We start from the raw sequence: 72,089 nt of genomic DNA on the forward strand, positions 1-72,089 counted from the left end.
TGCTCTATACAGCTGAGTACATCCAATGTTGTCCTTATAATTTAAACTTTATAATGTTTATGCTTTCAGGTCATAAGCAAACTATATTTCTGATGAACAATGAAGTCCTCTTTGAGATTCTATAGACAGAAATAGCCCACCATTTATTAACAGAAGACACAGCTATCATGAAATATTTTTAGTTCTCCTTTCCTTCCAAGAGGATGGTCCTTGTAATCTGTCCAAAGACATGGAAACCTATACATCTTCCACCTACACATAATCATGATTTATATCTCCCTGATATTTTGAGGCTTCTAAAAGTAACTGTATGTCCTTGGTCACACACAAACAGCTTTTGCCCCAGCTCCTTAATTTTCTGCTTGCTGTATAGGGATTCATAGTAATGAACTGAATCTGTTCTTTGCAAACTGTGGTAAGTGGTGATCTAGCAAACACATATTCAAGTTTTCTATGTCTTTTGTGTAATAAAATTTTGTTTCAGAATGATGATAAGAATAACTGTGTTCCTTTGTGTAATTCTCTTGTCAAATGGTTCATCCATTCTTCATGTCTGATAAAAGCCAGATTTTTGAGTCAACAAAGATACCAAAGTAACAATGTTGTTTAACTCAGTGGTTGATTGCGTTGGATTTTTACTTTCTATTCAAAATCGTGTCATCCAATTGCCTTGCTAGTTTTCTTCAGAAGAAAAAATCTGCTTTATACTTTTCTAGCAGCCTCCTCAGTGGCTATTATTTGTCATCATTTTAAACCCCCGCCTAGACCATGAAGTTCATCATAGCTACTGGCGCCAGAATCTGATCACCAGCTGATTGAGGTGGAAAAGGGGAAAATAGGACTTACAAAATGCTTCAAGAAGTTATTTATTATATAATACATGCCTAGCTGAAACCATGAGAAGTCTTGCCTTCTGTTATTGTGTCTCTAACATATGAATTGTAGAACCTCGTGGTGTACTCTCAGTTCTTTCTGCTTGCTTTCCCAATTGCACATCAGCTGTGTGAGGCTGCTCATTTTCTTCCGGGGAGAACTGCAGAAGGTATGTTCATAGTACACTGCAGCAATGCAGAAAAGATTCTATTAATCTCCATATGATAAACAGGAACAGTCAGATAGTTCTTTAAGCTTGGAATTTATATGTTGAATGCTGAATCTACTCATTACTGAGCCTGCTTTTTCAAAAGTTTGTCTGAGGTAAATGGGACAAAAGAAATCTATATTTCAAGAAGTTGAGTAATAGCTCAGGATTAACATAATGAATAAATTTTTTTCCACAAATTTGAGCAATAGCTCAGGATTAACAAAATGAATAAAATGTTTTACTAATTTTAGGATGAAAAAAAGAATATTTTCATACTCCTCACTATATTTTCTATATATTTTTTCTTTTTTTTTTCATTTTTATCCATACTCCAAGAGATAGTAAGGTCTTGTCATAAAGCTGGTATATCTATTTCTTTGTCCAATTAAATAGCTTAATTCTCTGTCATTTTCTTAAAATATATTTCTTAATGATGGCTTCAAAACTTCCTTGGAATGCTAATACTTTCTCTGATTAAAAAAAAAAATTAATAAACCACCTTCAGTCCTTTTGAAGACCTATATCCACACATATGTATCTACTTTTATACATATATCAATTGATAAATATACTACTGGACAAATCCAATCTCAAATTTTAGGTATCACTGAGCTATTAAAAAATGCAGCTTAACTGCTGCCTACCCTGTTAAGTAAATAAATCTCATGTTTCTAAGTTCCTTGAAGGCAGCACACAGAAAAATTAAACCCCTATGGAAATTACCATTATTATTCATGGCATGTCTTTCATCTTTCTCTTTGCTCCAAACTAAAGAGCAGAAAAGATCTGTATTTGCTGTGAACTAAGCAAAATCTCAGTTGAACTTCTGCTCATGAAATTCAGTTTATTAAACCCTAAGCAGCACATCTTAGGATGGAAAAAGTTTGTTTCCTTGTCTAGGTTTCCAAGTTCAGGGATCTGTGATCATCTTTTCTTTTTCACGGGGTGCCTTAAATGTCTTAAATTGTGTAATGTTCGGGGTTTCCCATGTGTAGTTCTGTACTCTGTCTTTCCTCCAAGCTTCGTCACCTTTCACACAAGTTGGTGTAGTTTTTTCCAAAGCCTCTTTAATTTTCCAGTTTTATCATGCTGTTGGTCCTGTGCTAATATTGCTATTGACCTGATCTTCAAACCTTGATGTTGTTATGTCAGTTTGCCATTAGTGAAAAGATTTCCACAGGCTTGAGTATTGTGTCAATTTTCTCTTGATTTTTCCTATCCCTTGTTTTGCAGTTTTATCAAAAAATATGCAGGAACATTTATTGACTGTTGTCCTGGTTTGAAAGGACAGGTGTCTGCCAGTAGGGGCAGAAGTTTCCCTTTTTGGAATAGAGACTTTGGTTCCACTCCCCTCCCCCAAGTATTACGATTGTTTGAATCAAGGACTCTGAGGCAGAGATAAGGGGGGTGGGAATAACAGCTCTTTTACTAATATATCTAACTATACAAACAGAAATCAATAACAGTTAAAATTGCTAACAGAACGAAATAGATAACTCGGTGTCAGTCCCTTTAGATGCAGGCACGCTGTCTCTGTGCTTAGTCCAGAGCCCGGATTTGCCAGAGGGCAGACGGGAACGAAGGCAGGAGGGAGGGGGGAGGGGCAGCAGCGGCCACGCCGGTCTCGGGCGGGAACGGGCTCACCCTCACCGAGGGCGGCGGCTCCTCGCTCACCGTGTGTGTCCCGGGGATCAGCTGTGTCCACAGAGGCAGGAGGCTGGAACGGGGCAGATGCAGGGCAGGTGATCGCAGAGGGTCTGGCTCTGCTGTGCTCGGCCGCGTGGCTGAATGATCCCAGGCGTCCTCCTCCCAGCTCGCCGGAAACGCGAGTGCCCTCCCGGAAGCCTCAGAGGCCCCTCCGGGGGCCGTCCCCACCCACCCCCTTTGTCTGGACCCATCAGGGACCCTGGGTGTAACCCGGCCAGCTCCATTGGCATGATAATGGGAAAAATTCTTACAATTGACACAGTAACAGAAAAACACTCAACCCCGAACAACTGTTCAGCATGACAGAATCTCATGAACTTTAACAGCTTTAACTTTTTGTGGCATGCCAAAGCACAGGCTCAGGCTGGGAGGAGACTGGACCAAGGCTAACCCTGGGGACAAGCTAAGTATGACTCGTCAATGTGTGCTTGCAGCCCAAAATACCAACCACACCCTGGACTGCATCCAAAGAGGTGTGGCCAGGAGGTTAAGGGATTTGCCCCTCTGCTCTGCTCTTGTGACACCAATCTGGAGTGTTGTGTCCATCTCTGGGATCACCAACATAAGAAATATGTGGATCTGTTGGAATGAGTCCGGATGAGGACCATGAAAGTGATCAGAGGGATGGAGGCACTCTCCCGTGAAGAGCAGCTGAGAAAGCTGAGTTTATTCAGCCTGGGGAACAGAAGGCTCCAAGGAGACCCTGTATTACCTTTCAAGTACCTAAAGGAGACCTAAAATGGCTGGAGAAGGACATTTCACAAGGGCATGCAGTGATAGGGCAAGGGGAGTGCTCTGAATCTGAAGGAGCTTAGGTTTAGATTAGATATTAGGAAGAGATTCTTTACTGTGACATTGATGAGACATTGGAACAGGTTGCCCAGGGAGGTTGTGGATTCCCCATCCCGGAAATGTTCAAGAGTGGGCTTGATGAGGCTCTGAGTAACCTGGACTAATGGAAGTTGTCCTTGACCACAGCAGGGGTGTTTGAGACAGATGTTTTTAAACTCCCTTCCAACCCTAACCATTCTACAAAACCCTTGCCCCTTCAAACCTGTGTCATACTATGCTACAATCATCACTAATGATTATAAACAATCATGACTGACTTTAGGCAGATCCTGAAAAAACTTAAAGTTATCACAGAAAGAGATTTAGGGACAACTCTTCGTATGAGTGTGGAGTGGTCCAACAAGGAGGCTTGCCTGTTGCATCTCTTCTTCATTGGCCACTGGGGTGAACTTTATTTTCCCCTCTGAATTTTGTCTATTTTTTTCTTTAATGTCATTTTTTCCTCTCTCCCTCTATCCCTCTCTTTACCTGATTTGTATTTTTATTTCCCTTCTAAAGTAATATTTCTTTTTCCCATCAATTTGTGCCATAATCTATGGATCCAATGCAGAAATATTTGTGCACAAAGGCCTCTCTCAATATTTTCTGTGCAAAAGCATGCAAAGATTCTTCCATACCAAACCCTATTTGAAATCTTTTTAGACTTCTAATTCCCTTATATACTTCAAAGGGCATCTTGGGCACTTAATTTGGGACTGAGAACTCAATCAACCGCAGCATGCATAGGTCAACTTAACATTTATAAGTTTTTAGACAACTTGCATAAGCCTATTACAGAAAAAAAGTTACTGGATCTCAACCTTTACCATATTTTAAGTGTTACTTCATTACTTTTTCATTGAAGATTAAATTATTCTAAATGTTTCAAGAAAATTTACAATTATTTCAGGCTTTTAAAAATTATTTCTACCTTCTCAAAAATGAGTGTCTCATGATAGCACATGAAGAATAGTGTTCTGTTTTTTGCTTTTTTTTCAGAAGAAAAAAGGCTTATGCAAGGAGAAAATTGCATGTCAACTTGAGTAGCAGTGATAGCATTTGTTATTTTGTACCTTTACACATGAAAAAGTGAAGAAAGATAATTGACATGGCTTTAAATGTCTGTTTAAAGCAGTGGCATTAAGGCAGGACTAAGCAGGATTTGGAATACCAATAAATTCCAAAGCATTTTTATGCCACTTGCTGCCACTTCTGAGAAAACAACAAAATTAATGTTGGAAATCCATCTAGTTTTGAGCTGTGAAAAACGAAAGAGAAAAATTCCTTTAAAAACCAAACAAAAAACCAACCAAAGAACAAAAAAACCCAACTTTATACTTTTCTCACTTAAAAATTATTTAGATAGGTTTTAACTGCTTCTCTGATACTGCTTTTATTTTTATTATTATTTTAAATTTCATGTTAATAGGATTTTTTATTTTTCAAAGCAATGAACAGTTTAGTTGCGTTCCCTTGTCAAGGATTGTTGAAACATATGGTTTAAAAGAGAGACTGAAAAATGTACAAATAAGAAAATAATGAGGAAACGAGACAATTGACTGAGAAGTAAGCTCAAAATAATAATAATAATAATAAAAATTAAAATATTTGAAACATAGTAAAGAGGAAGTCATACAGATTTGTCCTAGTCGTATGTTCCTCCCTGGCATTTTTGTGACCCTCCTGGAGGTATGATTTTGTGTTGCACAAGCCTATGAAAACACTCTGATGGAATTTTTATACTCCTTTCCTGCATGTTACCATGCCTAGTGGTTTGAAAAGATAATAAAGGAGCATTCCTTTTGTGGTTTCACTACTTTCATAGAAACTGACAGAATGTGTGCCTTCATATTCTGAACTATTTCAGTGGTATCAATTACTGTAACTATAACTGAAAGCTGGGGTGAGAGTCCCTGTTAGAGAACAATCCAAATCGTCCTAAAATGAAACAATTTATGCAATCTTGGATGCTCCCAGAGGTGTCTGCTTCTATCTATCTGTAAGGGAGAGGCTATCTCAATTTCAGTCTAATTTTAGATACCTGAAACCAAGAAAAATATAACAAAAATCACAAAATTATTTTGTTTGGAAAAGATCTCTAAGATCACCAAGTCTAACTGCTAGCTCAACACTACCAAGTTCACCAAAAAGCTCTAAAGGCCACAGCTGCAAGTGTTTTAAATGCCTTTAAGGGATAGTGATGAATTCACCATTTCCCTGGACAGTTTGTTCTAATGTTTGATAATTCTTTCAGTGAAGAAACTTTTCCTAATATCCAATCACCTGGTGCAACCTGAGGCCATTTGCTCATGTTCTCTCAGTTGTTACCTGGGAGAAGGAGCCAATTTCTACCATTGCTCAGGGCAATTAAATCTTCCCTGAGCCTTCTGTCCTTTTGTCTCCCTCACCCTCTCCTCATTAGACTTGTGCTGCAGACCCTTCACCAGCTTCACTGTCCTTTTCTGGACATGCTCCAGCACCTCAATGACTTTCTTGTACAGGGGTGCCCAAAATTCAACACAGATTTAAAGGTGTAGTCTCACCAGTGCTGAGTACAGAGGGACAATCAGCTGGCCACACTATTGCTGATGCAAGCCAGGATGCCAAGGGCCTTCTTGCCCTTCTGGGCACAGCTGGCTCATGTTCAGTTGGCTGTTGACCAGCACCTCCAGGTCCTTTTCAATTGGGTCATTTTCCAGCCACTCTTCCCCATGCTCGGAGCACTGCATTTGGCTTTGTAGAACCTCATATCATTGGCCTCAGCCCATCAATCTTGCCTGTCCAGATCCCTCTGCAGACTCTTCTACTCTCCAACAGATCAACATTCCCACCTAACTTTGTGTCCTCTGACTGAGGGAGCACTTCATCCCCCTGAATCTGACTGAGGGAATACCTGATCCTCTCAACTACATCACTGATAAAGGGACAGGTACATCAAATAAATCCATTACAGTAGAAGAGCTGTTTTGCTAAAGCAGTCCAAAATGGTGATATTTTATATCAGAATCTCACAGAATGAATAAGGCTGGAAGGCATCTCTAGGATTGGTAAACCCAAACTCCTACTTAGAGCAGGGCTCCTCTAGAGTACATTGCTCAGGACCTCATTCAGTTTCGTTCTGAACTTTTCCACAATGGAGACTCTACAATTTCATTGGGAAACCTGCTCCTGTGCTTGACTACTCTCGCAATAAGAGAGACTTTTTAGTGTCCCAACTAGAATTTTCTTCATTTCAATTTGTACCTATTGCTTCTCATCCTATCACTGGGCAGTATTAAGAAAAGTTTTTCTCTGTTTGAAATTATTAAGGGTAATGAATGCAATAAATATTTATATAACACTGCACATTTGGACAGAGGTATCTATGTATTTCTTTCAAGAAAGATATAAAGAAATTGTTCAAATAAGGAACTGTCAAATGCCTAGCCAGTTTTCTTTCAATGGTGCTAAAATGAACTCTCTCTTCTCTCTGGTTTGGTATACATATTGGTATACATGGCAAACCATTAGAAGAAACAGAAATAATTGTATTGGGAATTTTATCCTGGAAAATAATAATCTGTTTTTAGAGGCAGTACTGAAGTAAAAAAAAAAAAAAAAAAAAAAAAAAAAAGGTTTTTTTTTTAGTGTTTTTTATAAAAACTTAAAAAACAGATTTTTCAACAGTCAGAAAGGAGCAATCAAGAATGGTGCACTTCATGCCTTAAACTACAAAAATAATTAAAAACTCTACAAGTTAAACACTTTCTGCTAATAATGACTTGAAGACAGAAAGCACACTATTATTTTTTTTTCCTATATTATTTTTCCTACTCATGCTATTTATTTATTTATGCTATTATTTACAGAAGACTTTCTGAAAATCTGCTCATATAATTTATTTTTGTATTCGATTATAGGAACAGTTCTAAAATTTAAAATGGAAAATAGGAGAAATGTTTATTTTTTCAATATACATATCCACACACATAAGTATACTATTTATCCATTATGTTTTCAAAGTTAAAAAAATCTATTCTTAAGAATTATATATTTGTTTTAATGATGCATGGCTATTTGTGCAAAATTAAACAAGCAGAATTTAGACTCTAGTGTATTTGTACATAATGTTCTGTGATCTAGTATGCTGCCATGTTCAAAATCTCCAGCTATCATTTAAGTCTAAAAAAGAAATTAGAAGTATAATTCATCTTGAGAAAAGGGAAGAAAAATGGGGAGAATATTCTCTCAAATCCCAGGAACAGCTTTAGTGAAGTGTCTCCTCATTTCTTCCCTAGCAAATGAATAAGAAATTATCTGTGTTTGTACATGCATTAAATATTAGTACGTAATTTCCACTATGTGTCAAGGAAAGGGAACCAGTGGGCGAGGTGTCTAAGTCAATATTGGTCATATTTGAGATGTTTTGGCAGCCTAGTGAAGGTATCACTGACTGGAAAAGGGAAAATGTAATCCTCATTTTTCAAAAAGGGGTAAAAGGATTTAGGAAACTACAAGCCATTCACTCTCACCTTGTTGCATGGCAAGATGATAGAGAAGATTCTCCTGGATTATGCTAAGGCACATGGAAAAATCAGGAGGTGAGGGTGGCAAGAAGCATGGCATCACTAAGGATCTTCTACAATGCAGTTACAGCACTGGTAAATAGGGAAGAGTAACTGACATATCCTGCCTGGATTTTAGCAGAGCATTTGACCCTGTCCCACATCATATCCTTGTTTCTGTCCCAGACAGACATGGATTTGATGGATGGAACACGCAGTGGACAAGGAAATGGCTGGATGGTCACCCTCAGTGAGCTGTGGTCAGTGGCTTGACATCCAAGTGGAGACCTGTGACAGGGTGTTCCTCCTGAGTCCACATGGGGACCAGCAATGTTTAACACCTTGGCCAGAGACGTGCAGAGTGGGATCATCTGCATCCTCGACAGGCCTGCTGAGAACATCAGTGTGTGTGGTGGGGTTCACACAATGGTGGGAAGAGATGGAGTCCAGGAGGAATTTGATGGACTTGAGGAATGGGCCTATGTGAACCTCATGAAGTTCAACAGGGCCAAGTGCAAGGTCCTGCACATGCATTAGGACAATCCCAAGCAAAAATACAGGTTGGAGAGAGAATGGGCTGAGAGCAGCACTGACGAGAGAGACTTGGGGCTCTCTGTGGATAAGAAACTTGACAGTATTCAACAATGCGAACCCTCAGACACGAACACAAACCATATCCTGGAATGCAACAAAAGAAGCACGGCCCACAGGTGAGGAAGGTGATTCTCGCCCATTACTACATTCTCATAAGACCCCACTTAGGGGACTGCAGCAGAATATTTGGCCTTCTGTACAAGAAAGATAAAGACCTATTGAAATGATTCTAGAGAAAGGCCACAAACATGATAAGGATGGAGCACGTCTTCGATGACAGAGTTTGGATTGTTCAGCTTGGAGAAGAAAAAACTATGGTGAGAACTTGTAGCACTTTCCAGTACGTGAAAGGGGCTTTGAGAGCTGGAGAGGGATTATTTACAACGGCATGTAGTGACAGGACAAGGAGTAATGGATTTAAACTGGAAGAGGGTAGGCTTGGATTAGATCTAAGCATACAATTCTTTACTCCGGGGTTGGGGAGACACTGGAACAAGTCACCTAGGGAAGCTGTGGGCACCTCATCCCTGGTAGTGTTCAAGGCCAGGCTGTATAGGACTGGCAAACTGGTCTAGTGGGTGTTATCCCTCCTTATGAAGGGACAGATTCTAACTACATGATGTTTAAGGCCCCTTCCAACCAAAGCTGCTCTGTAGTTCTATGATTCTATTATTTCTTAGCAGTCTTCAACAATTTGTGTTATTTTCTTTGTTCTTACATAGAAAACTATAATTTTGACTAATGATATTTTACTAGAATGAATTATTCTGGTTGTGAAAATTCATTATTATTAAATGAAGTAGCAGAAATAGGTTAGATATTTAGTATTTTCAGTCACAGAGTAAAAAATTACCTATCTTGTTAGTCAAATCAGTAAGCAATAAAGCATGTAATTGCCCCAATTTAGCAGCTATCTAATTTGAATTGTTCCAATGAAGGAAGTCACTGAAAAAAATTATTCTTCTAGAGTATCTTGTAAAAAAAACCTAACACACTTCAAAAACATATCAGACCTGTGAAGAGGGAGAGGAACAAATTATGATAAAAAACTTCATACAATTGATTCAAGCCAATTTTTTTTTCTTACTTTAAAAAGAACTATTATTTTTTAGTATAAAATGCTTGAACTAAATAAATTTTATTTCATATTAAGGATCTTTCTTTAAGTATGTATTTAGGAGCAAAATTACAAAGAAACAGAAAGGTATTGAGATCCTTAAGGCAGACAAACATCTATAAGCACCTATAATCCCCACCTCATGTAGCAGTCCTTTCTCTTTCAGCCATATTACCATGTGGCTTCCATCCCAGGATTCTGCTTTGCTTGTTGCAACAGTGATGCACTGGCAGATAGATGGCTTTCCAAAAGTCACAGAGAATGGTGGGTAACTAGAAGTCACACTAGAAGTCACTTCTAAGATGGTAAAGTCCAGCCATTTCCAGAGTAGAAGCAGTTTATTGCATTTGTGCAGCAAGGTTTTTGGAGTGGGGTGGCTACAGAGGTGTCTGCTGTGAGAAGCTGATGAGAATTTCATCTGTGTGCAACAGTCAATACCAGAATTCAAACAAGCTTGCCTTAAAAAGATAAATAACTAACTTTTGTGTTGTAGTCTTTGCCTTCTGAAATTACTGATGTTGAAGTATACCCATTGACATGCATGTTCTATGTACTAAAGGTGAGAGCCTTGATCCACTTATTTTTATTAGTTTCTGAGTAGATTGTACTGTAGGCTAAATTGTGAACAATGAGCTGAGATCATCTTTTCAGGCTGTTAATTCTGAGATGGCCTATGTAAAGTAAATCCAAAATGACAAGTAAAACTGAAAGAGGACAATTAAGCCTGTAGATTGATCACTGATGTCTTCCTAACTGATGGAGCAGAGATCCTAAATTCTCACAAAGACCTCACCATACTGTCAAGCTTTTGCATGTGAAAATGTCTTAATGTTGAGTTATTTCACTACTGTGATGTTTTATTTCTTACTTCCTTGTCTCATTCCCTCTTCTCTCTCCACTCCCACCATTATTAAGAAAGAAGTGCTAAAATAATTTATTATATAATAAATTAATTTTTTAATGGACCCAGTTAGGTTTGCAATCTGGACAAAATACAGAGAATAATCTAGACTTAATGGTTAATGATTTAATGGTTTAATGGTCTTGTGGTATTTATGGTACTTTTTCAAATACATTGGAAATTTTTGTAATCATCAGTCATGTTTCTGTTTTCTGTGAAGGTTTTATGGTGAAGCTGTCAGAACTGTGTCATTTCTTCCATTTAGTTACCCACAGAAATATGTTAGATGAAAAGATATATGAAATTGTACCTATTTTTTCATTTCAAAGGTTTCCAGGAAATCTGTTTTCTACTTTTCTAACTGGTACTTGAAGCAGTTGTTAAAAGATTGAGCAGGAGGCCACTGATGCTTTCTCTTTTTTTATATTTTAATGGTTTGACCATTCTGGAACTATGCAGGGACATAGTACTTTTTTTTAGAACACTTGCTCAACGTTTTTTAGTAGCAGGTTCATTTTTTTCAGTTCATCCTGGCATAATAGTTACATATTTCTGCTTGGATTCAGGCTTTATTATATGGTGTCATCTGCCTGCTCAATCACTATAATTTGTTGAACATCAGCCAATCTCAAAATGATCTTGAAAGTGGGTTCAAATATAAAAGGTAATGAAGGACAGCTAAGAAAATATATTATATAAGTAATTCAAAATCTGAACTTGTTATTCAGAAAATCTCAGTGAGTTGGAGTGATTGTGGAAACCGTTTACGTATTCCTCTCTTTTATGAAAATCAAAATCACTGTTAATGTTTTAATTAATGTGGCAGATGGTATTTAACACTTCTGGGATGATTTAATATATGAAGTTTTTGTAGGAAATTCCTGACCGGAATTTAATAATACAGTATTCAAACAATGAATGTACTTTATTTTTGAGACTGGAGTGGTATGAGAGTATTATTTGTTTGTGTGTAGTCAGCTCTAAATCATGCTAACATTTACCTCATTAAACATATAGTCTGTTAGCACCCATTTTATATTGTACTTTGGTTTTGGTTTTTTTGGGGGTTTTTTTTTTTTTTTGGTTTTTTGACATCTAGTGTTTGGAAAATCCCTTATTTTCTAAATATCAGATATCTTCATTCTGTGGTTAATCCATTTTTAGGATTTCTTGTTGTCATGGGACTTGGATAGTTGTTGTCTTAAGGGATAGAGTGAGAAAATTATTTGTCATTAGGGGACTTGGGGAATCATTACAGTATTTTGTTCAACACAAAATGCCAATGGCAATGGAAAATTGGGAATCTGGGTACTGCAACATTAGGTGATCCTCATCAGCTCTTGGGCTGCTTGTGAATTTAATATAAAAATTTAATGTTGTTATCTTCTCCAAAGTATTTCAAAACAAACATGTATGTTTTCTCACACTTTTTATACTTAAATATTTATATTGTTCTGCTTCTGATATAGAGAAAATGCATGAAAAAATGCAGAAGGCATGTCAATAATACACGTCTTTAACACATGTAAATTTCACTCAGAGTAATAAAATATTCCCTTTTGATTTGTAAATGTTTTATACATAGTACTTGAAGTAACAAGGTCTTCTTTCTACTTTTAGTTGAACTGTAATATTACATCATGAGTTGCTTTCAAAAAGAATTTTTGCTAATGTATTTGAAATAAAATTAATTACTTTTATAAATTAAAAAAAATAATTTGTGAGTAGCCCAGAATGATTAATTATATAGTCAAATTGTTTTAATAGTTGTTCCAGCTTTTTATAAAATTTTGAAGGTGGTGATTTGTAAAGAATTTTTTCTATAAATTTTTGTGGATTTCTTTGTTTTTTTAATTCTCAGATACAGTTTAAATTTTTTTTGTTTCTCTTCAGAACTCTACCGGTTAAGTTAAAATTTAAAAATCCAAACCTTTGGCATTCAGTGCCATAAAAAATGTTTTTTTAAATTCAAGATTTACAGACTTTAAAGAATGAGAAAATTTAAATAACAATTTTAGCCATTTCCTACTCTTATTTAATAAAATTAGATTTTATCTTTTACAATAATAAAACTTTGATGACTCTTTACTCTTAATATGACCCACCAGGTGTTTGTCAAAATGAGAGTTATCAAATTTTTGGTGAAGAAATAGCAGTTAAAATAGACAGGAGAGGAAATAAAAGAATCAATTATATCTAATCATGCTTTTAATAAGATCCTGATGCTGCAATGAGAATAATATGAAGGGATTTCTGACTCCACATGCCTGGAGTGTTTCTGTGTAAATGAAGATTTCAGGCCTTATAATTTTTGAAGCTGGACTGTAATTCAATCTCAGTTTCATTTGTGCACAGATGGTTCCTACTCAGCATTAAGAGATGTCTAAGATTTTAGAGGCTGAATAAATATGATTAGGAGCAGTAATAAACACATGATGTGTTGTAGATTAAATTGCTGTGATAAAGTAAAATCTCCACAGATTCTTTATTCTTGATTTTTAAGAGGTTTCTCACAGTGGTGACAGCTAACTATAAGTGAAATGGTCTCTGGGACAGGTACTTTTGCCTTTATTAAATTATACAGAACTCGCTGTATCTCCCAGGTCTGAAACTGAGAATCAGAGAGGCCAATGTAGCATAAATAAATAGAAATAGTACCTCTTTTTATTTCTTTTTATTTCTTTTTTTTTTTTTTTAATATTTAAACATTTTTCATTGATAGAAAATTGTGGGTTGGATTGTCTTAGGAACAGAAAATAATATTTAACATTTAATAACTTCATATTTTTATACATGTTAGTAAGAACAGGGTTAAAAGTATGATTTCAGACCTTTACAGTTTATCTACTTAAAGTGTAGCCAAATAGTGCTCTTGCCTTTTTTTCATTCTTCAGGCAGTTGCTCACTTTTTGTTAACTAAAGAATAACTGAAGATATAAATTACTGGCTAATAAAGCTCCATTTAATCTTTGTTTTTCAGTTCTATTGGAAATGCTAGTAAATATCAGACAGCATGTATCCTACTTTTAAACTGGAGGGAGTTTTACTAATAACCTAAAGTTGATTGAGAATAGATTTATGACAACTAAGATTAAGTAAATGCAGCAGCACATTCAAACACAAAATATGTAGGAATAGAAGAGATTTAATAAATCAAGGTTAAAGCCCAAAAACTAGATGGTAGGAGAGAGATGAGTGTATATACAACAATCAGAACTGCCAGCTGCTTCTTAGTGTCTCTTTGAAGACACGTTCTGATTACTTTTATATTACTTTTACTTACGAAAGTGAAGAGAGCTTTTTGGTCTCTGGCAATTTTTCCAGATTAAAATTGAAAAGTTTTAAACAACCTGTTACAGCATCTGTGTGTAGCTAATGGTTATACTTGCCACACTTCTTGAAAGTATTTTATTAATAATTGATTGGAGTTTCTTTAGAATAATAACATCAGAAGAGAAAGAATCCTGTGTTTTGGATAATGTCACAGTACATAACTACCATTGACTAGGCAATGTTCTTTCTATATCTTCAATCATAAATCATGGCTCATACATGTAAGGAAAGAATGAGTGCAGAGTGGAAAGTACCACTAATTCTAGCCAGACGCAGATTTTTTCTTGACTAGCCATTTGGGCAGATAGTTAAGTGACCAGTATGAGCAGCAAATTATTTGCTTAGCAATTGCCAAGCCAGGACTCTAATTTATTTTCCCTGAATGCACCTTGTTAGTGAAGAATATAATGTTTTACATTGCTTAGGAACTAATAACTCTCAGCAGAACAGGTAAAATCTAAACAACAGTATAAATAAAATCATCCAGTTACTCATTCTCAAATGCTAAAAGAACCAGCTACAAGGATAAAGGAATAAATTTTAGTTTTCTTGTGCAGTCGCTGTGTATCTTCCCTGAGAGCAGATTAGGAACGCTTCGCCAACTCCCTGAAAACCTATTTGCGTAAATCATATCTAAATGCAACGTTGTGATACAATTCAGACACTGCCTGAGAACAGAGGAACTCCAAATCTCTTCTAGGCTGCAGTTTGAAGTGTGAGGATAACGGTGGGAATATAAAATCCATGGTTAGGGAGAGAGCAGAACAGCCACCTCAAGCAATTAGGTTTGGCTTGATTCTTGAGTCTCCTTTCATATTGTCATGTATTTCAGTTTTGAACATTTATTCCATACATTCCTGGAGCTGTTTCTGTACCCTTCCTGCATCCATCCAGTATGAATTCCCAGAGATTGCTAAACACATCCATAAAACGTGTCATACAATATGCAACCAGTGGCTGCTTTCTTGTGACTGAATTTCTGCTCCATTTGGCATAATTCATCATATTGATCTGTGCTGAACAGGCAGACAATTTAGATGACTAGCAGAAAAATGGTGAAGTCAAGATATTTGAAAGCATCTCATTGAAGATTAGAGGCACACTTTGCACACTTTTTTATTTTGCTTTGAAGCTCACACACAATTCAGAAGGAAAATTTATCTGATTTATTTTAACATACGTATTCCGAATAAAGAGTCTAGATTAGCTGATTTGCACTAAACTAAATGAGGATTTCTCTTTCATGTTTGGCATTTTTCTTAACATTTCTGTAGCCCAAGCAACTTGTCCTCTTCCAAACAATTCTCAGGAATGATTTGAAGGGTAGTATAGGCCAGCTGCTGGTCACAGTCAGCAGTATAGGTGAGACCATGCTATAATAGAAGAAGAAAGTTTAGCCTTTAAGACATGGCCCATAATGTGGCAGTAGGACTAAAGAGAACAGGCTGATTTTATTAAAAAGTGTGAGTTTAGACAAGCTGATTAATAGCTAAGTGTTTAGGTCAGGACTTCACTATCTGCACTCCTATTCAGATTTGGAAGATTAAAAATCTTTGCAATATAGCCATCAGGTTGAGTCTTCTGAAAAATTAACACAGTGACTTTGCCACTTGTGAAGGTCTTTGCTCCCTTTCTATACAGTTACTGACCTGTTCATGTTGAAGCATTTCATCTATTAATTTCTTTAGAAATTGAACATAGTACGTAGTTTTGAATATAGAAACACAGTACATAGAAATTGAACATAGTTTTCTATGTATGCATAGAAATCAACATCTTAATATGTCCACTTTGTCAGCATAACTATCTGAGAGTAAGTAACATAGAAATAACTTCTTGTTCAGTTTATGTTATTTCCTGGTGAGCTGAGACTTGTATCTCAATATTTCCTGTGTGACTGGTTATCTTTACAAACAGGGATTCCAAGGCCTACATTCTGTCTAGTGAAAGTGTGGTGGTCTTGAGGGAACTCAGTAGTGGCTACTAGTGGCTCTGGAACACAGAACTCACTTCAGCTGTCAGGGTTCCCCAATTCAGAGGCGGCTGTGGACCCTTCAGGATACTTGAGGTGACAATACACTAAAAGCAATATCACATCAGTGCAGTATTCCATGCAGTCTGAAAATTTTATGAACCCATGTCTTTTAAGACATCAGATGTAATTTTATTTCCAAAACCTGTATTTAATTGAGAATAAAACAGAAGTTGCTTTTCTTTCTTGCATCACTGCTCATCTACATACTAGGGATGAATATTCCTCTTCAAGTGTTATTTTCCCATTTCTACCTCTAATGCAAGCTGCCTTAACAGCAATTCATTGTCCAAAAAATATGTCATTCACACTTCCAAAAACTTCTAAGATTATAGCTTAAGCCCTGCAGGATGTTGCACCCTTGCTCAAAAGCTTTCAGCTTAAAGTCTCACTCTTAGAATCTGCTGTAGCCAAAATCTAATTCCTGAATTTTCTCTCAGTCCTGGGTTTAACACCATGTTAAGGAAACTGTAAACTTTTAATTGTGGCAAGAAAATTGTTCATTTGAACTAGATGGGTCACTATATTACCAGAGATCTAATTGGCATGTTGATTAAAGTTGTATCCAAACAACACATAATTTTTATTGAATAATTGTTGTACGGCAAATACATGGCAAAAGATTGGTTCATTCCTATATTTTATTTTAAAAATCCTTAAAAAACAAACAGCAAGAAAAAAACAAAACAAAACCCTCAAAAAGCCTAATCTTTACTGTTACGACTTAGTATTGCTATCAAAAAGTCAAAGGATTCAGCCATGATAAACTTGAAGAATGGAACATCAAATCTGAGAGTACCTATCATTTGAAAACTGTAGATTAGAGATCATTTGAAGATGTTGATTAGAGATTTATAGCCATGTGGGCAAAATTAAGGTTCTTTTTAGAGCCTTCAATAACTTTGTTACTCTGACATTTGATAATGATAACTGCAATTTTCTGTACCACTACAGGAAATTAATGTCTGTAAGACAGAAAAATTCACTTCTTGGGACCACCAGTTAGGGCAGATTGAAGGCACACATCACTACAGCAAGAGACAGGCATATGTCTCTCTATGTCCACTGATAGCTCATCAGTCCTCTAATTTCTGTCTCTGCCTTTCTGTAGTATTGAACATTAAAAGTAAGAAATATGGATCTTTGTTCAAAGTATAACAACTCACTAAAATAAACAAATAAATTTATAGATGAATTATGTTCTAATGTATAATGAACCTTAAGCCTTGAGCTCTTATTTGCCCTTAATTTACCCCTCCATAACATACAGATGCTTGTTTACAGATTGCATACAATGCAGTGAATTGAATTTTTATTAGATGTTACTTGAAAGAGATATAGAAAAAGATTGATATTACTATTTATAAATCCCTAGCTGTAAGCTTCCAATAAAGTAGGTACAGCTTTTAAGTATCTCATAGGATTTGTGGGGTTAGTTAGCAATTTCTGATTAGCTAATTCTCTTAGACTGATTTTTAAACACTAGTTTTCTTTTTAGGTATATGCAGATTTTGCTTTCAGTCTTCTGTGTTGTTATTCACACCCCCTATTATTTTGATTATTGTTCAATTTTTTCTATGTGAGTCATTTGCTTTGAGAAATGTCCAAGTTTTGACAGACATTTTTCTACCAGTCTTAAGGGAAATCTGACAGACAATTGGAGCATGAAAACAGGCACATTGGTGTTGCAGAGAGAAATTGTTACACTAATCTTACACCCACTGGGCATTTCAAAACTGTAGGTTTAATGAAACTGAAGCAACAAATCTTGGTAACATTCTCTGGAAAAGAGATGACAGTTCATAAACTTGCATGTTTCTCGCATGAAGTACACTGGCCTCTTTTGTAATCCAACAGAAACCAGTTTTGATCCTAGTTTTTTGTTAATGGGGAAAGATTACGGTATTTTGTTCAGAACTTTGGTGGAGTTTTAACATGCTACCAAACTCTTCCTCCTTTTCCATAACATTTATTGCAACTCCTCAGCTGGGGGTCAATGACATGGAAAACTGAGTCAGTAGAGAAAAACAGACCATGTGAGCACACCTAGTCTTCTTTAGTATTAACTGAGTAAGTTTAATTTACAATTGTAAAATTGTTATGGAATTAACTAATTTTTTAGCCAATTCTATTTTCTTTGATACCAACCTTTCCTACACATCAGCCTGGATGCAGATACATGACAAAGGACAGGTCAATATGATGTGATACTCTGTTCTAGAAAGCCCAGTTATGCCCTTATTATGACTCAAGCATATAGCTCCATATTCCAAATCTTTTCAGGAAGTTTTATTCACTAAGATATCTTTCATTATACCCAGTCACATAGACACAGCCTAAGGAATTTTAAGACCAATGAAGTGTACATTAAGAAGTTCCATGCAATAATATGTTTGTCTATGTATGCCACTAGGATCATATAGATTTAATCAAAATAATTTTCATGCATGTCTTTCTAATGAGAGAAATATTATGAGCAAAAAGGGTCAGTGACCAGGATTTTCACCCACAAAAAAAATTGCAATAGTTTGATATTTTTGGTTTCATATTTGCACAAGAATAATGAATATACATTATTTTTAAGTCACCAAAGTCTTAGAAGAAATGTAAATAAAGTTGTGATTTTGATATGCCATATCAAATTTTAATATGTGAACACCATCTTAGTAAAATTTCTGGTTAAGTAATGATGTTATTCCTTAGCTGTGTCAAAACAACGTGCCTCACCACCCTCTCTGCAATTTCAGCTCTGTTGCCCTTAGCTGCTCTTCTTTGGTGCTGATCTTGGATGTGCACTTCAAATATATTGTCTCAATGTCCTGATGGCATATGGCTGAAGGATCAACATTCAGGTTTTCCTAGTCCAGAGGACAGATGCGTGTGTCTGACCAGCCTTAAGAAAAAACAAAACATGCCAACAGATGTGAAGTCTTCACTTGATATCTCAAGAAATGTTTATGAAAAGTTTTTATCAATTCTGCCACAAAATTGTGAAGTTGATTACAGCTTATAAAATGTCATACTGCATGGTGAACCATGAATTATTTTCCTCCCATAATAAACAAAATATTATTCTTATTATGAATATGAAAGACGTACCATGTCTTTTTAAAATATATTTTTAAAAATTATTATTATTTGGGTATTTTTATCTTTCATGAACATTTAATTTGTATGAACTATAAGATGGGAGAGAGAAGGCACTTAGAAACATTGTTTTCGGCTGTAGAGTTTTGATAATAAATCTATTTTAGATCTTGCCTAATATTTTTGTTTACAAAGATTCTATTTATAAGTTCTTTGCTTGCTGTTTCGGCAACACCTGACACATATCACAAGATGTTTTATTTCATGGTTTTCTATGAAGCAACAGGAACAGAAGAGATCAAAGAGTAAGTTCTCATTATTAATGGATCAAATGGGTTCTTTTCCCTTCAGGGATGGTTCTTAAAGGTCCAAATATTTATCTGTTGCCATCTTGCATTGGGCATTTATTTTATGTACTGGACTATTTATGTGGTTTTTTCATGTAAATTAGCATGACTAGAATGGTTTGCCATAGGATAGAGGAAGAAATACCCCATGTCAAAGAAGTGCTAACATCTACCTCAGGTGCCAGCATCAGTTCATTAGAGTCCAGGATGACTGCCAGAAGTTCAATGGTCTTCATGTGCTGATATTGATAAAATGAATGAGAAGAAGAGACTTAGAGATGCCTAGAATTAGATGGTAAAAAGGCACCCACCAGACATTCTCCCTAATATATAATTTTAAAACCATTCTTAATGTTTAAAGACATGCCTGTAAGGCAAGGCATTGGTTGCAAGGACCTCAGAAAGGTCAGAGCTGTAAAAGGTAATGCATCACCCAATAAAAAAAAGTATAAACTTCAGAATACAATTATGCTTTTACACTTACAGCTGAAATTCAGCCACAGAGCCTCTGTTTGAACATGAAATATGACTTCACAATTTAAATTTGTAAATCAGCGGAAAATTTTATACATTATGGATAGAAAGCTACACAACATAATTTATCATGAGATTAAATTGCAAGGAAATTCTGCTGTGGAACAGATTGATACTCCTTTGACACTACCATCTTTTAAATATTTTGGATTTAAGAAGCAAATATTTTGGTGAGTAAATCTTTTTAAGTGCTGCAACAAAGTTGCATTCCATTGTCCCACAAAGCACTTAGGCAGGGTACAAATAAAATAAAATATAGTGCCTTTGAACTAACACTACTTTTTGTACAAACTTTAATTTAGTCTTATAAACACTAATCCATGACACTGAAATAGAATTTGAGAGTTTCTATAAGGACAAATTAATCTTTTGTGGATGGACTTAAGTTTTTGTTCAAATTGAAATTTCTCTTGGGAAAGAGAAATTGTTGGCATACACTGGATTTTAAATGCTTTCATTTTCTTTCATTTTATAAATTGTTATAATATAAGGAAAATTAATTTACACAGAACTTATTGTCTACAGAGTTAAATACAAATTTTAAATTAAACTTTTTTCTGACTTTTGGGGTTTCTACAATCTTTGAAGGCAATCTGCTCTAATGCCTGATTATCTTTTTAGTAAAAAGGGCTTTTTTCCATTATACTCAGCCTGGACTACTCTTGTTTTAACTTGAACCTGTTGACGTATTCCCTTTCATCCTGGACCACTGTGAGGAGCTTCTATCCATCTCTTGGATGACCCTTTGAAGAGTCTGGGGAGGTGTTACCCCCAAAGCCATGCCTTCTCCAGGCTGACCCAGCTCAGCTTCCTTACTGGGAAGTGCAACTCTCAGTACACCCTGGGGGCTGCTGGACACCTTTGCTTCTGGCTCAGGTATGGGCTCTGCCCACCACCCTAGGGCCTTTCCCAGAAAATTGCTCCCCAGTTCATTTTCTGGTGCAGAGGCCCCACTTTCCCAGGCACAGAACTTTGATTTTCACTTTTAAATAGTCAAATAAAACTTTTTATTAAAGCATCAAAGTCTATCACTTTGAAAGAAATAAGACATTTTAATAATATTTCAAAATTATTTGATAAATATTTGTAAACCTTCAGCTCTCTGCTGCAATGGTTTTGGGTTTTTTTTGAAACATGAAGCAGAATTGTGGCATATCCTGAGTTAGAAGGAACCCACAAGTATCACTGAAGTCCAAGTTCTGACCCTTTACAGGACAACCTCAGAGAATCACAGTATGTCCCTGAAAGCATTGTTCAAACATTCCTTGAACTCTGTGTGTCTTGGTATTGTGTCCAGTGTTCTGGGGAGCCCATTCCAGTTGGCTGAGCCAAATGGGTAAAGACCTTTTTCTTAATATCTAACCTAATTTTTCCTTGACATAATTCAGACCATTCACTCATGTCCAGCTACTGATCATCACAGAGCAGAGATCAGTGCCTGTTCCTGTGCCTCCCCTCACATGAAGCTGTAGCTGCAGTGAAGTTTCTCCTCAGTCTCCTCTTTTCCAGGCTGAACAGACCAAGTGATCTCAGCTGCTCCTCACATGGCTTCCCCTCAAGGCTCTTAGTTGCCCTCCTCTGGACACTCTAATAGTTCAATATCTTTTTTATATTGTGTCACCCAGAGCTGTCCCCAGCCCTGGAGGTGAGGCTGCCCCAGCCCAGAGCAGAGCAGGACAATCCCCTCCCTTGCCCAGCTGCCCATGCTGTGCCTGATGCCCCCAGGACAGGGTTGGCTCTCCTGGCTCCAGGGCTCTGCTGGCTCATCTTCAACTTGCCATTGACCAGCACCCCCAGGTCTCATTCCCCGGCACTGCTCTCCAGCTCTCCCTCCCCAGTCTGTACATCCAGGGTTGCTCCATCCCTGTGCAAAATACAGCACTTATCTTTGTTAAGCCTTGTAGGGCTGGCACACATTAAACATCTTACAGCTGCTCTTTGTCCAGCCCTCTAATATGTCAATTATAACAGAAAATTTTTCAGCTTCATCAGGTACTATGCCTTCATAATGTTTTCTCTTTGAATTTTTTCTCACAGGTTTAAAAAAAAGTCACAACCTGTAAGAAGAAGCCTTCAGACACTTGTTAGAAAATATTGTGGGCAGCTAAGAGGGTAGACATAAAGATTTGGAATACTCCCTGAATTAACAGATTTTGTTAATTCATTTTTAGGTGACAGATTCAAGCTACTTTTCTAGTCCAATCAAATTAGTCTTTATAAACAAATTGGAGTGCCCACATTTAAATTTTAAGCAATTAACAAAAGTTTGTATTATTTCTCTTTTCTTAAAGATAATTGCTAAAAATTGTTTTTTATTTCAATGTTAGGACATAGGAAAAAATGGTAAATAATCTGTTTTTTCCTGTTAAAATTAGAGGGTTCATTTTATTTTATTTCAGAGGAAAATAATTATTTGATTAGACCAGTATCCAAAATGACTGATTTTAAAATACAAATTTAATTTGTTTTGAAATGGATCTATGTCTGTTATTCTATAACAGAGCACAACTTTGCATACCAATTTCTTTGAGATTGAATAGATGTTATATCATGCTTGCTAAACTAGATTTTGCACAAATAGAATCCACTGATTACAAACAGCTAATAATCACTGTTTATGTTGCTCAAAAGTGGCACTGAAAACTAAGATAAAATATATTATATTTTTCTGGAACTTAAGAGGCATGTATTTTGTTGAAAAATCTCATCTATATCCATCTCATAGAGATTCTCAAGACTGTACTAGATGAAGCAATTATTAGTGCTACAGCAAATAGTTAAAATAAATTATATGTAAGCAGATGTGTTAATATGCATCTTTATGTGGATTTATTATAACATTATTATCAACCTTATATTTTGAACATTTTAATTCCCTCAGCATAAATGGAATATTGAAAACATTCATTACATTATCAACTCACCAGCAGGGAATTTACAATGAAGTGATTGTATAATTGCTTTAATTGATCCTTTTGAAGTAATATTGTGTGCATCGTAATTTATACGTTGTAGTGAGTTTTAGTACCACACACTGATATCAGATTACTCATGATTATTACCAGGAGGAGTTTGGATTAATCCTTATTTTAACTTTGTCATTGAAATCTCTCTTTTGTAACAATGAAATCAACAGAAGACATAGACTTCCATACCTCATTTAAATGACTTTTGCCCCTACCATTCAGCCTCCTGCCTAAAGTAAGCATACATTTTAAAAATGCTCTCTCCTCCCCACCCTTCCTGAAAAAAACAAAACACAAAAAACCAAAAAACCCAAAAACCCAAAAACCCAAAACCAAAACAAACCAAAAAAACCCAAACTAAACCAGAAACAAACTTCTTCACAGAATCATATTTGGTGGGAAGGGATCTTAAGGAATGTCTGTGCAGGGACACCCATGGGTATAACACCCACTCAATCTGGTTGCTCAGGGCCACATCCAGCCTGGCCTGGAGCATTTCCAAGGATGGAGCCTCTCTGGATAATTTGCTCCACTGCCTTCCTGTCCTATCAATAAAGAATAACTTCCTAACATCTATTCTAAGTGCTCTTGTTGTTCTATTGTACATTTTCACATGATGCCAGTCAGCTAAGGCATAGTGGTTGTGCCCCTTCTGTTTATTTCCAACTTAGCATTTCTGATTTTTTGTCAGCTATAAAGCTGCCTTTCCACTCACTTGTTTTCTAATACCTATTTTATGCTATTGGAGTAGCCCCATGCTCTTGTTGTGGGATTGTGTCTGGCTCAGGATCAATCCTAAAGCCTCCTGACTTGCAGTAGCAACATTACTCCTACTTGGTTGTTCTTTCTCTTACTATGGAGGAACTCAGTTACTAGGGAGTTACAAGCTCAAGTTACAAGTTATGAAGTCAGGAAATAGTATTTCCTGAAAGATTCATCATCTCTTTTGGATTACATTAGGATTTCAAAAAGGAAATAAAAAAATCTTGGCATCTATTAAGAGATTAGCAGACGATCCCTAAAATAAAATTTTACAAATCTCATTACTGCAGAAAAAAAAAAATCACAGAAAGCAGGTATGCATTAACATATTAAACATGTACCTATTAATATTGATGTTTGACTGAGGGTAGTTTAAAGAAAAGGCTACATTGGTACTATTCTCTGAGCAAGAAAGTAAAAAGTTTTCAAAACTTATTTTTACATATGGCTGAAGGAAACCCATTTGGCTTTAGTATCATTTACTTTTCATTACTAGACAGCTAGATATCTTCTGGAATCAAATACTTTAACTGATATGTAGAATAAATTTAACTGATATTTAAAATAATACCAGCTTTTGCCAGCTTTCCTGGAAAATACATCTTGTTTTCAGTTTTTCTGTCTGATTCCCTCTGATAGTTTTATTAATGTATCTGATTGTGAAAGAGGGACTGCATTTGGATTTTCTTACTCTGAAGGATGCTTAAAAACATCCTGACATTGTCTCTGCCAGCACCTGAATTCACCATTTCAGGAAGACAATGTCTTAATGTGATTCTGGTTTAGTGCAGACTGTAGTCTGACCATTAAACAAAGCATTGCATCATACACAGAGGATTTGATATTTTCCATTTTTCTATGACTCTTGTTTAGTTGGTCAGTCATCAGTTTCACTCTAGCTGCATAGTATCACTGTTTTGATTTTTATTTTTTAATTTGAAGACTTTCACGCTGGAGGAAAGTATATAGAATTTCTGAGTTGTCTGAAGAATCACTTCATCAGAGAAGAGGGAGTAATAAGGTTTCTTAAGGACTGTTTGACTTTTGACTAAGCTAAGAGCCTCCTTTTTGCTCTTATTCACAATTAGGACCTCAAGCTCAGCCATGCATCCATTTAAACAAGGTTTCAGTGCAGAAACTAACTTAACTTTGCAGAATAGTAAACATAATTCCAATATCTAATTCCTCTTTCAAAAGAAGTCAGTGATATGGTCTGGCAATGTCACAGAGAGACATATTTCAGACTCAGATGATTTTAATTTAAATGGTAAACCAGCAATGAATCTTCCACACTGAAGGGAAGTATTTAAACATAAGTTCTGTACATCACTTTTCTATCTAATTTTGGTTTCTCCTCTGCTTCATTCACAATATGGAACTATAAAAATTATGATATTGCATAATTACATTTTTCAGTCATAGAAGAATCATTGAGGACAACTCTAGCTTCTAATTAGCAGGCATTTTTACTGAATATTCTTCCATTAATTGCTTTTCAGCAAATTTAAGGCCCTTCATTAAATGTGCAATTCTGCCTCCCAGGAGCTGGTGTTTCATCCAGCTTCTCAGTTATACCTGACAGCTGTGCCCTTCTACATCAAGATTACAGCTTTCTTTCATTTCTTTTTCATGTTATAAATTCTATGTGATATTTTGTAAATCTGGACCATATTTATTCTCAAAACCATTTTTTATTTACACATGCATGAATTGTGTGGATAAAATATGAAGAAGCAATGTAAATGATTTAGCCTACATAACAGAAAGAAAACCCAAATCATACTTGAACTCAATCTTTCTCAAAGAGTTACTAGTGTTTGATGCTCTCTGTTTTGCTCTTCTAATGCCAGGTTTCTCTAATCACAGTGAGCTTTCACAGACTGTAATAAAGTACTTCATAGCATAGCAAAGCTTCAAGAGGCAGTGACTTTACAATTTCTTGGCAACAATTTTCTGTCTATGCTTAATAAACACTAGCTAATGAATGAAATTATTATTGAAATTTATAATTGAAATTGATATTGAAAAGATGAAACTGATTTCAACATGTATTTAAAATTTAATTTTCGCTACAGGCTTGTGAGATCATCTATAGATGTGTTTTTATTGTATTCAAGCATTTTGAAACAATATTCTTTATATATTGCAAATGTAGCTGTGGTGTAGTGGATGGGACTATGCAGAATGGCCCAGCCAAATGGGACTTCTGGCAGTCTAATGCAGAGGCTGAACAGTATTTTAGATATACAGGAGATCATAGGGCACTTAAGCAATACTCAAAGGAGTTGTTTCAGTGGGTTCCCAAAAGTCATAAATTCAAAAAATTGAAGAAATCTTTTCTCCATCCATTGTTTTCTTTGGATAACAAATTAAAGCTGTTATTTTTCTGGGACAGAAAAGAGAGATGGCTTTCAAGACATTGGAGACAATGCTTGAGGAATATAGATGTGACAAGAGCATGGATTCTGTACTCCCTGCTCAGACTAAAAAAGACCTCTGAACTTCATTAAAAACAAAACAAAGACACCAAAGAGTGTACTTGAGAAAAGATAAAAAAAAAGGAAGGAATCTATTCTGAAATAGTAAGTTTCACTGTGAGCAGTGGTTGTTAGATAAAAAATTAGGCTGAATACTGACTTCATTATATACAGCCCTTTTAATGACACATGGCTAAGTGCATGTAGTTGACCTTAAAAATTCTGTTTCCTTGTTTCTACAGTCCCTTCTGTCAATGTGTATAAGCAGACTTCGAAATCTTTCTTCTTTGAGGATTCCATCATGTTTAATCTAAGGAATAATAACAGCCGCGCATAAAAATAAAAGTAATACCATAATGGTCAAAAAATCAGCAAAAAGAGTTGTAGAGAACAGTGAAACAACAACAACAAAAATATAATTATAGAGAACATTGCACCACAGTTGTGAACAAGGAAGACAACAGCATCTTTTAAAAATGTTCTATAGCATTGTAAAAATTCTTGTTTTGATTCTTCATTGAATATAAAAAGAAAATCAATTAATTTTTAAAAGTGCAGAAAACATTGGCATTGCAGACAATTATTACTCTCCTGTAGAGAGGATTCAGCCTGAATCTCTTGGACTACAGGATAGCCCAGAAAAGTCCTTCCCTGTTTGGACAGATTACACAGAATTGTCACACTGTGGAATTCTCACACATTTCTTAACTTCCAGGACAATATGAGGGATTAGTCTGACACAGAATATTGAACAAAGCAGATTAATGATGCAGTATAGTCTGGCTGTCTCTCTAATATACACACAGCTGGAGTATTTGATCTTACACTTCCTCTACAGCATTGCATAAATCATCATAATTCACTGTTAGTGAAGATTCACTAAAGAAATCAGACTGAGAAAGTCCAATGATCTCAAGGAAAAAAAATTTAAGGGTCAGTGATTAGCACCTGTGTTAACAATTGCCATTATTTACATCCTTGATGGAACAACTACATTCCATACTATAAAAGTCCAACTTTAAAAAAAAAAATAACCCTAAACTATAAAATGTGTGAAATAATTATCTAATATCAACAAATTGTAATTGTCATTTATTTATTTAAAACAGAACTCAGATATCTATCAAGTTAATGCAAGAACTCTTAGATTTATTTCTTTTAAAACAAAAATACTGCTTCTTTTAATTAATCACAGAGGGCAACTCAGAAATCTCAGTCTCAAATAAAACTGCAATGTTCATTCATTTTGTTCTAATAATACAGCCTACTTGAAAAGAATTGTTATATAGTGAAAATTTGGGAAAATATCCAGCTCCTGGAATTATACAGAATATTATTGTTATTTGCTTATATATATTTAAAATGGCTCAAATTAATGACTGCTGTTTTGTTCTGTGCTGAGAAACTGCTGTTCCTCTTTCATCCTGTAATTGTTATTGATGGTTTTTTTATGTGTAACGTACAACTCCCTGGATAATTTCCCTAAACAAAATAGGCAAAAGTCTCATCAGGGATAAAAGCAAAAAACACAGTTTCACTGAAGTTAGAAGACTGCTTAGGTTCCTAATCACTAACAGTAGCATACATTACTCTCAGTTGATAATACAGCTGTTAGGACCATCTTCCTAGCTTAATCAATTAAATTTTATTCTATAATCTTTTGTTATTCAACTTCAAATCTCTTCTGATTTGACTGAATTAGAACAGGTAGCCAGCTCACATGGTAGCCACTTCTGTAACAAAACACAGAGGATATGAAAAATACTGTATACTTGCAAATCAAGAAATTTATATTGAAGGAATACAGACTATATTTAATGAATATAATGTTTTTGAAAAACTTTAGGAATTAGTTTACTTCCTTGATAAATATGTACACCATAATAATATCTGAATTTACAGGGTAAGGCAGCTGTTAATTTTAAAGTTATGTATTTTCATTTTCTGTACCTCTGATACAGAATAAATAACGATATCAAATTTGGGAAAAATTAAATATAGCTTTCAATTTATCTTCTGCATTTTCTTCACCTACCCTGTATTTTGCACAGTAACATAAATCTATATTGCTCTTTTTATTTTTTTTTCACTCTTTTTAATCTTTTTTTCTTATTTTACTAGCTTGACAGTTGGAAGCTAAAGGATAAAAATAATCAGACATAATTCAAATTATCCCCATTTTGGGTAATAAGATTTACTTTTCTTTCTTCTTAGTCCTCTCAGTTTATTCCCAGAAAAATGATTTAGGAATAGGAAATTACCTTATCTGAACTTACTTCGTGGTCTGACAACAAGAGTTCCCTCCAGAATAAGAGAAAAATTAAACCAAAGAAAGGTCACTAAAAGGGCATTGCCTCTCTCTTGCTCAGTCTGTATCAACAAAAACAACAATATTGAGGAAAATCCATCAAACCCCATTGCTCAAGTTGGGGTTGCTGGCTCTGGGCCATTTGGTCTGAGCTGGAGAGGGAAGGTAGGAGCAAGGCGCTCATTTCCAAGGAACAGGGGATGTTTATGGCCAGGGCAGAACGTGAAGGTCTGTGACACTCCCTGCTAGGCCCTTCCTCTTACACCACAGTAAAATGTTAAACATCATTACCTCCCCACACAGGATTAGCAACCATCTGAACCATAGCTCTCAAAATCACTGGGAAGCTGAGAAATCTCTCCTGATAGTTTGTTTAATTTTTTCTATCTGAAAAATTCAATAAAAGGAACAATTCTATCTGAAAACTAATTTTAAAAATTCACTTCCCTGAACCATTGATAAAATAGACAAACGCACTTCAAGTTACCTTATTTCATGAAAAGCTATTCTTTGCCTGACCTTTTCTATACATTTTAGATTCTTTAAATGTAGAACACTTTGATTACAGAATATCTAGTTTGACTTTTAACAGTTATTGACTCTGTTCCTTATTTGACAAATTATAGTGGACTTCTCTTTTAGCATTAATTGATGGCAGCTCTGTAATGAAAGGAATGATTTTTTTCTGTTGTCTATAGTAATTTCTATACTGTTTGGACTTTCTTCTTCTTTTTAGGTTTGTTATAAGGTAGAACAAAAGTATAAGTACAAATTATGAGCTCTTTTGCTTTCATATAAAACTTAAGTTCTAAAAGAGAAATCAGGAACATGTACCAATATATGCTAACTAAATTTTCACAATCTCAATTATATATTTAAGAGAGAGCCTAGGCTCAGTCTGAGACAGATTTCAATTTATTAGTTTATCAAATCTCCTATGTTAAGCAACTTTAATTATACTATTGTCCTGGTTTGAAAGGACAGGTGTCTGCCAGTAGGGGCAGAAGTTTCCCTTTTTGGAATAGAGACTTTGGTTCCACTCCCCTCCCCCAAGTATTACGATTGTCTGAATCAAGGACTCTGAGGCAGAGATAAGGGGGGGTGGGAATAACAGCTCTTTTACTAATATATCTAACTATACAAACAGAAAACAATAACAGTTAAAATTGCTAACAGAACGAAATAGATAACTCGGTGTCAGTCCCTTTAGATGCAAGCACGCTGTCTCTGTGCTTAGTCCAGAGCCCGGATCTGCCGAGGGCAGACGGGAACGAAGGCAGGAGGGAGGGGGGGAGGGGCAGCAGCGGCCACGCCGGTCTCGGGCGGGAACGGGCTCACCCTCACCGAGGGCGGCGGCTCCTCGCTCACCGTGTGTGTCCGGGGGGATCAGCTGTGTCCGCAGAGGCAGGAGGCTGGAAGGGGCAGATGCAGGGCAGGCGATCGCAGAGGGTCTGGCTCTGCTGTGCTCGGCCGCGTGGCTGAACGATCCCAGGCGTCCTCCTCCCGGCTCGCCGGAAACGCGAGTGCCCTCCCGGAAGCCTCAGAGGCCCCTCCGGGGGCCGTCCCCACCCACCCCCTTTGTCTGGACCCATCAGGGACCCTGGGTGTAACCCGGCCAGCTCCATTGGCATGATAATGGGAAAAATTCTTACAATTGACACAGTAACAGAAAAGCACTCAACCCCCAACAACTATCCAATATTTTTTGTCAAAAAGATTGGTTGTGATTTTTTTATTGTTTCCTTTAGTAAAAATAAATGCTCATCAAGTTTTCTGTACTTCATATTCCTTTTTTTTCCATATTAGTCCTTTGAATATATTTAGCAGAAATATGCTGTGTGGGATCCATGTCACTAACTATTGTCTTCTACATCTTAAAGGACTACTTTCCATTTTCTTTACACTTAGAGAAGACATATCTTATTAGTAAAATCTAAAGTGCCTAATAAATAATTGAACAAAAAATGTCTATTATTACTGAATCCTACATATTATAGGCCCACTTTCAAAAATATGGTGGCTACATGTTATGATTTTGCACTACTCAAAGTAGAAATCTTAACCTTGGTCATCAGATTGTTATGTAAAAACACTGCTATTCCTCTCTCCCATTTGTTTGCCAATATATCTCTGGTAATGTTATCACCAGTTTCAAAATATCCTGATTTCACAAATTTATCAATTTCATAGAAATCCTCACAAAAAGCTGTGCAGAGATCTTCCACAGTGAGTTGTTGGAGGCATAGAATTGGGTGCACAGACAAAGTGCACACAGATCACAGGATTGGAATCTCAAAAGCAGCACAGCAATCAAAGTAAAAGATCAAGACTGGGAAAATTACAACACAAGCATATAAGATAGAAAGACTGTGAAAGATTTCTCCTTATAATTCTTATACATCAGTTTCTTGTTTATCATGAACAAAGATATCACATGCACAGGCTGTGAAAGGAGAGAGAAAAGAAATTGTGCAGACAGATTTTCCATGAGAGAATTGTAAGGAAAAAATCTATTTCATTTGATAATTGGAGCATACTAGTGACTATACTACTAATACTAGATACCTTTCAAGATGGCATGTTATAATTTCTAACTCTTTATATTGATATTAGATTGCCTGTTAAGAAAAGACTAAGAATTAGCCATTGTATAAAACAACTAGTAAACTTTGAGATCAATTAATTTTTATGTGCAATCATTCCGAAGGAACTTTTTCCTAAAAGTTATTTCTTGCAGTATTACTGGAATTAAGTATAATTAAATTTGAAATATCTAAATCTCCCAAGAGTTAAGGCATTAATAGTCAAAAAATATGTAAAAAATGACGCTGAAATTTCTGAAAGGACAATAGCCCTGTAGCTATTCTTTCCCTTTAAAAGTAATTAAATATTTACATATTTTCAGATACTTTGTGTAATAACCAGATTCCACAGTTTACTACTGTAAAAGTGTTTATTTGATCTAAAGTTATTTCCCATCATTACCATAAAATTTTACCTGCAGAATCAGATGCTCAATTTAAAAAATGTGGATTCTATTAACTGAGATGACAATACTTTCATAAGAAATTTTATCTGAAAAATGCTTGGACAAGTCTAAAGGAGTTCAAATATAAAATCCCTAGCAATGCATAAAGGAGTTCAAAATGTAGTCTCTAGCAATGTTTAAGTTCTTAGAGTTTTGGTATTATTGGGTTATATATTGAGTTTTGATACAGTGTTGACAGTATCTTTATTCTTTACACCTAGTTGAATGATCTTCCCATGGTTCCAAGTATAGTTGAGGTTATAAGGGACTCCTGAAGACTATCTTGTCCAATCATCTTCATGGCATAGAAAAACTTTCTTTGTTGTTGAGTGTCCTGCTCTTTGGAGACTCAATGAATCCAATCCAACTGACTGGTTGCTTTGCAAATGGAATATGTATGAATAATGTGGCTAAGATAAACACATAAGAAAAAAGACTAAATGTGGAAATGCAAGCTGAATATGAAACCCCATTATATTAGATAAGAACCTTCACAAATATAGATTCATAGAATATCAATGTTATTAATGAAGATACTAAATAATACTGGTCCTGTGGGACTCCTGAGGGACAACACTTGTCTATGATGTCCATTGGGACAATGAGGCATTGACTAGTATTCTCTAGATGTGATTGTTCAACCAGTTCCTAAGCCTCTAGACAATCCACCCATGAAGTCCTTTTTCCTCCAATTTTGAGGCAAGCATATTGTGGGAACTGTGTCAAAGGCTTTACAGAAGTCCAGATAAATGGCATCTGTAGCCTATCATTTGTCCACATGAAATAGGCACTCCACTATAGAAGGGCATTAGGTTGGTGGGACAGACCTTGCCCTGGAGAAGCCATGCTGGCTGTCTCAAGTCACCTCCCTGTGCTCCATGTGTGTTAGCACAGCTTCTAGGAATTTCTTTTCCTTCCCAGGCACAGAAGTGAGTCTGACAGGTTGTTAGTTCCCAAGGTTCTCCTTTCTTCCCCTTTATAGACAGCATAATATTAATCATCTGGTTATTGAGAACTTTGCCTGAATGCCTTGACCTTTCAAATAGTATGGAGAATGGCCTGGGAAATATATCAGTGGGGTATGTTTTATTTGACCTTCCTCTTCTGGCTGACATAAGGCTACAGAAGGCCTTGTTATTCTTTGCATCCCTTACCAAGTTTATCTCCAGCTTGTCCTTAGTCTTCTTTCCTTCCTTGAGAACACCTTGGGAACTATGGAGAAATAAACCTCACTCTGTCTGGATCTGAGCAGATCCTCCTAGAACCTGTGCTAACACACATGGAGTACAGGGAGGTGTTCTGAAGCAGTCAGCAAGTTGTTTCTGACCAATCTGGTGGCCTTCCATGCTGGAGCGACTGCAATAGCTGCCAAAGTAAGACTGATGTCACCTAACTCGCTTTCTGTAAGGCCTTCAATGCAGTCCCACCTGCATCCTTATCTCCAAATTGGAGAGACACTGATTTGAAGTGTGGGTGAGCTGTTCAAGAAGGAATTGGCTGGCTGGATGCAGCTAGAGAATGGTGGTCAGTGAGTCTGTGTCCAGGAGGAGACTGGTAGAAAGTTGTGTCCCTCAGGGCTTTGTCTGGGACTCTGCTCTTGAATATCTTTATAATTTTTAAGTTTGCAGATTACATGGAGCTGAGTGGTGCAGTTGACCCACAAGAGGAGGGGATGCCATTGAGAGCTCCAGAGAAATCTACACAAGTTGACATGTGTGCCCACATGAACTGCTGTGTTTTTTGTTTTTCCTTGTTTGCCTGTTTTTCTTGAAGCCATATGCTAATTTTAATAAATATAAATTTTAAAAAGTAAACATATTATACAAATTATGTTTTGGCTAATCATTGGCTTAAGTGACATTTCTTACATCTTTTAATTTTCATTTATTTAAATTTTAACACCATCTGTAATTGTCATAATTAGATTGAATTTTGAAATGTCACAACCTCCACAGTCAATTTTCAATACTCTTACTCCATAGATCAATTCACAAGAATCACAGAGGGTACCACAAGGAAAACCTTAGTTTGCTTCAAAAGAAGCCAATTAGCAAATCTCATTTAGTGTTAATTGCAACAGCAGTTCTCATCGTAGTTTAATCAACACCTTGCTAAAGCAAGCTAGGAGACAGCAAAAGACGGACATTGATTTCATGCACAGCCAGAACTGTATTGACACATTTCAAACACTGAACATGTCACAGATGGGAACTCATTCTGGAGTGGTAACTGTAAATACTGTAAATGGTAACTGTAAATACAAATTCTTCTGCAAAATTCAGAGGCTTTAGCCTTAATGAAATAAAGATAAAATACAAAATAAATACATATTTATATTTATTGAAAATAAAACACATATTTGATATATTCTCTCAACACACTAAGGAACAAACCTGTATCTCGTATTGAGTTCTTTCCAATGACACATTTTTTACAACCTATTCCACTGTCTTAGCTATGAATCTACACCTTATATACAGGTTCATTCTAGCACTCAAAGTAAAGTCAGGTGTTCACATATTTCTGCATGTTAGTATTGGCCTCTACATCCAGTAAACATGAAAAAAGCTAAGTAAAGAGTTCATTATATATGAGTCCCTCCCTGTTTAAAAAGTGTTGTTAGTTTGCAACTGGGGCTGCCATTTAGACTAAAAAGTCTACAGTTGACAAGGCATCTGAGTTGCTCCAGAGCAGAAGTTTTCACATTTCACAAATGCATTAGTGATTCTATGAAGCTCTGAAATACTGCTTTGTGTGTAGGGCTTTAAACTGAAAGACTACTTTTTTTTTTTTTTTTTTTTTTTTTTTGTGCCCTTACAGGTTGGAAATAGACATTGATGTTAGAACACATATGTGACAACAATGACAAGCACTAACAATCTGTAATGAAAGCTGATACAACTTTTCCACCTCTTAAAATGCCTCTTCCAGAAGAGAAAGGTGATGTTTTTCAAACAGCACCTGGATTAAAACATTAAATTCTTCAACAGTGTATCTTTAATTGAATTTAATTTCCTGTCCTTCTGAAGTGCATGAGTCTTTGTGACCATTAAAAAGTCAGGAAAATTGAGAAAAACCTGATATAATTTATATATATAAACACCCATTTCAAAAGTTTTCAAGCAGAACAGTTAATTCTATCCTATTCTCCATTCAATCCAATCCCATTTTAATTCTAATTGGACTTTAAACAAGAAAATATAAAATTGGCCAAAAAAATAACTTCAGGATGGAAAAACTCAAGATGTGCAGTAATAAAAAGGTTGATACAACATTTATAATTTTAAGATATTTCCATGTGTTAAATCAAGATACAAAAAGCAATGTAGATCAAGCTTAAAATCTAATTTACCAATGCTATTCACAACTGAGTCAGAACATATTTATAATCCTTGAAATTGGTAAAAAGTCATGTTACCCCTGGGTTTGGAAGAGTTAAGAGACACAGATAGAGTGTGTTTTTTAACTTTCCCTCCAATATGCTCTTTCTTAAAATTACCCAGCTTTTCCTAAAATGTGCAGTAGAAAAAAAAATTCCACAATTCAATGGTATTTTTTGAACATTTAAATTTTGTGAACTATCTGCAGTTTTGATGATTTGAATAGTATCTGAGGGTGGGGGCTTGTTTCTTTGTTTGTTTGTTGTTGGGTTTTTTGTTTGTTTTTTTTCCTTCTTATTCTGGATGTTTTAAATGCTTCTTAGAATATTTGTTCTTCTTAAATAATATTTGTTATTTTAGATCACTTAGTGAAAACCAAAAGATCAATATAGTTTCTTGTGGAAGAATAATGTACCAGAAGAGGCAAATAAGTCTAGTTAGCATGATATGGATCAGAATGATGTGATAGACTAATCAAAAGCTGTATTTGGTTAAAAGAGCCAGTCACATGAATACATAAATGTGACCCTAGTCTTTGCATCCAGTTTTAGATTCAATCCTGCACTGCCCTGATTTTCTGCTTCTGAGAAATCCAAAACTGCAGCATGCCTTTGCCTGCTTAATCTGCTCAGTTCAGCAACCACTTATTTAATACAGAAATCTTTATTATTATGAGGTGTTTCCATCCTTCTCTTATCCTGCTACACAAAGAAAAAAGCTGACAGGATTTATACTAGAGGACCCCCTGCTGAGCCTCTCTAGGGAATATCTTTGCCTTCCAGAACCTGAAACCAACAAAATTTGAATACTTGAAACACTCTTTAGTGATGGCCTTTTCCTTTATTTCTCTACTATCCTTTCCTACATGATCTTGGGTTAGTTTGGTTTGCCCTTGGGGCTTTTTTTCAGCTATGAGTTTTTCATAAAACCTTATGTACAGCTAAACATATGGTATTTCTTTCTAGATCAAATCCATGGCTAATTCATTCAAGCTCATTTCACTGTTCATTTTTGTGTATTTCTTTCCTAGTCATTTTATTACATATTGAAGCTGGTTGCAAGATCTTGTAGTATAAAGAGAATTAAACACCCCTTTCACTTTTGGTAACCATAGCTGCATACCCAAAAGCTCAGTACCACAAACAGCACACAATAGCAGGCCAACCTGCCCTTGTAATCATGATGTATCCACTTCTAGGTGGAATAGCACCTAGAAAATAGTGAAAAACTAGAGAATAAAAACGTAAAAGGTTTTTTGTTTTGTTTTGTTTTTTTTCCCGAATAGATACTAAATTCTGATGTGAGCTTTTCCAAAAGCAAAAAAAAAAAAAAACCAAACAAACAAACAAAGGGCAGAATTTTGCCAGTTTCCTACTTTTCCCTGCCAATGTGAAATCTTTGAACAGATCTATGTTTGAACAGATCTGTGGAACTTACTCAGACAATCGTCTTTACAAAGATTATGCAAACCTGAGTTTCAGAGACTTAGCAATAGTTTATGCTGACAAGCAGAATTATTTCCTGACATTGTGGAAAATAACATGGCATCTCAGCACTTTTAAAGAAATGCTGAAGACCATATTTTCTTTATCAAACTGCATAATTAACAATTTGTGTCCATCGGAGCATCACTGTGAAGGAAACCTCAAATTACATGGACATGCCACTGTGAATTTATATGAAAAGACTGCAATGAAAATGTTTGTATTCTTTTAATAGATGTAGTCTTGAATACAGACACAGGCAACTTAGAAAATATTAGCATAGTGTGATGCTAAAGTACTTTCTGGTCATCTGATATGTAAAACTATCTGGTTCATAAATTCCATCACAACAAAAACATTATTTTGAGGAAATTTTCCAACATATCAGTCAACATTTGAAAGATGAACTGATCCCTTGTTTTTAATACTGCTCAGTCATGTTTTATAGTAGGTCATCCAGTAATATGAAAAACTAATAAGGTGTTTATCTTATAGCCCAAAGAGAAAATTATGCAGAGGTACAAAGAAGCCAACAAAGCTGGAGGTTCTTAATTGAAATTTGGAAAAAACTTGGATCAATTTACATATTATTTCTTCAAACAGAACTTGTAAAAGTGGAGATAATTGCATTTAGTATGAGCTTGAGCTCTAATGATGCTTATAACAAAATAATCTTAATCTAAGTATTTTTCTACATTAAAGAGGAATGGTTATTGTTTAAATATTGTTTATATTGTTTAAATTTATTCCATGGGGTGAGAAAGATCCTAGCCACTACTACCTCCCTGCTCTGTGTGACATTTATCTTGAAATAAAGTTTGCAGCTCATAGACCCATCATCTGGTTCTTTTGGTCCCTGTGATATTTTTTGGGATCCTCTTTAGGTCTTTTCCTTGTTGTGCCTACACACACATTCTTCTGAATATGGCATTTTGTCCTAATTTTTCATTTTTGCAGACAAGCTTTCCTGTGTCTTGCACAAAGGCAAAGCCCAAGTCTGCTCCAGTTATCCTGTCATCCTTTTGGGATTGCCTTGGTTAAAGACGCCTCTCAGGTTGGCTCTCAGTGTTTGGCTCTGCTGGCTCTGCTTTGCATGTGACAGGATTTATACCGAGAACCCCTTGTTGGGCCTCTCTAGGAAATACCTTTACCTTTCAGAGCCTGAAACCAACAAGATTTGAATACTTGAAACACACTTTACTTGTGGCCTTTTCCTTTATCTACCTCCACTACCTGCTGAATGTTGGGTTGTGTTTGCTCTCGGGGCTTTTTTCAGCTAAGAGCTGTACATAAAATCTTATGTACAACTAAGGGTGATTGCATAACTGAACAAAACCCATCAATTTAACAATTTTGTAAAACTACTTCAATAGAAAATAATTTGATAGGATTTGATAGCAATTTATGAGGTTGACAGAAAATGTATTACTAGGACACCAATGAAGTGGCACATTATTTGCACACTTGAAAAAGAGAAAAAAAAATAGTCCTTCTAAGTTATCAATATTTTTCCAGTTGGAGGTAATGGGATAGCATACAAAAACAGAAGAGTCCTTAATCTATGAAAAATATATACACTTGAATTCAATATATCATAGTATATTTTGTCTGTTATAACACTAAACAAAGGACCAGATTCTACTCTTACTGTGCTCTACATGTCGAGTAATCACTGGAAATTACCATTCTGCTCTCTGTAGGAACTGAGATAATCATTCAGATTCAAAGGTATTTAGAAATATTAAAATATTCTTGTGTTTTTCCCAAGTAATCCCATGAAGATGCAGGTAGAGGCATAATGACACATTTATAAGTCAGTATCTAGACCAAAGCTGAAAACTGCTCTGAAGCAAAATGTGTTATTATTCCTCTGTGGTGTTTTACCTATTTTATTTTTTTTCCTTAAAAATTAGTCCACTGAGCTGCAGGATATGCCAAAAAGCTATTTAAAGTTATTACCATGGTTAGAACTACAGCTGTAGAAATTCAGGACTTTTATCCAATAAGGGTCTGTTATACCTAAAAGAGAAGTTATCTGGAATTTTGAGGCTTTTGTTTAAAATTCCACAGTAAATAATGCATATAGTAAAACCCTTAACCCAATTCTTCAATTCCTAAATTTATACCACATAGTTTCACTTCAAAATTCTGATGACTCCTGTAGATTCAAGAACTGAGCTTCAAGAAACCCATATGTAATCTTTTCAGTATATTAAAAGTTATGTTAAATATTATATGAAAAGTGGGGAAACTTTGGCAAAATTCCCCCAATAAGAAATTTAAATGGAGATTTCAATGTTTTGGTTTTTTTAATCAGATGAAAGAAATAGGTAATTTTGGGGTATGAGTCAACTCATCCTCAGTTAGAAATCAAGTTCATTAGGTCTGATAAACCACATCTCAAAATGTCAATTTCCTCCATTGACTATTAAGTAATTTAAGAGAAGTTCTACTGTAGACATCTAAATCCAAGTTCTATCATTAAGTAAAATGACCTCCACAAAAGCTTGTTTCTTCTTAAGGCACAGGCTGAATACACTGGCTGAGTTCTGGAGAAAAAATATTTGTAAGTCCTTTTTTCCTTTAAATTAAATTAAAGGTAGATAAATTGTTTTTGTGTCCCACTTGTTTGGCAGTAGGTCAGTAGGAGAAAGTGATTCAATTCACTTATGGTCATGCTCATCTTGTTCCTGCTCACTGGGTGATAGGATAGTTAATTTATTTATATGAATACTTTAGGCAGAAAAGAAAAACAGTTATAAGAAATATGACATTGTAGTTTAAGTAGATTTAAGTTTTAGTAGGCAGATGCTTAGCCAAATGTTCTAATAAATTTCTAGTATTAAACAGTCAGCTCTATTTGGCTGATCTGTAAAAATAGAACTAGACAGGGCCAAAATCCAGGTGTGAAAACTAGACATTTAAAAAAAATACATTTATACTTTTTGGAAGGCACATATATGTGTGAAAAAGAGTTATTCAACTCTGTTGAACTTAGGCTAATATAACCTGTCCTAAACAAACATTTAGAAAGACTTAAAAATAAACATACTATAAAATATTCCTAGTAACTACAGAAATATTCAACTAATACATAAAATACATAAATACATAAACAAATTTTAGAATTGGCACCAAAAATTGCTCCTGTATCTGATTCTTGGTACTAGTCAGATGAACATAGTAGAAGTACATTGTTGACACTACCTGTTATTTAATCCAAAAATATAATTAAGGAAGTGAATATTTAAGCTGGAGGGGTACATTAGAAAGTGATGGTGACTTTCTCAGGTTTTTGGACTGACAGATCAGATATCCAGGCACACACTCTTTTAATTTTTATGAATAGAAACCCAAGCAGATTTTTCAAAGGTAGATAATTTTAGGTAAACTGAAGGAAAAGGGAAAATATCTGAGAAATGTTGATCTTCAAACACAAAAAAAAAAATTCTTTTTTATGTATATCAGTTATTTAAATAGGCAATTGCAAGAATACGGGAATACTGATAAAATATTATGGAGTATATGTGAAATAAATTACCATTTTTGAAGTAAAATGGTGCTTATGAGAAGCAAACCATCCTGATTTACTGGGAATTATCTATACATGAATATGTGGACTGCACACCACATATGTCTAGTTTATTTTTAATAGAATTTTTAAAATGCTAAAGGATTGCTAAAATAGTTTCTCAATATGTCTGTATGATTACATGGAAAAGAATTCATAGCCAGTAGAGTTCTCAGAAATCCAAACCAGCCAGCTTCTGAGGTGGGATACATATCATATATGGACTAACAAGGTCTGCCTGTGAAGCATTAGTTCAACTAAACAGCAGATGGCTTTTAAAGTCAATAGGTTTCACTTCTTCACTTCCTAGAAACAGTGGACATGAATGTGGATCATGGTTAGTTACTCTACATTTTCAAACTGAGCATACAAAGCTGAGACAGGGAGACAGATAACCCATAACCCTTCCTTTTATGACTCTATCACAGAAAGATATGAGGATGATATTGCTTGAAATTAATCCCTTAGTTACTGAGGCACTCTGCAAGTTAGAGTTTTGTGACCATTCACTCTCAAAATGAGAACATAAAGCTCAAGCTTTCAAAACCCAGAGCACGACACAAGACTACTGCATAAAGACTTTCCATAGGGCCATGACAGCAAGCAGGGGACCTTATTTATGGTCCGAGTTACTAAGTCTAGAAATAGTTTAGGCAGTGCTGTCAGTTTTGGACATAATGTGAGAAGCAAGCCTGTCTATCCAGGATATCTTATTACATCTATGTTTGATGGGAAATTTGGGAGTTGGCACAAATACAGATTAATAAGTGAAGGAAAGTGAGTGGTCTGGATTTTTATCAGAAAAAAACTCTTTTTAGGAGGGATTTATACAGAATGCATCTAACCTTTCTAAAAGAAACTTTTAGTAAAAAAAAAAAAAAAAAAAAAAAAAGAATTGTAGAGAGTTACCAGTGCTGTAACACTGTTTTTGGTTCCCAATATTACAAATAGTTTATTTTTCAGTCAAAAACTATTGACTGAAAATACATCCTGCATTATAACCAGGGAGTTTGCACTTTTCAGTATTATTGACCCTGTCATATAATTAAAATTTCAGAGGTCTGTGTAATTGCAGTTACATGCCTGATCATATTCACCAAAGGTGTCAGACTTCAGTTTTATTAGATACTTTAACTAATAGTGGACATGGAAAGTCATACACAGACAAAAAAGTACTTTAAAAAATCAATTACATTAAAAAGCTTGTTTCTTAAAAAAAAATAGTTTCATCAACATATTATTCAGAGTTAAAGTCAAAACATGCAGAGAGATGTGAAAGACAAGAAAATTAATTATGAATGTTAATTTTTACATTAATTGGTCCCTGTCCACTGTGGCAGGTTTGGGAGTAGGGTCAGGGAGGAGCAGAATTTCTAAACACACATGCTATCTTAATCCAATTGCTGCTATGATGATAATTTCCCTACTGCAAAAGTGGCATCTGTCTGTCCCTTATGTCTATGGTTAAAACTCCTACTCGAATTCTTACATTTTGTCAGATTTTGCTTTGAAATCAAGTTTGGTGTTACATAAGCTGCATCAATTTCTGCTTTTCTTGACTCTTCATTTTGTACTTTGACCTGAAAAACTTTCAATTTAATGGGGTGAAAAAAAATTCCAAATCCTTTACACTGGCAAGATTTAGAAGTAAATAGCACAGATTCAAAGGTAGGCAATGAGCAGCATGGAAATGTTTAATGAAATTTAAGAATCAAATCCTGGTAGGTATCTTTATGTCTCATCTGCTAGTAACCCCAAATATTTCACAGAAATATAGTGAGAAATATACTGTGATACACTTTGAGGAAAGAAAGGTCCATTTTATGAAATATTGCTGCAAACTTTCAGATTAAACCTTAACCTACTGCTGCTTTCCTCTCTAAAGAAATGACAGCCTAAAGTAAGTAGTTGTTGAAGTATGTTTTTCCCATTTCTTGCTTCTATTTCCCATTGAAATTCCGATTTTTACAGTTCTTCATAATAAGCACAGCAGGTCATCCCTTCATAGATTAGAAGATTGCTGCATGTTTACTAATGTTATGCTTTACACGTTCTAACTCCTATGTTCTCTTATTCTCTTCCCCTAAAAAACAGCAAATAAGAGCCTGAAAAACTGTTATCAGTGAGGAAGGTTACCAGCATTATCAGTGAGATTTCATTGCACTGGTGATTCTGATGACTTGGCAGGTAATCTCTAATTGAAAACTGCCATAGGAGATTCTGAATGTATTCCAGCAACAGGAAAATTTTCACTGTTTTTAGAAGCGTATTTTTAAAGAGAGAATACCAAAAACATCATTTTAAGAGGATTTGCAGTGGATCTTCATTTAAAAAACAGCTAGACTAAGTTTTTTTCAAATGTTTCCAAAATATGAACAAAAACTAAAGAAGTTGTTTAACATACATGATTTTTTCTAATTTAAGTATTTATCATGAATGAGAAAAATTAAGAAGAAATTAATAAAATAATAAATGTACTCTTAAACAGAGTTCAAAAAAATTAAACTAGATTACTAGCATTCAATAACCCCACACGACTGCTTCTAAGGTACATTTTATGTCTTCAATACTAAGTATTAAAAATAGTAGGTTATATTTTGAATATTTCAGTATAATTAATATATAGTATAAATATTAAAAATACAATTGATGGTAAATCTATACATTTAAACTATATTACAGCTCCAAGAGAGAACAAGCAAAATTTTGTACACAATTATTGCCTGATAAATAAAAATCTGGACTGTATTTTTGCATTATGTAAATCACCACTTATTTTTATTTTTTTTAATAAAGGTGCCTTTATCACATGATAAATTTTACAAGATGGGATTTATAAATTTTGAAGTTAAAAAAACGTTCACAGTTTTTTTTTTGTTTTTTTTTTTTTTATAATTAACTTTTCCATCTTGAAATATCCTCATCATATCTTCCTTTATGAAATTAGAAGGATGGGAACAAATGTAAGAACTGAAGAATTTAAGAAAAATAATGAGCACTAATCAGATAGCAGAGCAGCTCATGAGGATATATTAGCAGAAAAAAAGGAAAAGAGGAATAGTAAGGAAAAAAGGAGGGAAAGTGGGCAAGAAAGAATCAAGTTTCAGAAAAGTGCAGAGAAATTACCAAAAACAGACAAAATCCTTTAAAATTAGGTTATCTTATGATGAAACTAAAAAGAAAAGGCATTTGTAAGTAAATATAGGTACTATGAAATACTGATACAAGATTTAAAAATGGAGCACAAATAGAATAAAGTATCAGTATATCAGGAAGAAGCAAGATTTAAGGAATGAAAGCTAATGATATGGTAATGCTATGCAAATGATATGATGACATTTTTCTGTGCTACAGGAGATCAAAAAAAGCCAGTGGAGTTTTCACCCAGCATCTATAGGAGACTTTGGCATGCACATTTAAAATTCAGTTTTAAACCTGAAATGAGGATTCTGAAACTGGAACCATGCAGATTTCTTGTGTGTTACAAGGAAAAGAATAAATTCTATGTAGTTTATGGGTTATGAAACAGAATTATATGTTTTTAAATCAAAATTCACTTTCCCCTCCCTCTTCAATCATATTTTTTTTATTCAGTCAGTACTATTTTTTCTACTTTTTTTACTATAGTAATTTTCATTGTTCAAGGCTGTAACTTTTCCCCAATATGCTTTTATAGCCCTTTCCTCTACCACACAACACACATTTTCAAGGCAAAGACCTACATTTTCTTCAGGTAGGAAAAAAAGAAAATTCACAAGTCCACTCTTCCAACATAGATCCAGAAGCACCAGGTGAGAGAGTGTTCTCAATATAAGAGTTTCCCCTCTCCTCACCCATTGGGACTGGGTTATGGTATATTCAGGATTGTAATATTACCCTGTCATCTCAGGGTAACTGGTACTGCAATTGCTGCCATCACCTTTTTAGCTTTTGGAGCCTTTTGGGACATACAGTCTCATAATTTCTGCTTGTTTCAAATTACTTGATCTATACTACAACCAGAAACCTGCTTTTAAACAATCAATGCACCAGTAATGTCAGTATCTGGTATTCTACCCAAGTGTTTTTTTGTCAGTATTGTAAAGATGAAGGAGAGTTGAAGCTTTATATAGTCTCACCAGAGAGACAGAGGTTAACATGCCACAGCTCTTGTACACCCAGGACATTCACAGGAGAGTGATCAACCAAGACAGAAGGCACTAGTGCATACATGCAAGAAGGTAACGGGGTAAATAGTAGATTGGAGACCAAAATGTGCTCAGACTTCAAAGATGCATTGCAAATATATCCAGTGCAAAAAATTCAAGTCTACTTCTGATGGGAGTACATGAGATATTTTATTTTAAACCAGAAGTTTAGTAGTTTCATTTTTTTCCTTAAAATAAACTGAATAATAGCAAAAAAAGAAGACAAAACCCCATGTCCAAAATCCCTCCCAAACCCCCCAAACAAACTAAACAGAAACCATAAATACATGCAATTCACCATGATTAATTTTTACTGTCTATGAACAAGCAGTAGGATTTTTTCAATTTTTTTTTACCATGAGATTTGAATACTATTCATTATAGAAATGTCATATATTAAATATTATAAGGATAGAAATGTTCTGTTTGCTGATTTTGCCAACATGTTTGACAATAAATCCCAGCAGTGAAGATTATGTGTTCAGGCACCAGTCCATCCTCTCCTGGGATAGACTGCTAATTTGTTTATCATAGATCATCACCTTCAGGTAGCAACAGATTCTTGTTTGCTGTTGAGTTTAGTCTATTCAGATGGGAGAGGTAAGGGAGAATACTTTTATGGCAGAAATGTATTAGTGGCATAGCTAATCAAAGACAGAAAATACAAATGTTGTTTTAGGGCTGTTGCCTGTCAGTTTTATGAGACTGAATTACTTATCTTTGTTTATATGACCTAGATTATATTTTGCATTTCAACACTAACCCAGTTTTTTGCATTTCAGCTACCATAATATGAGCATTTCCAGCTGGGCTCTGTCAGCCTCTGTTCCACCATAAATCATATCTGCCTTCTCATTCAAAGATGCTAACTGATGAGGCAGAAATAACCCAATCTCAGCTGGCTTTGTGGCCTACTTACATCACAGCTACAGCAGGAATGCAGATTGCCTCTCTGATCTTTTGGATAAATCCATAAAAAAAGTTATATCCCTTTCAACTTACTGTTTGGGAACTCCTCCAACTTCTCTGACTATTCTTTTCACTGAGTACAGAAAAAGTCCTTACTCTGCAAATGGACAACAAGGTCTTAGTAATACTGAAAATTGGAAAATCAAATTGGTCCTTTGCCATAGCCATGAAGGACTAATATACAGGGTAAAAATAATTCACTTTTCAATGGAACTGTTTGTTATTTAGGTTGATATTGAAAAAAAAAGACAGCAAGTTATGTAGTTAAACCTAACATCTCAATATTATGCTTTAAAATCAAACACCAGGATTTAGGGTTAAGGTTTTAGTTATATAGGACTGAAATGAAGGGATGAAAACATAAAATCACAGCATACATGTCTGCTGGAGGACTGATCAGTACAATACCTATGTTCCTGTGTTTTATAATTGCCTCTCTCTGGTAATGGAGAAGGTAAAACAAAAGCATGGAAGTTTATTCCTACCTCTAAGCTACAAGTTTGTACAGATCCTGCCCTTAGCCTCCTACACTTTGAGCTAGTAAATGTTACTACATTTCCTACAATCATTCATTTCTTACTGTGATTTTTGAGAGAAAGTATGTAAAGGGATTTATTTTTGTTTGGTTTTTTTGTTTATGTGGAGAAAAAGCATTTTTAATGTAAAATGAAGGATTGGTTATATTTAAAGGAGCACATGAATACTAACAGTTATATACATAGACATGTATATAAAAGGCATAGTACATTATTTATATATATGATAATGAGGTTATAAATACAAACTATGTATATATTATTTTTAAACTACAAATATTCTTTACATCCTACTGTTTATTCTTGGAGAAGAACTCCTGGAAATTCCTTTTGTAGATACTTCCTGATATGAGTTATTATCATGTGCATATAGATTCATAACCCACAGGCTGCAATTCTATAGGGAAGAAAAAAAAAACCAAGGAAAACTGGCGAAGTGGTAGGACTGTTGGATTCCTTACTAAGATTTTATATCAAGTTAGTAATTTTTCTGAATTTTCCCTTTCCCTTGGTAACTTAAAACTCAACTGATTGAGGGTTGATCATCAACTCAAGGGGTTGATCACCACATAGATAATTATCAAAAGAAAATCTTGTGTGTACTATGACTAGAAGATGACTGTTTGGTGTGATTATGAAAAAGAAACAAATGCCTATCAGGTATGCAATCCATAAATTATTCTCAGTAGAGATGGCCAAAAACTACTATTATTGCATAAGGGCTTAGGAAGACCTTATCTGGAACACCACATGCAGTTTTGATTGTTTCTGATAGGAAGATTAATGAAGACTTAAACAAATGTGCAGAAAGGCTACTATCACGGTCAAAAGCATGGGCAGCCTTTTTTATAAGAGGAGGTGTTAAAAATTGGGTTGTTCAGTCTAGAAAAATAAAAACTCCAATAGTTTATGACTGTTCAGTATTAAAAAGGTATTTGAAATAATATCACAGAGGCAAAATCCTGTTTGAGGTAGAAGACAATGCTGACACAAGATCAAGTGCCATAAATTATCCATTAATACTTTTTCTCCTTAATGACAATCACTGTTATTTCCTGTTTTCTTCTTGATTTATTTCACTGGTTTTATCACTTTTAGTTCCTCCTAAGCATTCCAGAGAGGAAGAAGCAGGACTTTTGCTTCCAGTCATGCATGATGATCTGAGGAGGGCAATTCTTCCAAGTATGAATTTTAAAGAGAAATTATACGGAATTGTTTGTCATAATCTTTTCAGAGTGCTTAAATTAATATATTGAAAATTAGTTTGTTAAACTGGGCCTCACCTAAATCTCATAATTCTTTGTATTTTGTACAGCTTCCCTTGATACCTGCATGAAGGCTAAGTATAAATTTTTGCATATCATTTAGTTATTGTTTTTCAAGTGAAATTCTGAGCAAATTAGTCAAACTGAAAATCTTGCAGAGCATATGCCAAGTGTATCTCATTGAAACTACAATAGTTGTAGAGTTTGTCCTGATTTCTCAGTGTAAATTTTCTACTGATTGCTTTTCAATTATTTTGGAATCCATAATTCCTCAAAGCAATGTGAAAAATATCACATTGTCTTTTTTAATGAATGGAAGTATTTATAGAAAGCCTAGCCAGCAAGTTATATATCATATTTAAATGCAAAAGAAAAGAGAATGTGTCCAGTGGTGAAATTTCTTGTTCTCTATGAAGTTTCATTTGTGTTTTATTTCATTTTGGAGGACTATCTGAGGTGAGGACATGAATATGATTTTAGGTTTATGATTCTTGTCTTTAGTAAAGCTCCAGTAATGCATTTACAGATCTTACTGGGTCTGTCTGGGATGCAACTGATTGTCTTCATGGCCATATGCACAGTCCTGTGTTTTGGATGTGTGGCTAAAATAAGATACCAGTATTTTGGCTGTTACTGAATCCTGCTTTTACAGCACCATGGCTTTGCCTCCATCCTTCTCCCACCCAGCAGGTAATGGGGGTGCACTAGAAACTGGGAGGGACTCAGCCAGAACAGCTGACCCTAACCAAAGAACAGGACACCATATGGTGTCTTCCTTAGCAATAAAAAGGAAAGAGGAAAAAAGGGAGATGTTTGTAGTTGTGGTATTTGTCTTCACAAATAACCATTTCATGTGCTGAGGTCCTGCTCTCTGGAGTTGGCTGATCACCTGTCTGCTGATGGGAAGTAGTGAATTAATTGCATTGTGCTTTGCTTCTGTGCACAGTTTTAGCCTCACTTATTCAACTACTTTATCTCAATCCATGAGACTTCTCAGATGCTTTCTATTATTTTCCTACACCATGGAAGAGGGAAGCAAGCTGGCTGAGGGTCTGTGTTGATGTGTGGCCATGGCCAGACATCCTTTGTAAGACAGTACAAGAAAAATTTCATCTAAAATGGCTAAGACAGGGTTTAAAAAAAACACAGAGAAATGAAAAGGAGTGGAGTCCAAACTACTGAGAGTACCTATAAAAAATGAGAAGGAAGGTTTCTTTAAACTCTTTTTTTTTATTTTTATGTAATATAAGGTTCAAAAATTTTTCATCCTTACATCCGTAAAATACTTAGGCATCAACACTACTTCAACAGAGGCAACAGCAATAACCATTTTGGATTCCCTGTGGATGAAATTGTACCAATGAGAAACTTGAGAATGCAGAAATATATAAATCTATGGAAACATTTAGGTTTCCATAGTTTCTATGGAAACCTAAATGTTTCCATACTGTAATAGATAATTCTTGGTCTTTTCAACAATATTTGTATATGTCTCTGATTTCATCTTATTTTCACTTGTTTTTAGGCATTCTCCAGAATAAATACTCTAGACTTTTGCTCAAAAATTGCAACTAATAATACTAATAATGAAGATATATTTTTAAAACATTTTTTATGGAAGAAATAAAGGCAAAAATCTGTATACAAACAGATAAATATATAGGAAGTCAATACATAGTCAAATGAAATTCTGTACTCCTGAGAAATTGTTGAAGAGGATGAAAAAATGATGTGTTAAGTCTCCTTTTGTTATAAAGTGAAATTCAAAAGTATAGGAAAAGAGAAATATCATTGTATAAGCTAAAAAACTGAACTGGAACATCACCAAAACATACACTAATGTCACACAATTAAATATTTCATCCACAGTGAAAAAAACACAATACTGCTCAGGGGAGAGATCATGATCCCATTTATAATGGTCAGGAAGATAGGAAAGCCTATTTAATGTACACAGGAAAAAATACCTGAAGAATATCAGAATTAAATGGGTTTTTTTGAAAATTAATATGTAGAAAATGCATTTGCTCCTGAAATTTTGTTTTAATTTTAATTGTTTCTTCTACATTAGTATCTTAAATGTTATTTGTTGCCTAATTGCACTGTAGAAAGAAATAAGTATACTTCTGATAATTTTACTACAGGCTATATTTTATTTCAAGGGGGAAAAAAGAGGGAATACTTGACCTAATGCAGTAAAAGATCTTACAGCAATGATAAGGAAAGAAGAGAGAGACTTTTGTGTTAACTGGTGTTTCAATCAGTCAGAAAATTGTTCCATAAAGTCAAGAGATTAAAAAAAATTAACATGAATATATGGGATTATATCTGAGATTTAACCCTAAAATCATACCTATTTAAATGTTACTATTTGACTATTTAAAAATAAACAAACATCACGCAAACAAAGCACACTGAAAACCACAGACCACCCATAATAATATAGAGCTCTTTCTAGGAAGAATCTCACAATAGTCACAGTAGCAGATTATCCTGTACATCCAATGGATTTTCACATTAAATTTACTTTTTTCAATTTACTAAAGCTTAGAGCATGGAGCATTTCCTTTTCTAGGATACACAGATGTACAAAACAGACCCATATTGTTATCATCCACATCTGTGATATGAAGAACATAATGGAAAAAGATTTATGTCAGAAGCAAGCATTACTATATCAGACAAATGACACACAGCACTTTTTTCTATCATTTTTACAGAATGCTGTAATATGAATGAGCTAATGGACAAAAATGAAATTATATAACTTAAATAATTTAGCTAGTCTGGGTGGTTTTGTCTGGAATGAATTCAGAAGCAATATTATAATTAAGTCTGCTCTTTTCTGTAGAAAGATCACATTCTGCACAATGCATATGCTGGTGTATAATTTAACCATAATTATAAAATCACCCTTCAGTACTCTTTAGTGGGTTTTTTTGCTTGTTAGTGGCTTGGGTTGGTGTCTTTCATTGTTGTTTTAGTTTCATTTTAGTTAGACCAGGCTTGCTAATACCTGGGGTCTGCCTTTTTACTTATAGGGAATATCTTCTCTTATAGTTGAGGACTCAATTTTCATGTGACACAGGGCCAAATCATATCAAACCTGAAAATGGTCAGTTTAAAACAAGCAGAAACACATAAATATTTGCCAAACTGTGGCACATGCATTGTTGGAAAGTTAAATGTACATTAAATGTTCTTTCAATTTTACATATCCATGCAAGTTTTGATCTTATAATTGTAGAGTTCTTCCTCTACTTTTCTTTTCCTGTTATCCTCCATCTTACAAAAGATTAAATCACTATGGAGATGAAGAACAAACTTGTTAGTTTTTATCACAGTGTACCCAAGTTCTCCTCTAGCTTTTCTAAATGAAAAATTGCTACACATATCCTCAAATATTATATGAGGTGTGTATACAATTGTCCTCTAATCTATTTCGTCAAAAAGAAATTGGATAGCTTAAATAATTTAGACAGTAGCTGTCCTGACAGATTCCAACTGAAATGAATTCAAGAGTTATTGCAATAGTAAACCAACCATAAAAACCATGAAAGTGGTAATAGCAACTCAGGGCTACACATACAGCACTAGTTTTTCTCTGGTACGCCTAGAACTAAAAGTAGCCATTCTAAGTGATGCACGACTGTTTTTTCCTCCTCTTCTAACCCATATTCTGGATAAACAAAATAAAAAAAAGAAAGAAACAAGAAAATAAAACAATAAATTAAATTAAAAAAAAAATATTCCCACATAGACCAAATTATCTCAATTGGCTTGGTTCATGGGCATAACTGACTTGTTTCTGTGATCACTGACTCTTGCTCATTTCCCAGAAAACACAGGAAATTGTGATCTTTCAGTAACATGACACAAGGGAAAGTCCATTTCAAGGTGAAAAACTGCTCTGGGTGGAATGCTGTCCTTTGTGTTCATTTGTGATCTTCAGGTGCTTGACAGGAAATGAGCATGGTTGAGGCAGGACTAGTTCTCTGTGAAAAATGTCTCAAAGCATTACTGAGGAGAATTTTGAAAGCAGGATCATGCAGTATAGTACTCAGCTCACTGTATCTGTTACTGCCTATCAAACTCAAGAACAGAACATTATTTTTATTTATTCTTCTCTATGCTCTCATGACAGCTTTAAACTTACTTCAGCATGAGAGTGGAGACTGAGAACTTCACAAGAATTCCCAACAAGCCAAGAAACAAAACAACTATATTTTATCTGCAAAGTTGTTAACAAAAACAAAATTATGATAAAATTCTGTCATGTTTGCACCTGTTCATTTCTTCTCTTGAAAAGTTCTATTAATTTTTTTTATATTGCTACTGTATAATATTGACATTGATTTCTGAAGAGAGTTCAATATATTTGAGAGAAAAACCTGTTCTTCTTAGTAACAGTCCACCAAATACTATGACAACCAATTCAAAACTATTTGTAACTACAGTGCAACTAAATTTCAAGTGTAATTTTTCTGTTGACTTCTAAAGTATCAGTGATAGTGTAGTTAAAAAATTAAAAAGAGAAGTTGTAAAACTGTATGGATATCTAGAAAATGCTGAAGAACATTATATGTTTTATAATAATAATAATAATATTAATAAAAACAATAATAGCTTTTTTAATACATTCAAGGAAAGATGACAAATTCTGAAACTACATATCACCACTGAGTTTGTTCCATTTAATTTTTTTCTGTTTTGTTTTCTATTAAATACTCCATGCAGAAACCTTACAGAGTGAAAACAAATATTGAATGAAAGATTTCTAGTTTGCTAAAACTTTTTTTTTTTTTTTTTGGCCTGCAGAAGTCACTGAAAAGTATTCTCTCAGCCACAAAAAAGAAAATGCCAAAATTTCTTCCTTTCACATTTTTTTAATCCTTACCTCATTAGATCTTCAACTAAACTTATTTTTAATAAATTTTCTATCCTGGTATCTACAGAAAAAGAAACAGAGGTTCTGTCAATATACACACTGATATATGAAGTGGTCTATGTATCTGTATATACAGGACATGAAAAAATAGTTATGGAGCAAGATAAATGCTTTACAACTATATTTAGTAAGTATACAATTCCTTCAAGTAACATCACTTTGCCTATAAATCTCTCCTTTAAAGATGCATTGCTTTGGTGAGTCATTCTTTTGTTCTAACAAAAGAAAAACCAGCAGTGTTCATATTTTCATATTAAGCGACTTAAATGGAAAAATCAAGTTGGTTCACAAGAGCAGCCTTTTAAAGAGTTAAAATAGCACCCCATGACCACACACAGGAGGTTGGTGTTTTAAGTATGATGATCAAAGTAATATTTTTAACACAAAAATCCATGTCTTTACAGAAATAAATTGTGAGCAACATTGACTTGTTGAGACCATATAGTTTGACCTTCTCTTGTTAAATATCAATGTCCTTCTATTTGCTTTTGCCTCTTTCTTCACATTTTAGAGACAAAATAGGCAGGTTAGTATGATGTGCTGGAAGAAGTAAGAGCTTTGAATTATTATACACCAACAAATGAGATGCTGATGGAAAAACTGCATAATTTAATTCGGCCATTTTTAATCACTATGATGCAGAATTAGGAAAGCAAATCAATATAAAAGCAAAGAAACTATTTTAATAATTCTCGTCATAACTCCAAAAGCATTAAATACATTTTTCCCTGTTTCTTAATATCAATTTAATACTGATAAAAAATTGTGTTATTATATGAATTAAGATAGTTGCAAGATAAAAATGTAACTCCTTCAGAAAAAATAAGTAACAATAGTAAAATGCTGAAAACTATTCAAACTCATTGGTAGCTCCTTAGAATTCATAGAGTACAATGAAATTATAAAATTGGTGACATATGCAGTTATTCTCTGTAGGTTTGGGTAAAAGGTATATTCTCTTGAGAGCAAGTCGCTAGGATGGTTACTTGAAAATTGCAATTGACTGCATTCTCTGTTAATAAATAACATTTCTGCTGGGAAGCTATTATAATCTTGCAAGAATAAAAAAATCAAAATTGGTTCTCCAAAACCTATTGTATATGTCTTTGACTCTTCTGGTTAAATGAGAATCTGTTCTCTTGGAAATTTTTTGATGAGAAGATGCTAAGGAGGAAGGATTGTGACATTTACAGTCACTTATGGAAATAGCCAAGGTAATTATTTTTTGAGTATAGAAAAAAAAGTGCTTTGTATTCTAGTGCTACTTCACAATAACAAAGGGAAAATACTGATTTTTGCAAAGCAGTGATTTAAAGAAATAAAAGTGCAAATACCTTTGTAAAATATGTTTACAAGCCTTTTACAAAAACATCAGTGGAGCACATGGTATCACTTGGATGGTACAATTGTTTTGTTCATTAATTAAGAATCTGAAAATAGTGTTCAACATCTAAAATACGAGATGTTTCCTTTGTTTTTTTTTTTTTTTCTTAAGCTGATAAAGCAAAATGATTAATGGAAGTTAATCATTATGGCTTCACAGAGCTTTAAAAATTCTGCTTCAGAGATAATGCAGAGATACAAGATTTGGAGGGTCTGTTCAAACTAGTTTATATTAAATAAATGCCCTAAATTACTAAATTACTCTCTACAGAGTCCTGTGCTGCTCACAAGTGTCATGGAAGCTTGGGGAACCAAACCTTGTGTATTCAAAGTTAGCCTTTTAAAATAATCAACTCCATTACACTTCTCCCAAGGGAAATTCTCATTCACTGATGGGAAACCTGAAAAATAAAGGGTGTTCTATATGAGTTAAACAGTGGAGCTAGACCACACACTAATTTCACTTAGAGGCTGACTTTTGGGCTGTTGAAAACAGTGGGATGTGTTAAATGTGATAAAATGTGTCACCTTGAGTTCCACAATAAAAACAGATCTTAATGTATATTGAGGTTCAGTGTCTGAAGCAGCATTATACTCACTAGGATTTGGTTTCTCATTACAAACCTGCAAAGCCTCAAATCTAGGTATGCCTTTAGCTGTCAGATTTCTTAATAATCATGAAACATATTGTGTTGAGGCATGTGAGAATTTTATTGTTCCCTATACAAATATCAATTCTGACAGAATAAAGAAAAAAAACACCACAGCTTTTTCTCGGTAGTTGGATTTCACATAAACATAAAATATTCTTGCAAAGAGATTATAAATTTTGCATCAGCATGAACTAGAGATCAGTAATCAGTAAACAAAGCCTGGGATTAAATTACATTAAACAGAAGATGCTTTTACAGGTAGAAAACCCCAAATATGTTTCAGTGAGTTTGTGCAGGTGTTAATTTTTGGTTTGTTATGTTTAGTGTTTGTTACTAGGTCTTGGAATAGTGGGATGATTGCTTTGAAACCCCTGGAGAGAGCCAGATGACAGAGTTCCAGAAAAGCTAAGAACCTTTCTAAACAAACACACTCCCTGCAGAGAGAATCAGAGCTGTTGATCTTCTCAGCAAAAACACTACCTAAATGTAGCCACAGTTAATTATATCCTGTTGACAGGAGGCACCTAAAGCACCATGCATTTTATCATCATGCAATAGCATACAAATGACAAGTTTTGACAAGTATCTATTTGTTGTTTTCAGAATTTGCATTGAATATGACAAGTGTACTTTGACTATTAAGTCTCAGTGCTATTTAGTCAATTATCCTTTACTTCTGAAGTTAATTTTAGATCAGATAAACATGCCCAGATCTGCGGCTTGTGTGATATCAATAAAGCTTTCAGGTCTTAGGCAGAACATTAACACAGTGGTTGTGTCCAAAGCTATAAAACACTTGATCAATGCTTTTGCATCCACAAGAAAATTTGAAATGGAAGAATTTTGTCTCATGCTATAAATTCATTCAGTTCAGAAGAACAATATCATTGCCCTTCCATTTGGATATCATAGCTCTCTCCATTAGTTCTGAATGTTGTTTTTTCCCATTTGAGCATTTATGGTATTAGTTGCTATCAGAGTTTGGTATGAATTTTTAAACATGTTTTTTATCATTGGAAAAATATGATTTCTAGCTCAGTGATCTGCATTCTAAGGAAAAAAAAAGGAGTTCAAACCCAAATCCCTCTTTCCTGAACTAAGATCAATTTTAATAGTCATTTAAATATGGGTCTGTGAATCAAAATACCATGACACAGTGTATTTAACTACTGAGAGTCAAACAAGATCAGGAAAGGTAAGCCCAGGTAATTTAACTTTTTGGCCTAAAGAATTCTTTCAGAAGAGGAACAGAGCAGGTTAACAGTGGAAACAAGCCCACGGATTCAAGAGGATTTCATGGACAAGTTAACTTCCAGAATACTGTGGTCAATCCAGCACATTATTTTCATATTCCTTCATGTGGAAATTAAGATCTGAAATATATAAATAAATTGTCCTTAAGAATGCAGAATTATTTCTGCAACAGAAGACAGAAAATATATCTAAGCTTTGTCAGGCAGTTCTAAGCACCTTGGGGTATTGCTCCTAAAATATTCTTTTGAATTTTTTATTTAAAATCCCATTGTCATAAGATTTCTAAGATTTTATGTCAATTTCATGCAGTCATGGGTTCTTTTCTTTTTTCCCCTCTGTATTCTGATGAAAACAGAATGTGATATTGGTGACATGGATGACTAAAAGAATAATATTCATGATCAAAGAACCATTTTGAGACTAGAAAACTCAGACTCATTTATTTATTTTTAAGACAGATATGCAGAAAAGCGGAGGAAGAGGGAAAATTATAAAGATTAAAGAAATAAAGTACTGCTCTTTACCATATTGAATATAAGAAAAACAAAATAAAGCCTCTTTCAACCACAAGCCCCTCTAAAACACTAAAGTCCTCTCAGTCCCTAAGAAACACTGAAATCGATGGACTAGGTTAATTTACTATGCAACTGGTGATTTTTGAAATGTGGAATTATTGTAAAGCAAAATAAAATCCAAATCAAACCTAAACCTGAAAAATACCAGTATGGACAATTGTACGTAAAAAAATCCAAATGAATACATGGTGATAAAAGTCACCTAGAAACAACTGAAGCACAGAAGTCCCAGGAGGAGATGTCCCTGTTTGCTGTTGTTGCCAGCCTGAGCAATTCTCTCTGGAAGGTAAACATGCTGTACACTTATGTAGCAGAAACTTATGCTGTGTGTAAAAATCAGTACTTTTCAGAGTTTACACTCTCCTCTAAAAGCTTAAACTAGAAAGGTTGTCCTCACTGTCAAGCATTGCCCTTGAGATTCCAACCTTACTTGTGGTAAAGCAGCAGGTGATTCTCCTTTATGTCCTTCCGAAAAATAATCTTAAATGAAAGGTCAATAAGATGGATATCTGTCAACTTACAGAAGTTGACAAGCACATACAAATCTACACTTCCAAAAATAAAATCAGCTTCCCCAAGTGCTAGCATTCAACTTGTTTATGTTTTATCATATAAATATATTTAATATGTTAATATATTTAAACCAAATGTTTAGGAGAATGTGGTTTCAGTTCTGACTAGGACTTACACTGTCGTAAAAAATCTTGTTTCAGTATTTCTGATGGGCCTCAAAATCAAATATGCTGAAAAATTTTGTTTACTGCAGGTTCTCCAGTTAGAGTTGGAGTTGAATCTAGGTTCAGATAAGTTTCAGATAATCATAAATATTTCAATAACAGAATTGAAATACTAAGGCATTTATCATTCTCCAATCACATTGATCTCAGGTGAAAGAAGTGTATCTAATCTTTTAAAGACCATATTTTATGGATCTGTTTTCTTGTGTTACAGACAGATAAGTTTTAGGGATTTCTGGCTTTGTTCTGCTGTTTCTGCTAAAGGTACAATTGAAACATTGTTCAGTTCAGTGTGCCAGAAATTAGCACCTCCAAGTGCCTGTGGGCAATTCTTCTACAGTGGTAATTGTGCTGCTCATAGAGCAGCTGAATCTGATAGAGAGGTCTTGCACTCCAATGTTGGCTTTAGCTATTTTCCCAAGTGCTTTTCTTTCTCTATTTTTAAAAACACATTTGTGGTTTAGAAAGATACAAGCAAACAAGGCTAAAGGATGCACCAAAGATCTCTCTGCAGTAGCGACAGGCATGTTACCACACAATGGTGGTTTGCTGAGTATTTCCACTCTTGTTCTGTAGAGCAGGATCCAACAGAAACAGAATAGGCAGCAGATTTTAAGTCAATATTTTAAAACCCTTACCTTGTTCTCGCTTGCCCAGTAACTGTTTCCAAGGAAACAGAAGGAGAAGCCGGAACCAGTAGTGAAACAGCAATAAAGGATCACCAGCCCTTCATTGCTGGCTTCTTTCCTGTTTTTCCAGCTCCTGAACTCACATTTAACAAGGCTCCTGATAGTTTAGAATAACATAAAAAATGAATATAATTTTATTCAACACCTATTTGCATATAAACAAAAAGGAGTTGGCAACACAGCTGGTTTTCAAGATGGAGGTTTTTAACTGGCCATGGACTGGGGAATGGAGTTTGAAATGGGAGAACATATGGACCCAAGAGATAATATTTTGGTATGTAAGTCAGAGAAAATTGTAGCAAAACAGTATTAAGGACTCTTCCATGAAGTACAAAACAGAAATTGGAAGAGAATTGCAGACTTAATTATTTATTACTTTTCAAGTGTTGTTTACTTTCCAGATGTCTCCAGGCTAACTAGGCGGATGTTTTTTCAATTCTCACCTGTGGTGTGCACACTATCTAAGATGAAATATAGGGATTTATCAAAACTTGACCAGTTCAGAGTCTGCTGAATTTTCAAACGAAATGCAAGTTTAGGAATTATGTTGCAGATTGAGCTTCTTGGTGTGCACAGGACAAGGTCAGCAGTTGCTCCTACAGCACCTGTACTTCCAGAACAGACACTGAATATCAGAAAAACTGTTGAGACATTTTACTGAACAAATGGTGGTTTTTTCAGATTTCTTTTTTAAGGATAATTATTTTCATACAGAACAGCTATTTGCTATTCCTCTCACTACATTTGGCTAAGGAAATTTATCTTTCCTTCTATGTTACAGTGCACTGTACAAAGTTAAACAAAAGATAAAACAAAGTAAGTAAGAATTAAAATATTTCTAGTTTGGTGGGTTTCATGGTAGTATGTGTAGTTATATATGACAACTAAATTAAATGTAGGGATATCAATGGATAGTGAAAGAAGAACTTTGCACTTCAGCTAAACACGGAGATGTCTATTTGCTCCCAAACTGGACTTTAAATTTTCATCTTCAGTGATTATTAATGAGTCAGATTTGCTCCTGGCTTCTGAAAGCTGAATTCTGTTTGACATAAGACTGCTACAAAGATTGGACTACTCTTGCCTTCACACAGGAAATGGAATGCAAGACAACAATGTGGTCTCAACTGCAATAAACCAATGTCAGAGATAGATAGATAGATAGATAGATAGATAGATAGATAGATAGATAGATAGATAGATAGATACCCAAGCAGCAAAAGAACTTAAAAATATTATCTGACCCCCCCCCCAATAGCAATATTGTATCTATGAGAATCAGACCTTTTCTGCAGCATGAAAATTCCTGGAGCCTCATGAATATTCCAGTCTTGTTACACCAGAACTGTTGCTTTCCCAATCCTTTCTAGGGATGCATTGATTTGCAAGTAGATAATAAGCCTGATTCACAGAACTTAGTTTCTAATTTATGTATCCCACCCTCTCTTATTTCCATTTATGATTATGGGAATCAGCTGTGCTTCTTCTACCTTTGTTTTGCTCTAAGAATTTCAAAGTATTCAACAAATATTCTTTTAAATTCTAGTTTCTGTTCACTAGTTGTGTCATAGGGACTCATTTGTAATGGATTCTGGAACACTTCAGCAGTTTGTCCAGATCAAAGACTTTTTCAGATTTATTTTTATTATATATCCTTTGGCTTCATGTAAAGTCCAAAAACCATCAGCCGGTTCATAGGAGCAGTGACAAGGACATTGGGCAAAACACCTCATAATAATAAGCTTCTGTGTCCTGCTCCTAAGCTGGAAGATTCCTATGGAGGAGGATAAAATGCAAACTGCATCTTAGAAAGATGGCAATTTATATTTATGTGGTTAGAGGTACTGGCAGTATTTTTTATTTACTTTCATCCAGCTGATTTGCATCTTCCTTGACAATGTTCAAGAAATTTGTATTTTACTTTAAGTGGAAGCCTAAAAACATCTATAAATTCACTAGTATTTATCAGACTATGTTAACTTAGGGAAGTGTATTGAATTTAAGTTACCAGGTGTTGATAGTGTGTGTCCACAGCCTGGTCTCTGAGCAAAGGCCAGGACTGCCCCATGCTGGACACAGATTCAGGGTACAGCTGAGCACTTCAGCAAACTGGTGGCACCTCTGGGAAAATAAATTTAAACAATGTCATCAGGAGAAACAAATAGAGTGAGAAACAACCAAAAATGCAGCAGGAGAAGGTGCTTCAGGCACTGGACAAGACCATGGAGAAGACTGCAGGTTGTGGAGCAGGTTGTTCCCCTGTAGCTCATGGGGGACTATGACAGAGCAGATACCTACACTGCAGCCCACAGAAAATGCCACAGCAGAGCAGGTGGGTGGATACTCTTGAAGGAGCTGTGGCCCATGGAAAACCAATTCCAAAGAAGGGGGAAAGTGTGCAATAATATTCTGGTTTTGCCTGGGGTAGTTAATTTTATTCACAGTAGCTAGTATGGTACTGGACTTGGAATTTGCCCTGAAAAGAGTGTTGATAAAATTGAAATATTTTTGTTATTGCTGAGCCATTTTTTCACAGGATCAGGGTTTTTTCAGCCTCCCACCCCCACCAGCAATGCAAAAAATGTTGAGAGGTTACGTAGCTGAGACAGCCGACCCCAAGTGACCCCTGGTATATCCCACACCATATTGCATCATGTTCACTGTGTAAAGCTGGGGGAAGGAGGAAAAGGAAGAGTACAGATGGAGGTTCAGAATGATGGTGTTTTCTTCCAAAATCATTGCTGCACACAATGGAGCCAGGCTTTACTGAAGATGGCTAGAAACCTGCCTGGTGATGGGAAATGGGAAATTTCTTGTTTTGCTTGGCTTACATGCACAACTTTTGCTTTTCCTATTAAGCTGTCCTTATTTCAACCCACTTGTTTTCACACTTTTATGCTTCCCACCAGCTGGAAAACTGAGCAAGTGGCTCTGTGTGTATTAGTTGTGGTCTGGGTTTAAATCACAATATCTAGAAAAAAACAGAAAAACTACTGTAGGTTGACTGTAGTCCCCCAGGTCCTACTGCACCTCTGGGTGGAGGCAGAGTCATGCAGAACAAAGAGAAGTTGATCCATGAAGAGGTGGGAGGATATTTGGAAAGCTGTTATTTTAATATTCATCTTTGTTTCTCAGAACCTAAACCTATTTCAGTCAGTCCTGAATTAATTTTTTTTCTTCAAGTCAAATATGGTTTGCCTGCAATAATAATTTGTAAGCTATCTCTCTATCTCAACATATTAGTTTTCACATCCTACTATCTCTCCTTCTACAACCAAAGAGGGAGAGTGAGCATTCATCTGAGTGTTTTAACTATTGGCCACAATTAATCAATCACAGGGGAAGTAAACACAGCAATGATACTAACTAAAAAAAAAAAAAAAAAAAAAAAAAAATTAAAAAAAAAAAAAGAGGAAGATAATATTTGAAAAATATAATTTTACAATGGTGGCTTTGAGTCTACTAATAAACTAGCATAGGTTAGCATCACAGGATCATATTTCTGATTCCAGTGGAAAGTTACTCAGCATGATGTGGTTGTCAATGACTAGAAAAACTGTGAATACTGTAATATCTGTTGAAATTCCTCCTGCTTTTATTAAGTTGCAGTTGGTACATAATCCACATAATTTGTAGGCCAATCAGCTTTATATATCTAGTTTTGTTAGTACATATATACAATGCATTTTGTATATATATGTGCATATATGTATATATATACACATATACAAAAAAAAGTTCTTTTCTGTATTCTAAATATTTATTATTGTTAAATACACACGTGAATTAAAATTAGTCAGGTTGAGTTCAGTGTTACTTAGTTATAATTATCTGTAGAACTAAACTATGTTTAGAAGATAATCAATGTTAGTTTAAACTCTAAAATACCTGTGATTAAATTATCTAAAATTTATTATTCTTATGTCTTAACTTATTGATATCCTGTCCTTCAAATGAAAGCAAGTGTGCGAAAACTCCAGGGTTTATACATTTTAAACAAACATGGTTTGACACAATTTCCTGCCCTTTTTTTTCCTCTTCAGTAAATTCATTTCATTTCTGTGTGTTTCCATGGAATAAGTGAATATAAGGGAATATTCTGTGAAAGGTAAGAGACCTTCAGGCATCCTCAGAGCTAAACACATTGCAAAGCAGGGAGTGTGAGGACTTAAAGAGAACCATGAACTGTCTCATTGTCTCACACTGTCCAAGAAGCAAGTACCCATAACAAGAATTTAAGATAAGCAGAGATGGCAAACAGGAAGGTGTCAATTCCAGACCTAAATGGAGGGGAATGTTAGGAATTAGCACACTGGATAAGATTTCACTGTGCAGACATGGAAAAGCACTGGTGCAACGACAGGAAGATTCCAGGCCTTGTGAGGCAGATCTGGGTGACCTATCTGGACAAAAATCCCCATCACAGCAAATTTTGACAAAGGAAGCAGCTGCTTATATACATGCCATTCCAAGTTATGGGAATGGCACCAATGCCTAATGGATATCCAGGACTTGGACTGTATAAATGTGGTACTTCCTGAAGAACATTTGGGAGCCCCCACCACTGAACGGATCAGGGAGATGGACTAACAGGATGTTGCAAAGTCCATATGGTGGTGGTATCTTTTGTTGAATATCTGTTTTTCTCTCTTTTACTCTCTTTCCCCCCTGCGCTCCTCCTTTCTATTCATCACTCTCTCTCTCTCTCTCTCTCTCTCTTTCTCTCTCTCTCAACCCCCCATTTAACATTTATTGCTAAATACAATCTGTACTATTGACTTTGGCATGTGGTCTCATTTGTGCATTCCTTTGGGCAGAGGCATCTCTTCATAAGCAGATCCTAACAGGCAGATCTAGATTCATAGTATAGCTCTCTTGCTAAAAATCAAAGCTTACTTGTTTTTCCTCTTACCAGATTATACACCTAAAAACTTTATGGAATAAACTGATTTTGCATTTCTTAGCCTCTTTGGCTTGGCATTGTTTTCATTGAAGGAAATCAGCCATTCTGCAGTAACCAAAGATTTAGGACTGTAATTAACAACACTTCATATTTCAAATTTTTAAATGCCCTCTTAACATAGAAGCGTGCTGACATGCATTACTTAAGCTACCCCTTTACTCTCATAAAAAAATCATCAAAAAATAGATAACACTTCAAAGCCACTACAAAAAGACATATAAATGTCTTCCTACAGTGATTAATCTAGTTACAAGAAAGTACTCCAAACAGACAATCTGAATACCTATAGGACAGGAAAGATTGAAGTCTATTGTAGCTGTGGTAGCAGCTACAGAAATATCTAGCAATGAGCAAGCCTTCATAATATAAGTAGAAATTATATATATGATATAAGTAGATATATATGATATAAGTAGAAATAAGTAGAAATTCTAAACCACACATGCTACTAAACCACAGTTTAGTAGCACCCACTTAAACATATGATTTTTTTGGTTGTTTTTTTTTTGTTGGAATTTTTTTATAGTTTGAAAATTGTACTAAGGACTATTAGATATTTTGCAAGTAGTTCTGAAGCACATTTATCACATCATCTTACAATACATCAGTTTTCTAGGATGTTCACCTCAAACAAATTAGGTAGAAAATTATCATACCTGAAATTTAATGTTAGAAATTATTTTCCCTCTTTTGCAAACTGCAAAAAACATTATTTACATTGCTTAGAGTTTATCAGTCCAGTGGGAAAATGTATTCTCACAATTCTCCCAGTGGTTTTGAATCATGTAAACTGTAAACAGTTAGGACTTGGGGCAAAAGGAGAACTTAGTGACCACAGAGTGATCATTATCCTCTTGATTCTTCAGAGGAAGCATCACCTGAGAATGGAGCATATTCCGTGTTTGTACAGAAAAGGTTTTCCACTCATCAGCCCTATTACCATTTGGGATGTTAGAGATTATCTTAGACACTTATGTTGAGCTGTCACCAGACATATGTGAACACCACTTTTAAGTAAGACTAGATATCTACTTAGGAGTAACAAAATTGAGACTGTTTGAAAACTGCAAGCTAGAACACTAAACCCCAGTTTGGCATTCCATGGTGTTCTCTAGAATTTAAGCAATGTCCTAGTTATAATGCTCACGAGGAACAGTTGCCAAAAAAATAAAGAATTCCTTGGCTCTCTTATCTTCCTCAGAAAGAAGAACTTTACATTCTGTCTTCTGCCACTGCTTTTACACATTAAATCAATCCCAGATTCAGTTGTTTTTATTAGAAAACTGGAATTCAGCTCAATAATAAAGACACATGGATATCTACAAGTAAGGTGGTATCGAGTAGTTGGAGAAATTAGCAGAGCTAGTGAAAAACTAAGAAACCCCAAAAACATCTCAGCTGAAAAGGTCTCTGAAATTCCTTGGGTTCAGAACCTGGATTGCTATATCCATGGTCTGGAAATGCAGACTGCTTCCTCGTGTGAACATACCCAGGAACATCCCTATCAGGCCAGTGCAAGGGTCTGCTCCCCCCAGGTCAGTCACTAAGGGCAGCTGCAGTGGATCCTGCTCCAGGACACATCCCACAGCATCTAGCAAGGGAACTGGGCTGGAACTGGGCTCAGGGCATTTACCATGGCCAGTCTGAAGGCCAGTAATTTCTTGGCAAGACTTTGGTGACAGGGCAGTGCCAAGGTTCAGACAAGAACCATTTTTGTGGACTGGAACCAGGCAGGGTCCACAGGACCCGTGACCAGAGCTAGGTAGGTAGTGATAACAGAGCTCATATAGGGACTAAGCATAACAGACTCAACAGACTGACCAAATATAAGTAGTAAGACACATGTGGAGTTCTTCAAGAACTGATGTGTCTTCCTTTACTTTCTTCAAAATGGCTTTTATCAACTTTCTGTATTTGGGATTAAATGATATCCCAGAAAACTGAGGTACATTCTGTTGTTAGCTAACATGCAGACAGGAATGTAAAAGTCATAGGAGCAAGGGAGTGCAGGGTTACAAAATTCTAAATCTTGCCTAAGGATGGAATTATGTGATTTTGATTTAAATATATTTTATGTAATTTACATTTAAAAATGCTAAGCCTATATCTATAATGGTTGGAAACATTTAATTTTCTCACCAAGACAGACAGAAAATACAGATACAAAATATGCACTCAGACAAACATGCATACATAACATTTTTGGTTGCCTAGGATTTGGACTTCTTTCCATTTACCACAGACAAGATTAGGTATTTATCTGAGTTGACATGGATTTTGTTGCTGGGGCAAATTATTCTATTTTAAATGATGTTAGACCTTACTTTATCCATACTTCCATACTCAAAGCAAAAAGGAAAAAAAACAAGTAGTATATGTTCGTGTTTACCTGCAAGTATTTGTCTGATTATCTTTAAAATAGCAAGCAATGAGAGATAATAAGATTTTTTTTTGTGTGTTTTGACCAAAGTGTGTCTTCCTTTCATTTTTCTCCATCTTCATGAGCAATCTTCTTTTGATTTGGGAGTAATGCAATGTGACAAGATAGCCACCAGCCATGTCAAGCTAAGCTAGCAGTTTCAAATGATAAAGTATTTTGCAAAACATGTTTAAAAATGCATGCAAAGGTTCCTACAAAATGTGACACCTTTTACTGCTTGCAATGAAACTGCAGTGATCAGAGCTGGCCTTGTATTTCCATATGACAAAAAGCCACATTCCTTGTTTTTCCATTTTGTGCATTTTTGCATAAAGCATGAATGTCTTGGAATGTCTTGTTCCCCAGCCATCAATAAGCATAAGATTGCATTTTCAAGATTTAATCTTTAAGCTCTTCATAATGTATGAATTTAATTTTATTTTGCAATTTGATAATTGGTGTGGATCCCATCTGGTGCTGTGGTCACAGATGGCCTTGGCAGTGGCAGGTGGTGGAACAACAATGGGTCATTGCTGAAGACAGAACTGCAGGTGCCCAGCATAGGCACAGACAGCTTTTCCTCTCAATATATTAGGCTCAGGGAGTCCTTTTGTTGTTGAGAGATAACCATTAAGGTTCTCCGGATAACTTCTTATATTCCTCAAACACTGCAATTGTTAGCACAAGTGAAGTGTCACTACATGACAGCATTGAAATTCTCTATTCTGGGTCAGTCTAAGAACACTATATGATCAGCACATCAAAAAATGTTTACTAACCATCTTTTCCATTAGCTTTACCTAATGGAGCTTGTGCTTAGTTAAGATTTAACTCTGAAAGCTATGAAGTAGTCTTAGATTAATATTTATTATATTCAATATCTGCTTGGAATGAGACTTACCTGAATATGTTCTCTAGCTTGTCTAATGTTGACAGCAATGTAATAAAATAGATGTTGATATAGCTCTAAGAAAATAATTGGCTTATAGAAAAAACAAAAAACCCAACATATTTCAAAATTTTGTGTTGCTATATTTTTTCTTGATTGAAAACTCACTAATATTAGGTACTAAAATCCTATTATTTCTTGAAACAGCCCTCTTCTAATTAAAATATTTCACAGTTTATTATCAGGTTTAAAACAAGCAAACGAACACACAAATTTGAGTGATTATAACTGATCAGAACGAAACTCATTTCTTTGTCAAACTACTGTAGTTTAATGCAAATAGTAATTAAATTCTGATGCATATCTAAGGAAAAAATTACACTTTCCACATTAAGGAAAAAGTTATTTTGTTTTGCAAAATAAACAGTTATCCCCAAATATTTTTGTGGTGGGCAATACAGCATTTCTTCTCTACTCTGTGAGAGGGTTTATTTTTCATTTAGACAGTTAAAATTTCATCTTGTGCAACCAAATCAGTCACACCCTGACTTTGGTGTGATGGCAAATGCTTTCTTTCCTAACATACTGTCATATTGCTCACAGCAGTGAGTTTAGTCACCTCTGCAAGTGATTCTTCAGAGTAAATCTCTTAGACAACTAAAATGAGGTAGGTTTGGAAATCAGAGGGAGGAAAATATAAAACATATTCTAATAGTTGAAAATCACAGATTTTGAAAAACTTGCAGGAAAACAGAATTGTTTGTCTGTTACCACTGGTAGTGCTTCCTGTAAAAATCCTCCTTCTGTGATATTAAAACAATATCCACAGAAAATTAAATTATTAGAAATTTCAGAAAGAAATATATAGACTAACAAACATTTGTCTGTGCAGATGCAGTATTGTGGACTGGTTTTCCAAATCAATGTCCACGTAAAATGTACCAATAAAATAAGATTAAAAATATTTAAAAGAAGAAACCAGACCACAAAATTTGTTGTGTCTTTTTAGTTACTTTGAAATACTCAGCCTGTCACCATATAAAAAACTATATTAGCTTGATACTTATAATCCTATTACTTATTGCTAAATTATTATTACTGATGTTTGAAAAAGAGATATTTTTGTCTCTGTGTGAGTCCGTATTGGGGAGATTACCTTTAGACCTCAGTTTGTGAGAATCTGAGAATCATGGCTGATGATTTAAGGATTAAGTAACAGGGTAGCCCCCTTATTGAGCTCAGGGATAAAGGAGAGGTGTGTGTCTTCAGGCAAGAAGGCTCAGTGGGAAAATTAAAATGCAAAAGGAACTTAAGGTTGCTTTTCTTACTTCAAACAGCAAATAAAATAGACAATGCAAAATGTGTCTAAATAGAATTATTTATCTTTTTCTGCACAAGCTCATTATTAAGTACCTTACCTTCTCAACATTTCCCCATATAGAGATGTATTACATACATTGAAAGATTAACATTGCATAGCTGCAAGTACTGCAGAATGTGTCCCCTAGAGACATTTACTAAAAAAATGGCAGTGTTTTCATGTAAAATAAGCCTTAATTTTTAAACATTAATACAACTTTTTTGCATACATGTACATTGTATAAGAGTTAGATTTTGATTACTTTATTCCTACATCCTCACAAATGAAATCATACAGCATTATCAGAAAGATGGTCTAAGCTACAAATAAAAATTCACAGGCATGCTGAAGCTCATTTGATTCAAAAATGTTGTCAGAAAAAGCTGAGCTGCCAACAGTGATTTCAGCAGGGGAAAAAAAAAAAAAAGCAGGAAGACAAATTAAACCTTAATTGATTGTTCAGAAACATCAACCTGAATGTAGGTAGAAACACTCAATAATTGTGAGAACTTGAAAAAACAAGTGTTCATGATTTCTGCTGAAAATGGTGCACTGAGAATATGCTATGCATATTATCTGAAAATTTGAATCAAACATAACTAATGGTTTTGCATTTAATCCTTAATCCAAAGTATTGAAACAGAGGGAGATGGAGATGGATTTGTTACTTAAACTTAGTATGAATGTACTCTAACCTGAAAGTGGAAATAATTGACTAATCTGTCAAGAAAATCCATTTAAAACCCAACTGTGACATTTAGCTGCTCTTTCAGTGGTAAGTGGAAACACACTCTTGTTGATGTAGGACCTGTAGCACAATTGCACACCTATAAACTCTGCATAATTGGAGCCACAGTCTGTGTGGGGATTGTTCTAAATTGCTGTATCACTTTTCAGAAGTAACAATTGGTTGGGTCTTGAAAGGTCAAAAAGTTTTAATATGAAATGCAAAACTGTTCAGAAGAAAGCCAGGACATACCCATAACTCTAAAGGTTTCTGGTTCAATTTTCTCTTTCATTTTAATTGCTTTTTAAGGGAAGTTTGACATGTTAGAAAGTCCCAGTCAGAAAGGTGGGACTTAATTATTTAGTGCTACCTTTAGATACTGAAAGATTCTCCCATTTGAATAACAAACCAGTTGAGTGTGGAGAGCATTGTTTGGAAAAATAAATGGTAATTATTTTTAAAAAGCAGAAAATATATCAGAGACATGCAGTATAATTCCTTATATGTAAAGCTCAAGTTGAATGCAGTTGAAGTGTAGTTGAAATCCAAGTTTCAAGTTAAAATTTGGCTATGGAACTAAGTCTGTAACTTTTTTTCTGAAAAATGTCACCACCATGGAGGATAGCAACAGGGACAGTATCTAGGACATGGGAAAAGCTTGAGGGTAGACTGGAAGTCTTAATTTGTATATAACCTAGAATTACCTCAGAATTAGATTTTTAAGAATACTTGGATACTACAGGTTTACAAAACAAAAGAAGCTAACCAACAAAACACAACCCTCAAATCATCAAAAGAAAGAGTTGTTAAATAAATCTAAATAAATCTAATCTAATAAATCTAATATTAATCTAATTAAGGGATTTGACTACTGTTTCAGCTGGTGAGCAGTTTTCACTTTAGAATACAGGGCAGGATTCAGTTACCTTACACAGACATTCACTTTCATTTCAGAAGAACCTGGATCTCCCACAGGTGATAAATCTTTTATTCATGTTCTTTGTGAGCACTTTGGATATTTAAGGTCTCCCAAGTGACTCTGGAGCCTACGTGGAGGCAATCAAATGAGGTCTGCTTGCCCAGCTATTTATGCAGCAGCATTTCTCAAAATAATGGGTTGCACATAATCAATCTTCACTTGCCTTCTCTCTACATCTGGTGCAATACAAGACATTGTATCTCCTTTTCACTGTTTTCTGCTTAAATATTCTCATACATGCTGTGCTGTTAGATCATATCTTCAGGTTACAAGAGTAGTTAATCTGTGCTGAGCTGCCTTGCCCACAGGCCTCAGAGATATCCACTTGTAAATTATGCAAATTATTCAAAAGCAACTATCATTCACTTTTATCTCACATTTAAAAGGATACAACTAAATGAAGAATTAAACTTTTGGCTGTCATTCTTTTCTCTTGTTGACAATAGTTCACCTTATTCTGCCTTGCTAGATGAAATTTTCATCTCCTTAACACTTGTGTCCACTTCCATCCGTTTGAATATGAGTGGCAAGAGATGGATGACTTACATTTTCTCTTCCAATGCCCATTGATTTTCTCCTTAGGTTCCTGGGGTCATCTCCTAGACCCCTCACTGCTCCACAGCTGACACTTAGAGGTGCTCTCTGCAACCTGACCTCAGCAGTACCTGTACTCAGGGATGCAGTACATACAGGAAGGAAATAGACTTTTCTTGGACATGCTGCTTCCATATCAGCAGCAACAGGGAGTTGACAGCTTTTGTATGAAGACATTTCCTTGGGTGCTTGAATCACAGGAAAAATGTGGCATACACTTCATTTTCAGAGAGAATCAAGAGTAATCTTCACTCTCTTCCTCTGCATGACTCAAGTCCTTTGGAGCAAAGGAGCAAATTATCCCCAGGATAATTACAATCCCAGGAATAAAAGGAGCCATTCAATGCCAGAAGTTAGTGAAGGCACTGGACAAACCAAAATTATTTCTCATCTTTTCCCTAAACCATCTGAAATCAGGTATACAACACAGAGCTCACCACTGGGTATCAGTGAGCTGAGGTGAAAACTCACAGAATCCAGGTGAAAGCAGGTGAGGCCTCAGCCTTGCTTTTCCACAAAAATCTCCTTTCTTATCTATGCCACCCTGTATAAGTAGGCAATATGTGAGCACCACTGAAATCTGTCAGAAAAGAAACCATCAATTCTGTCCCATTACATTAGTTTTCAAGTCAGGAGTGAGGGATATCACCCTAGACACTAACACAGCTGACCTAGATAGAAGAAACGAAATATATATTTCAATGCATTTTTGCTTTGGAAGTTTCAGGTGTGAAAAATTTAAGGGAACTAATTAAAATTACATTTATGCAGACCAAGCCAGGACATGTACTCAGAACATTCAGAAACTAAGCATAGAAGATGATTTTTCATTAATACTAAAATAACTAATTCCTGATTTTAACAGGAAATACAAAAACAAAGTGTACATAATTTTTTATGCTTTTTACAAAATCTAAGACACCTAGAAATATGTACCAAAACATAGAGATAAAGGATGTGGAATGATTTTGTGGCTTTTTTATTATGGGAATTTATATTCATTATATCTGTTTATAATATTGGTAACATCCTGAATTAACCAATGGCTTGTACAGTTTCTCTCTTACTTCTTAAACTGGTTGCACTGCTCAGAGTTGTATTCAAATAGCAAAGAGAAAGGAACACATATTTCTGTCTCCATTTCTTGTTTGAAAGAATCAAACTCTCAATTTCTGTGAGAATACAGACTTCTAATCAAAAGTCAGGAGGAGTCTCAAATTTGGAAGCAATCAAGAACATACATAAGCATAAAAATAAAATGTCTTATTTTTTGTTTATACTAGTAAAAAAATTGATCTGTACTTGAGCAGTTAGCAACCAAGCAAATGAAGCTTATTGACCATGGTTTTAATTAACAATAGATTGTGAACAATTCTTCCCATGGTTTGGAGATGAAAAGAAGAAATTTATTAGTACACTACAGCAAATTACTTCTGCTGATTTAAGTTTAACTGTTGCTTTCATTTATTGTGTATGGTGAAAGAAGAGGTTCATTAAAGCACACCAGAATTCCAGAGACATTTTATTATTTTTGTCTCTTATTTCTGTTACCTTTTCCCACCAAATAATGTAAAAAATATATTATTTTATCTTCTTTACCTGTCTTAAGTATGTCATCCTACCTCCCCAATAAAACTAACATAAAGTCTAAGTCCCACTGAGCTGCTATCTAAACTGTTAAATTAGGGCTTAAATGGCACTGATTTCCAGCTCTTATGCAGTCCCTCTGCACAGAGGGAGGGAAATCAAAGACAATTTTACTCAGTAAGATTAGAATTTTATCCTGCTAATTAATTATTTTGAGATTTAGAGACTTTTACTCCTGGCCACTGATTATCCAGCTGTGCACTTTGCTTCTATGCATTTGTTCTCTTAATTGATGTTTGTACAAATAAAATAGTCTTAACTAATAATTTAAAATGTAGCAATACTTTTCCTACAGTATGTATATCTTATGTAGATCCTATGCAGTCTTCTGTTGTATTCCAATGTTTTATATTGGTGTTGACAATTATGCAGTGGTCAAGGAAATGATAAATTATTCAGGATGTCAGTACACAAGGCACAGTTAAGAACCCTGTGAGATTTTTTCAATGCCGTGTTAATTGTAATTCAGATGCATTCTATAAAAAATTATGATTTTCATCACTGATGTCAGTTTTTCAGCAGATAAACAGAAAAGCAATTATATTGCTTGGCTATAAACACTTGCAAACTTGCTGAAAGTAGGGTGATTTATTTCACTACATGGATGTATTACTGCTGTCTTTGCACTGCACTGCTCTAGACACTGAATAACCATCCACTATACTGTGGTGCACTCAAAACCTCAAAAAAACCTTAAAATGGACACAGTTGCTTGTCAGCCAGGTTATAGGAGCTAAAGAAGAGGCAGCCTTATTTTCTTCCACAGTAATGAGTATTCCTTTTACCTTTATATAATTTTTTAAGATCTCAAAGATCTTTGTGTTCAAAGACATTAAGAGATGAGAAAGGGGGAGAAAAACTGTCTTAGTGGTCCATTGTGATTATACATCCTGGAAGTGGAATTATCCATTTCTAAGCTTCCTTTCTTTACTTAGTATACTTTTGAAGAAAAAAATTAGATTGGCATTCTTTCAAAGAAAACAGGGCTAAAGTATGAATTCTTCAACGCATAACATCTGAATTTAAAGTTTTAGATAAGACTTATAATTAAAAGTTGCATTATTACTGACACTCTGTGCTTCTGAACCTTAGTCACCTCCTGCTGACTCTTCCTTAAGACACATTACTTTCAGGCTGGAAGCCTCTCTAAAAAGCAACCTGTAGGGTTCCTTAATTGGCCCAGTTTAACTTGGAGTGTCAAAGTAGGAAAAGTGGAAAGTATAACCAA

This window comes from Erithacus rubecula (assembly GCF_903797595.1).
Source record: "Erithacus rubecula genome assembly, chromosome: 1".
NCBI classification, from domain to species: Eukaryota; Metazoa; Chordata; class Aves; order Passeriformes; family Muscicapidae; genus Erithacus; species Erithacus rubecula.